This window comes from Lemur catta, chromosome 1 (genome assembly GCF_020740605.2).
Source record: "Lemur catta isolate mLemCat1 chromosome 1, mLemCat1.pri, whole genome shotgun sequence".
Classification (NCBI taxonomy): domain Eukaryota; kingdom Metazoa; phylum Chordata; class Mammalia; order Primates; family Lemuridae; genus Lemur; species Lemur catta.
This window is the reverse complement of record NC_059128.1, coordinates 280868298-280940386: the sequence shown is the minus strand read 5'-3', so window position 1 is coordinate 280940386 and position 72089 is coordinate 280868298. Positions and strand designations below refer to the sequence as shown.

At 44.3% G+C, this 72089-nt stretch overlaps 1 protein-coding gene across 2 annotated transcripts; it reads right to left on the bottom strand.

Annotated features, from left to right (window-relative positions):
* Window positions 1–22645: 22645 nt before the first annotated feature.
* Window positions 22646–65196, bottom strand: IGSF5 (immunoglobulin superfamily member 5). Of its 2 annotated transcripts, XM_045540695.1 has the most exons (9): window positions 64580–65196; window positions 61567–61645; window positions 55713–56030; window positions 50685–50984; window positions 41751–41891; window positions 35209–35233; window positions 32117–32217; window positions 30754–30827; window positions 22646–23555 (listed from the first exon to the last, which is right to left on the bottom strand). In XM_045540695.1, exons 2-9 carry the CDS (start codon window positions 61622–61624, stop codon window positions 23457–23459), a joined length of 1116 nt encoding a protein of 371 aa, XP_045396651.1. In that variant the 5' UTR covers window positions 61625–61645; window positions 64580–65196; the 3' UTR covers window positions 22646–23456. The 2 variants fall into 2 exon arrangements, with proteins under 2 accessions (XP_045396651.1, XP_045396652.1); XM_045540696.1 differs by lacking the exon at window positions 41751–41891 and having other exon boundaries at window positions 22647–23555.
* Window positions 65197–72089: the final 6893 nt, after the last annotated feature.

Here is a 72089-nt window from a genome sequence, read left to right as displayed (position 1 = left end):
CAGTTCTGGAGGCCAGAGATCTGAAATCAAAGTGTCAGCAGGGCCACGCTCTCTCTCAGGGCTCCAAGCGAGGGTCCTTCCTCGTCTCTTCTGGCTGCTGGTGGCTGCAGCACCCCTTGGTGCTCCTTGGTTTGTAGATGCGGCACTGCCTCTCTCTTCACACGGTGCTCTCCCTGCATGTGTGTGTCTGTGTGTGTGTGTGTATGTGTGTGTGTGTCCATATTTCCCCTTTGTAAGGACACTAGTCATGTTGGATTTAGGGCCTAGCCCTAATGACTTCATCCTAACTCGATTACCTCTGCAAAGACCTTATTTCCATATAAGGTCATTTCTACAGGTTCTGAATGCACATGAATTTGGGGGGACACTACTGAACTCAGTAGTACATGCACTGAGGCCCATGATGGTGTTCGAGTGTGCTTATGTATCTACCCTCTTTCCTGGCCCCATCACGGGGCCTCCTGTCTTTTTTCTCCCTGGAAGATTAGGGTACGAGACACCCAAAATGCCACCTAAGTGGCTTCACAGGAGTGTCAATATCCAGTCTCCCTGTTATCATTCCCATGGTCTCTTCCTGCTCAGTCCCAATCTTGTGACACGTTAGTCACCAGTTTTAGATATTTCTCCTTTAACCAATACCCATGGAGATTATTTTAATAGTAATATTTACACTTAAAGGACATCCTTGAGAATAACAATCACCCTGTGATAAATTACTGAGAGTATTTCCTGAGTCATTAAATCAAGAATAAGACGCTAATCACGGAACAAATATGAGTTGGGTTTTTACGCCGATTTTACGTCCCTAGGAAATAAATATTACTTCTCTGGCAGGTTAGTGTTGTAGCCCTGATCTTACCGTCTTTGGATCCTGATCTGATGTCTTATTCTTGGCTATATTGAGCAGTTAATGGATCGATCACTCTGCATTTTGTTTGACATCCAACTGTTCTGTTACTGGCTCTGCTGCTGCTGCCAGCAGTGCTCACAGGCTCATTTCCTCCTTCTGCTCCGTGTCTCCCTCCATCCCTGTACTCTCACACGTGTGGCCCCAGCAAGCCCCGCACCGTTCTGTGTTCTCCCGCTCCTGTGGTGAGTGAGTAAAGACAGATAAAATAGCAGTCAAGACACAGGATGTGGAGTCAGACCACCTGGGCTCAGATCACACATGCGCTGCTTACCAGCGTGGTAGCCTCGTACGAGATACTGGACCTTTGAGCCTCAGTTTCCCCGTCAGGCAAGGAGGCCGTCTCTGAGGAGGTGTTGTAAATGTGAGACCTAAATGATATGAAAGTGTGTGGAGAGAGCGTTCACGGCAGAGGAGCAGCAAATACAAAGACCCTGGGGTGGAAACAAGAACAACCAATGTGGGGCAGGCGAGTGGGCCCGGGAGGCTGCGGCAGGGTCTTCTGCAGGGTGTATGTTGACAGGTGGGGCAGGGCCGGGGAGCAGCAGAAGTCAGAGTGGTGGGGCAGAGCCAGGTTAAGACAGCTTAGAGGGTTTTTTTCCCCTGAGGTATAATGAGAAACTATTGGACAGTTTTAATAAGGGAATGAGTATTATCTGATGTACATGTTTAAAGAGTCTTCCTGCTGCTTAGAGAGTGGCATAGATTTTACGGCCATACCACCCTGAGCATACCCGATCTCGTCTGATCTTGGCAGCTACGCAGGGTCGGGCTGGTTAGTGCGTGAGCGGGAGGATGGCACATACTGGAGCTGGAGTGAAGTGAGGAGACCTCAGAGAGCTGAGCGAGCTGCCTAGGCAGGAGGCAGTGGGGGCTTAGACCAGGCAGGGAGCCATGTGGATGGTCGGGGGAGTGACAAAGGTAGAGATGGGTCTGGATGCAGCAGTAATGGAAAGAGAAGAATCAAAGACGACTCCAGAATTTTCTTCACATTTTCTAGTGGAGGGTCAAAAGTTCTGGTTCAGACTTTTTGATTTGAGCAGCCTAGTAGACATCTAAATAGAGCTGTCCAGGTGGCCGCTGCATCTACAAGGCTAAGACAGACGGGAAGTCATCAGCACACAGACGGGATATAAAGTCGTGGGGCCACGAGAAATCACCTAAGGACAGAGCGCAAGCAGAGAAGGAAAGAAGGCCAAGGACGGGGCTTCCCCAACATGCAATCTTGTAAAACAGGCGGTAAAGAAGGTGGTTTGAAGTAGCAGGAAAATCAAGAGAGTGAGGCCACACAGCAGCCAAACAGAACGCGGTTCAGAAGAAGCAGGAGTTCAACCGGATCAAATGCCACCAGGGAGGGGACCTGTGTGGCTCTCTTGGATCTTGACAAGATGCTGGTCACACTGGCCACCTTGAACTGAGCAAATTCAGTGCCATGAGGGGGACAGAAGCTGGAATGAAGTGGGCAGAAAAAGAGCGGAAGAGGAGGAGTTGTGCCTACGAAGTGCTGTTCTCGCACGGCCCCTGGCACACGGTACGCTCCAATGGGCCTCTGTGCTTGTGGCTAGCGTGCAGTGGCGTCACTGTTGCTCACTGCAGCCTCAATCTCCTGGGCTCAAGCAATCCTCCTGCCTCAGCCTCCCAAGTAGCTGGGACTACAGATACACATCACCACGCCCGGCTAATTTTTCTATTTTTTGTGGAGACAGGGTCTCGCTCTTGCTCAGGCTGATCTTAAACTCCTGAGCTCAAGCAATCCTCCCATTTTGGGTTCCCAGATTACAGGTGTGAGCAACTGCACCCAGCCAAGGCACTTCTTGTATGCAGTTCAACATGGTGGCTGAGTTGTAGATCACTACAGATGGAAACACTAAAGTCAACCATCCTGCACAACATAGCAAGACCCTGTCTTTACAAAAACTAAAAAACAGCCAGGCGTGGTGGCTCACACCTGTTGTCTCAGCTACATGGGAGGCTGAGGCTGAGGCAGGAGCATCACTTGAGCCCAGGAGTTCAAGGCTGCACTAAGCTATGATCACATCACTGCATTCCAGCCTGGGCAACAAAGCAAGATCTTATCTTTAAAAATAAAAAAGAAAGAAAGAAAAGATAAATACTAAAGTCAACATGCACTACAAAATGTACTTCATTCAGGAAAAGGGTACCAACAGAGTTACTTCACCAGAACAAAGTATCTCTTTAAAATTTTTTTAAAAAGAAAAGTAAAGTAGCTTTCTATTCTATAACCATAGGGAAAAAAAATCAAACTTACAAATAAACTCAAGATGTGAACAAAGGAGCAGCTACAGAATTGAGTCCTGCTGTGTGAGTCGGGTCCTGAAGCATGGGTGGGAGAGAGTGGGGGGGGGGGGCGGACAGAAAAGTCCTGCTGGTCACAGAGGCCCAAGGACACACCTCCTGGCCTCTCCTCCCTAAACAAAGGGGGCTGTTCTGTGAATAAGTATTTTTTAACATTATATGCCCTGTCAAGGTGATGTCTCAACACTTTAGTGATGGCGTCAGAAATAAAAGATACTAGATGTGTGACTTAATCAGAAGGTCATGCTCAGTGGCCTCTCCTCCAGGCCATAACAGCATGCAACCACCTCATTTTATGAAAAAGAAGAAGGGAGAACATTCTTCCAGCTGTCATTATGTTCAAGAAGCACATGGGTTCAGCAGAAAACCAGAGGTGCAAACCACCATGAACCCTTCAAGCCTGACCCCAAAGCCCTGAGGCAGCAGCCGACCAGCCCTGCAGGTGCTCCCACTGGACCTGTCCCTTGGACCCTGCTTCTGCCGTACTGGGACACACACAGTGTGCCAGCCCCCCCAGTCCAGCACCACTGCCTTCCACAGCTCTACAGAGACCCCTCGCCTAGTGAACTCGCTGACACAGTGATCAGTCTGATAAATAATTAATCCTTTAGAAGATGGAGAGAATCTCTCTCCATTCCCTCCCCATGCACACGAGGTATGGAAGAGGCGGATTCATTGAATTAAAGACTCAGATGCCCCATGTACACTCTGCCCTTTCCCAATCATTCAACAAATATATACTGAACCCCCCTTATATGCCAGCAGCAGTTCTAGCCAGAAACACATGACACAACAACACACAAGACAAACTTCTGGGAGGCCCTCATGAAGCTAGTTTTCTAGGGGCACAGACAGACAATGAACTAGTAAAGAATGACTTCATAATACTCGTTTCAAATACTAACTGATGCTATCAAAAACAGTGCAGTAGAGGAGGGAATAGTGGTGGCAGGAGTGGGACATGGTACAATTTTACATGTGGAGGACAGAGTTCTACCTGTGCAGAAGCCAGGGACACACAGACCTGGATGAAGTGAGGGAACAACCTCTGAATATCTGGAGAAGCAGTAAGAACTCAAGGAAAAGGGCATGACAAGGATAGAAGCCCTGAGGTAGGGATGAACGTGGTGTATCTGAGAAACCGCAAGGAGACCAGCTGGGTTGGAGTAAACCAGAGAGAAGGAGAATGGAGAAATTCCAGATCATATGACGTTACACAGACATGGTTAATTTAAACGTGTCGACTTGACTGGGCTGCAGGGCACCCAGATATTTTGTCAAACGTGGTTCTGGGTGTCTGTGAGGGTGTGTGTGGATGAGGTTAACACTGGAGCTGGTGGACTGAGCAAGGCAGATCGCCCTCCTGAATGCAGGTGGGCCTCATGCAAACTGTTGAAGGTCTGAACAGGATAAACGCTGGTTAAGGAAGAATTCCTTCTCTCTGCCTGGCTGTCTGCAAGCTGGGACATCAGTCTTCACCTGCCTTCGAACTTGAACTCAGACTAAAGAATATGCCATCAGCCCTCCTGGCTGTCAGGCTCCTGGATTTGGGCTGGAACTCACACCAGCAGCACTCCTGGTTCTCAGGCTTTCCAGCATGGGCAGGAACCATGCCACTGGCTCTGCTGGGCCACCAGCTTGCCAACCATAGACCTTGAACTTCGCCTTCCTGATAGCATGAGCCAATTCCTTATTGTAAATCTCCTGATAGATGATAGATGATAGATGATAGATAGATAGATCTTCTTTTGATTCCATTTCTCTGGAGAACCCAGACTAACATTAATATTAATACATATGGTAGTGTCAGTCACCTCAAAGGACCAGAATTTTTGAGGAAAGGGGGAAGAAAATGGTCAAGAGGCCATGAAAATTGGGAGGAATGCCTACCTCACTCGCAGCTCTGGACTCCGTGGGGAATGGGAGAGGAAACAGCCACCGCTCCAGAGGACTGTAGGAGACAACTGTGTCCTCTGGGGAGAACAGTTCTCAGAGAAAGAAGAGAACTTTCTCCAAAGAGAGTGAAGGTGCAGGAGATTTTGCTGGGGATAGTCTTGATTTCAGAGGACACAGTGGAAGGTTAGCGTGATAAGAAAGTAGTGGAAGTTTGAGTCCTATTAAGGGATGTAAAGAACCTCATAGGGCCACAAGTCAGGTAGAAAAAGGCCGTCTGAAAGGCTTGGCATTCTGGTCGAGGCTGAGATGTATGGAGTGATGGGATTATTCCTAATGGTCTTCCGAGAGGGAGTGGGCGAGTGGCTCTGATTATGTCCTCGGGCAGCTGACAGAGGGAGCGAGGCTGGGGAGAGGGCAGTCTGGCCAGGCTGACGGTGCCGTGTGTGGGAGGGAGGGAGGAGATTTTGTCTCCAATCACCGGGAATGGGAACAGATGACTAAATGCTACAGCCCCCTGTGCTTCAAGTAGACCTTTCTGGGAGGGGTCCCGTCCTCCTCGAAGGAGCCCCAGCTGGCTTGGGCCCTCACTGCCGCCAGCAACCGCTCTCACTGGCTTCATGTATTCTATTGACAACATGCATACCCTCATGTTCACTTTTCTTCCCTGTCTGCCTCACTTTCCCTACTCTCCACCTGCTTCCTGGAATTATCTTCTCTGGCGGGGGAGGAGACTCAGACTAAAACACTCCTCTCCATCAATTTTGCTACCACTGGGGTCACATGTCTGGTCATGAAATTGAATGATGAAATAACTGAATTTATGAGCCAATTTTAATTCCGAGTGACTGCTAAGGTTTGACTATGTCCCCCAAACTTCCTATGTTGGAAATGCAATCCCCCAGGCAGCAGTGGTAAGAGATGAGACCCATAAGAGGTGATGAGGTTATGAGGGCAGAGCCCTTATAAATAGATTAATGACCCTATCACAGGAATGGGTTAGTTAGTGAAGGAGTGGGTTCCTGATAAAAGGCTAAGTTCAACCCTCCTCCCTCTCTCTCTCTGTCTCTCTCTCTGTGTGTGTGTGTGTGTGTCTCTCTCTCTCTCTCTCTCTCGCTCTCTCTGCAGCATGCTCTCTTGCTTGCTGTCTCCCTTTCCTGCTCTTCCACCTTCAACCAGGAGATGATGCAGCAAGGAGTCCCTCACCAGGGCCTAGAACCACACTCTCAGACCTCCCAGCCTCCAGAACCATAAGCCAAATCACTTTCTGTTCATTATAAATTACCCAGTCTTGGGTATTCTATTATAGCAGCACAAAAAGGACTAAGACAGTGACAATTTTGAATTATCATTAAAGTATCATTTTACTATAACTCCAAAAGTCCTTATATGGAGAAATATAAAGTAGAGAAGCAAAGATGTGTCTCTCTTTTGGAAAACATGAGCTCATGAGAACTCAAATGCAAGTCCACAGGGAAAATTGTAATCAACATTCAACCTTAAAACAACACTTTGACAAACCAATAACTTTAAAATTCTATGGGGAGAACATTTTATTCTTTATGCCCTAAGACACTCTGGAAGATCAATAAATATTTATTGCCTGACTTTGAAGCTTCTATCATAGATAACAAAATAAATGTTCTGAAGCAAATTTGAGCCTACATCAATGTGATATTTCTGTGGTCCCAGAAAGACCATATACTTGCGTGAATCAAGGATTTATCTCAGAAGTCAAATCATCCAACCATGGTAAATCTCTCCTTGACCATTCATTTTTTAATTTTCATATAATTTTAACTCACGGTATTTGCTTGCTCACATGACAGAAAAATGTGTTTTTATTGAAGTTTCCCTCTCTATATTTTAAACTAACACAAATCATTTCATAGCAACAAGTATTTAAATAACACTTTTGTATATTAAGATACATATAAATAAACTTTGGAAAATTTCTTTGTTAAAATATTTATAGAAGGTAGGCATGAATGTCTATAACTATAGAGTTTATAGAGTTTTTTTTTTTCTTTTTTTTTTTTTAGTTTGGATGTTTGGGGTTTGTTTGAGTCATTTTTATTATGTGTATGTTTCCTGGTACATAAAAGGGGTGCCCTGAAAAAAGAGCAAGAAAGAAAACGTCAGAACTAGAGAGACTACTTGCTATTCATGGGCTTAAAAACCCCAGATTCACCATTCTGCATTATTGGATATTAGTGCCTCAATATGTCCTATACCTTTGTAAATTATTTAAAGGAGGGGGTGTGCAGCTGAATCTCATAAGTTTACAATGACAGAAAAGTCAATTTAGAAGGGATAGGCACAAAGAAGTTTATATAAACAGCCAGGAAAAAAAGACAGATGGCTTGTAATATAGTCAAAGACAGTCTAATGCATTTATAGAAAAGTAATGCAAGTAAAGCAGGTTATATTAGTCTGCTTGGGCTGCCACACAAAATATTGCAGACTTGGTGGCTTAAACAACAGAAGTTTATTTTCTCACATTTCTGAAGGCTAGAATCTAAATGCCTGCAAATTTGGTTGCTGGTGAGTATCCTCTTCCTGGCTTACAGGCAATCACCTTCTTGCTGGTGTCCTCACATGGCAGGGGGGGAGAGAGAGAGCTTTCTTGTGTCCCGCCCCCTTCTTATGAGGACACCAATTCCATTGGCTTAGGGCCCCACTCTTATGACCTCACTTAACCCCAATTACTTCCCAAAGGCCCCACATTCAAATACCATCACATTGGGAGATAGGGCTCAAACAAAGGAATTTTTCATAGACACAATTCAGCCCATGACAGGGGTCATGCCCTTTGATGCTGCAATTCCTCTTTCTGAACCTATTTTAAGGGAATATTCCAAACTATGGGAAAACAGTGCATCAAGATTTTTCCTTACAGAAAAAAAAAAAAAAAAAAAAAAACTGGGGCTGGGCGTGGTGGCTCACAACTGTAATCCTAGCACTCTGGGAGGCTGAGGCTGGAGGATCACTTGAGGTCATGAGTTTGAGACCAGCCTGAGCAAGAGCAAGACCCTGTCTCTACTAAGAATAGAAAAATTAGCCAGCTGTGGTGGCACGTGCCTGTAGTCCTAGTTACTTGGGAAGCTGAGCCAAGAGGATCGCTTGAGCCCAGCAGTCTGAGGATGCAGTGAGCTACGATGATGCCACTGCACTCTACCCAGGATGACAGAGTGAGACTCAAAAAAACAAAAGAAAAACTAAAATGCAACAATAGGGAAGGGTGTAAGTAAAGAACAATAAATTCACTCAAAGAAATATTATAAAGCCATTAAAAATGGCAGCCACTAAGACTGTGTAGCAATATAGGGAAAATACTCATAATGGTAGGTGATGTTTTTAAGGCAAGCAGCAGAGTTGAATAAATCCAGTTAGGATTGAACTGGAGTTTGTTGTAGTTATGGTTACTGTAATTGACTGAATGTGTCCCCCCCCCACCCCACCCCCAGTAAATTCATATGTTGAAGTCCTAACCCCCTGTGTGACTGTATTTGGAGACAGGGTCTTTAAAAAGGTAATTAAAGTTAAATGAGGTAATAATTAAGGCCAAATCCAATCTGACTGACGTCTTCATAAAAGAGGACAGGGATGCATGTACGCTGCACAAAGGCCATGTGAGGACACAGGGAGAAACAGCTGCCCACAAGCCAAGGAGAGAGGTTTCAGAGGAAACCAACTCTGCCAACACCTTGATCTTAAAACCATCTATATTAAAATACTGTAGAGCCATAAGGTACAAATAGTAATCAAGGTCAGATTTTTATAAAAGTATAGGTATACCCAGAAGTTAACCAGCCATTGTTCCTTAACTTGCTTACTGCTGTAACCGGTTACTGCTTAATGACATTATCCTCCCGGACAAGTGCAAGGTTTGTGACTCCCCCACTACTCTGTAGATAACATTGCCCTTGTCAGGCCCAAGGACTTGTGCTTCTGTGACATTACTAGTATAAAGCCTAAGACAGGTCTTGGCAGCATTTTTCAGCCTCTGCATTCCGAGGGGACTGACTAACACCAACCAGACCCATGGATAGATGTAGGAACAGACCCAATAGCCTTGGGACTTCCCCTACCCAGAAATCTCCCAGGTGAGAGGAAAATCTCTGCTTCCCAACCCTATGAGTCCATCTCTTACCAATCAGCAGACCCAATTCCATAGCCCTTTGCCCACCAACTCTCTTTACAAACCCTTTCTCCCAAATTCTCGGGATTTGAGAAATTCCTCTCATTTCCTTACATGGCACCTGCAATTTGAAACTCTTTCTCTGCTGTAACCCCTGCTGTCTCAGTGTATTGGCTTCCTCTTGAGCAGCGGGCAGTGAACCTGGTTGGGCTGCAACCATCTCAAACTTTCAGCCTCCAGAACTGTCCTGCCACAGAGATGTTTCTTCACGCTCTGTCCTTCCCCATCAGTAGATGCTGCTGTTTGTTACACAGTGTTTGCTATGCTGGGGTACGTTGCCGGGGGATCTGTGTTATCCTAGGCTTGCATCAGTCTTAGATAGTTCTTGTGTGTTTGGGACTTACGAATGTAGTGTAGGGAAGGAAAACTCCTTTTCCTTCTACCCTCCTAGGTTCAATGACTGGGGCCAGAGAACCAAACTGTTAAAAGACAGATTGACAAGAAAAAAACAGTTTTAATTATGAAGGTGTACTGGGGAATTCACAAATAAAAAAAATGTATCTCCAGAAGTCACCAGATGATCTAGGTTTATAAACCATCTTAGTCTAACCCAGGAAAAGGGGTTTGGAGCTTCTGAGGAGGAAGGAGGTGGGAAGTTATGGAATGACAACCAGGAAAAGTATGATTTTAAAAAAAGGTTATTTAGTAATATTTGTTATGTAAATTTAAGTCAATGCTTTCTCCAGTGATGAGTTGTTAAAAGTTCTCCTCTTCCTGGAAAGGAAGAAGAAAACACCGTTATGAATGAAAATTTTCTTTATAAATGTAAATTTCCTTTTAAAAAAGAAAACTTTGCCCTGTGTTTAGAGCTTTTTCTGCATCTGCTGGTTGTCAATGGTGTTAAAAGAAAAACCTTAGAAAAATTAAACTTAACAGTTTAATTGAACAAAGAATGATTCTGGAATTGGGCAGATGCCAGCAAGGGTAGGTTCAGAGAGACTCCCTGCTGCCACGTGATCAGAAAGGATTTATGCACAGAAAAAGAAAAGTGACATACAGAAAAACATAAGTGAGGTACAGAAACAGATGGATTGGTTATGGTTTGACGTTTGCCTTATTTGAACATATTTTAACATATTGCCTTTGATTGGCCGAAACTGGGTGATTGGTATAAGATTAGGTTATAGTCTGTATACATACCCAGTTAGGTTACAGTTCCCTGTATACAAAGAAACTTTTAGACCAAACTTAAAATATGTAAGGAGGCAGATTTAAGCTAAATTTAATTTAATAATTCTTCCCTTTTGGTCAACCTCTTAATTTTGGACACAGCTTTGACAGGTTGACCAAAACTTTAGGCATTGATGTGACTCTTTCACCACCACAAATGTACTTATTTGGTCTTAAATCCCACTGGGAAATAGCAGAATGGTGAGTTTCATAAGGTAGGAACCATAGCCTTTGCAGTAGGATCTGCTATAAATTCTACTATGAGAGATAAATTTTTAATCATTGTTTCATTTACCCCAAACCATGGAAAAAGTGACCTAACAAATGGTGTCATCCCAAAGGGTGAAGGCCTCCTGGCAATGTTCTCTTCAACCTATAATGAAGGCCAAGAGGAACAGTTCTGTTTCTGACTGTGAAGCAACATAGGAGCATTAAAATTTCTCACCCACCTTGGCCCTTTCTTTATCTTCCGTTTATGAGGGTATAAGGTTGTCCATGTATAAGGCTGGCTGTGAAATCTGCATAAATAAAAATATACCCCATGGGTGCACATGAGACTCCCTTCCAGTTCTATTGTTCATAGAGGTATAAGCAAGGAGAAAACTGAATGGTAAGAGTCTCATGATAGCAGAGAAGTCTTGATCTGTGATCTTGAGAAAGGTGTCCACCTCTGGGATGCCAACTTCTGGAGAGAAACTTCTCTGGTTAGCTTTACCTTAAGGTCTCCAATGGGTGTACATTTCCAAGAGTCTGCAGGGGCCCTTCTGAATTGTGAGGTTACAAACCCAAGGTTCAAGGTCCCACAGTTTGCTGCAGTGCGGGTGACAAGGGCAATCTCTCTCTGATGTCATTTCCAGAAGACCCAATCTCCAAGGTCTAGATCATGAAGGATTTGATTGTCCTCAGTCAGTGGACCATGAAAAGCTTTCTTCACCTGGTGGAAACACACCTTGGCATAAACCCTGCAGTATTTAGTCATATTAAAGTTTAGAAGTGGAAGATACCTGAGGTTCATTATTAGGAGCATAGGCCTTCCAGTGGCTATCTCATAAGGGATCAACTTATGTTTTCCACTGAAAGTGGATCTGATTGTCATCAGTCTGTAATACCTCTGACCAAGGCAATCCAGTAGATTCAGTTGTCTACTATTGTATCTGTAATACCCTATTTAACCATATTACAACTTGTCCAGTGAAACAAGTACCTCTATCACTAGAGATTTCTCCAGGAATGTCCCATGACAGAGATACATTTCCTAATAACCTTTTGGCTATTGTTACAGCATTGGCACTTTTGCAAGGGAAAGCTTCTACACAACCAGAAAACATTCATTGAAAATGACAATTGAATGAAATCCCTCTATAAATGTTCCAATGGCCCATTAGGTAGCAGAAATATATCTGAAGTTTTGGTTGTCTTCTCAGGATTATGGGTTTGATGAATCAAACATTGGTCATAAACCATTTTAGCAATTTAGAACACTCACCCCACACACACACAAACACACATGTATTTTAATTTGGATCATCTTATCTCCTCCATGATGAGTCATGGAATGCAGAGCTTTTAATAATGGAAGCGTTAAGGACTCAGGAAGGACCATGTAGCTGTTCAGGTTCTCCATGAGTCCATGGTTAACGTTGGGTTTATATCCTCTTAAATACCAATTTTGTTGCTTTAACTCAGGCATGCAGGGCTGTTTATTATTATAGATGGTTTATCATAGATAATTTGACTTGGATGACAAAGTTCATTCAACTTATATATCTAAACAATTTCGGTACTGGCTGATTTAGCATGAAAATCTTGCAAAGCATTTTCTTGGTATTCAATTAATTCTTGTCCTGTTGGGGTTAGCAGTTTAATAAACCAGTCATTCTCTTCACTGCAGTTCTGGGAATTCTCACCCAGTACAAATGATATGATCCTAAAGTTATCAGAAACTTGTATTCAAAAGTGGTTGTCAGGGTCCCTTTCAAGCTTTCTAGGATCCAGGAACATACAACATTCTAGGCTTTGACTTGCTTGTGAAGAACTTTCAAAAAATGCATCAGAATTAAGCAACTAACTGTGAAAACAACTTAAAATGGTCATAGTTAAGTCACAAGGAAATTTGGTTATTTCTGTGGCCTACAATGATTTAACATAAAAACTATAATTATGACTGATAACATATGCCGAGATATATTTGAATTTTAGGAATCCCACACAATTTTGGAACATATATTAACATATCCATAAAAATATAATTCAAAGAAAGTTAAACATTATTTCTTGACAATGCCTCCCACATAATTTAACATATTGAATAAGCCTGCTTTTATTATCTCTCTTTCAGATGCTGTGGGGGCCCTCTGTTGTAACCCATGGTTAGTATGAGGTCACAAAAAAAAGGGCATAAATTTTGAATTTGAAAATGGCAATGATTTTAGGAAGCCTGTCCAATATGTCAAAGGTTTAAAACACTTGACCAAAATAGGATCACAAGTCACCGTAAAATAATAGTATTCAGTTAGCCAAAGTGATAATTAAAAGGTTTTAGAAAGCAAAAACCCTTATTCTTTGATGGAAGACTCAGTTTTCGAAACAGTAACAGACCTGAGAAAGACAGCATGAGACAGAATCTGCATGTTCTTCTCTCCTGTCTCTTTTTTCTTTTTTCTTTTTTTTTTTTTTGTAGTTTACTCAAAAGGTGAATAAAAATATTTTACCGTCTTTTATTAATACTATGTGAAGCCGGGCGCGGTGGCTCACGCCTGTAATCTTAGCACTCTGGGAGGCCAAGGCAGGTGGATTGCTCGAGGTCAGGAGTTCGAGACCAGCCTCAGCAAGAGCGAGACCCCGTCTCTACTAAAAATAGAAAGAAATTATCTGGCCAACTAAAAAATATATATACAAAAAAAAAAATTAGCCAGGCATGGTGGCACATGCCTGTAGTCCCAGCTACTGGGGAGGCTGAGGCAGTAGGATCGCTTAAGCCCAGGAGTTTGAGGTTGCTGTGAGCTAGGCTGACGCCACGGCACTCACTCTAGCCCGGGCAACACAGCGAGACTCTGTCTCAAAAAAAAGAAAAAGAAAAAAAGTACTATGTGAAATTTTTGTTCCAAAGAAAAAACTAAACTTTAGGCTTGTATTAGTATATTATCAATACTAAAGCTAAATTTTAATAAAACCTTATAAACAAATCCATACAATCTCAATTAGGTTTTGACTACACAAGATTTTTAAAAACCTTTTATAATCTCTTATAAATTTTTTTATTCTTTTCTTCCTGAATTTCTATATTCATTTAGTTTTATCTATATTTTTTATTCTTTCAATTTGAAACAACCTTTAAGTAATTTCTAAATGAGATGAAATTATTTTTTTCTCCACAAACACACATTTCATGCCTTTCCAACTTTCCTCACCAAAAGCATATTTTGCTTTTGTTTACACATTCTTATACCTAGTAGTTTTAATTACATATATTAAATACCGTTTTAATTCTTAGTAACCCTAATTTCTAGTGAAAGCCCTAGGGAGTAATTTTGAACTGTTTTGTATCAGTGTTTATAGATCAATACTATTTTATAATTTTTTAGAAAGATGTTTCCTCAAATTTTTGTATATTAACAGATCTAAATGTATTTAGCTTTTCTATACCATAGAAAATCAAGATGCTAAAGTATGTAAACTTAAACTTACATCTAACAATTAATGTTTCAAACTTCTTTACAAATGACTTAGACATTTTACAATTATCTATTACTTAATTTAATATAATACGACTTTAAGATTTTAAATTTTTTAGAAGAGGTCGGGCATGGTGGTGCACGCCTGTAGTCCCAGCTACTAGGGAGGCTGAAGCAGGAGGATCGCTTGAGCCCGGGAGTTGGAGGTTGCAGTGAGTGAGCTATCATGACGCCACTACACTCTACCTGGGGTGACAGAAGAAAGACTCTATCTCCAAAAAAAAAAAGAATTTTGAAACTACAACATGAGTACCCTCCCTAATGTCCTCCACAGTCTTCCTAGGTGGCAAGTAGCCATGTGACATGGCTCAGACCAGGGCCTGTCTGGGTCCTGAATTTACATACCAGGTGTAATGTTCAGGACAGAAGACAAAGCTGTGAAGACCATGCCGGTGGGACCAACCCCTCCCAGAAGAGCCAGGAGGCACAGCCGGGCCAGGGAGGAAGGGCCATACTGGGCCTGGCTCCACCTTGCAGCTGGTGGTCCAGGCACTGAGAGCCCGTCCCCAGGCCTTGCCACGACCACTTATTTAGACCCCAGAATCCAGAGGCTCAAAACCAGACAAATCAAGCTCACAGACAAATCAAGCAAGTACTAAAAATATTACAAAACAAGCAGTTTTATGACCTTAAAACATGGAGCAGAGATATAGCATAAATCTCTCTACCTGTAGACCCAGGCAAACAACGTTTGAATTATATTTAATTGACAATTCTGAAGCCATTTCTATTTTATTTTACTAACGGTTTTAAAACTCGCTTTATTTACCAAATATGATCACATACACCTAACACATATAGACATAGAGACATACAGACACACAGACAAAGGCAGATCTTACAGTTTTCATAAAGGATTTTCAGTTGCCGGCTTTCTCTGCTGTCCTTCTAATCACACTAGACCTTCGTAAGTTGTTAAAATTTTAGCCGGTTTCTTGGAAACCCTTTTACAGCACAAGAGCCTTCCTCCTGTGTTCTGCTTCAGTGTTTATGTGCTGCATCTTCAGTGGGGAGAGATTTTCCCTCCTTAGATGTCTGGCAACTAACTGGACTGCCCCTGGATCTCAGCTCTCTGGCTCTCCGATGGGTTCAAGAAAAGCCATGATCTGGTAGTAATCTGGCTTTTCTTATTAAAGTCTGAGTGATGTTCTTTCCAGTTTCCTACATCCTAGGCAGAAGTGGAATCCATATCCCATTTTAAATGGCAGAATTTTTGCATTTAAATACTGAATTCAGCACCTGCAAAAATTTATTTTACAAACCAGACAACATCGAACACAGCACCATCATTACCATGGAGCTTTGATATCACTGATACTCCTCCATTATTCTAAAAATTTTCAAGAAATATGTAAATATTCAGTTAAGAAGAACAGATGGAAGAAGAAGAAATCGATACCTGAACATGCTAATTTTAGGTTTTCTCTCTTTTCCCTTTGGCAAGCCTCCCTTAGAAGTCAAATGTGGCATTGCGGAATGGGGAAAAGGCAGCAATGTTTTAAAGCCAAAAAGATCTTCACAATCAGATAGTCTCAAGGCTCCAACCCTTTCAAATGCAGCACCATTTTGAATGCCAATTATTTTGTAAGGCCGATTTTACTATTCTGAAGTTAATTTTTAGATGATGTAACTTACCTATATACCTAAGCTTCAAGACAAAAAAATCCAACGTGATGCATTATATGTGGTACAAAGGAGACATACAATGGAATTGTTTACGATCTAGCAAATGCAGTCCACAGTAGGACTGTACCAGCAGACATATGAAGTCATCAGATCTGTACTTGGAGCCACCAGACATGCAACAGCTATAAATTTGGATGGATCTATCTGTGTCCTATTATCAACTCAAAGACTACAGGTGGCAGTGCCATTGGTGACATAGTTTTCCATAGTTTTCAAACAACTCTTGAGGATGTACCTAACAAAACTAACTTTAATTTCACCTTGATTTTCAAGGTAGTTGCACTCATGGAAAATTTGGAATACTTTACATGTATGACCAATATATTTTATATTTATTAAAATGTTTATAGTGACAAATTGACTCAGATAAACAGACTTATCATTTACAAAAATCTCTTTGGGGACATTTGAAAGTTTTGCAGGCTTTTCCCAAGTATTGTAGGACATCCAGGATTCCTCCCTCCAACTAAAAGTCACTAGCACCTGTCAATCATCAAGAAATTCAACCACCCACAGGTGCCCTGGGAGACAAAGCAGACCTTTCCCCAATAAGCATGTTGCACAGACAAGTCAGGTGACATGTCCAAGGCTACCCAGCAAGTTGGCACCAGGCTCAGTCTCTTCTTTCTGTGCTCTTTCCTCTGCATCCTACTTCTGGGGGACCTCAGACCCCACAAAGGGAATCCAACTGTACAATGACTTCCTGACCACTGAAGTGCCTATGCGACATCGGGCCTGGACAGCCCAGAGATTCTGAAAACAATGTGAATGACTGCCTAAAAGCAAAGCTGAGTTTCACGTCTCCTCTATGCTTTTGGAATAAATCACTCATTCTACAGTATGTGTTGACTACCTGGAATGTTCCTGCCTCATCTAGGTAGCACCGGGGCCACACAGGGGACAAGGCAGACACGGAGCCTGCCCACCCTCACGGAATTTAATGGGAAAATAGGGATTCCATAAATAACTATGCAAACAAACACTATGTCATTAGTGATCATCGCCACGAAGGAGAATTCCAAGGTGACATATTAACAGAGGTGCTAACGCAGTCTGGGGGCTGGTAGGACACAGAGCGGGTGCATCAGTTAGAGCCCCATCGGAGATGCACTATGGATGAGTGACGTGGAATAAGACATCTGCTATAGGAATCACCCGCACACGACCATAGCATGTGCTGGGGAAGGAACAAGCCGCTGCCTCCGCATCTGGGAAGGGAGGGGACAGGCAGGGTGTGGGGCCCTGCGGGGACCAGACTGTGATTTGTGGGAAGGGGGAGGTGTGGCCAGGGGAGGGTTGGGGTGGACGCGGCCAGGCCTCCTAGGCCACAACAGCATTTTAGATTTTGTCAGAAGAGCAATGGGGACCCTGGGGAAGTGTCACCAGCAAGGAGAGCAGACAGAACGCCTGCTTTGGAGTCGGAAAGACTGGGCCAAAATCTATGTGACCGTGGGCTCCTGGCCTTACCTTGTTTGTGGGTACAATGGAGACAAAAGACAAACAGGATTAAGTGAGGATTATAAATCGGTGTTGGGGAGACAGGGCCGGCACGCTTTCTCTGCGAAGGGCCCGACGGTCCATTTTCAGGCTTTCTGGGCCACGTGGTCTCTGTCACAACCACTCAGCTCCGCCCCTGAGGCACGAAGGTGGCCACAGACTGTACGTGATTGAGCACAGGCTGCGTTCCCGTGGAGCTTTACTTGGGGGACCCTGAAATGTGAACCTCGTATAATTTTCACATGTCATGAAATATTACTCTTCCTTTGATTTTTTTCAACTATTTAAAAATATAAAACCCATTGTTAGTTTGCTGACTGTATAAACATAAGCAGCAGGCTGGATTTGACTCAGGGACTGTCGTTTGCTGACCCCTGTGGTAGACACAAAACAAGTGTCTCCCCACTTCCCTTGCCCTTCACATACATGTATGCACACACACGCACATGCACATACATGCACAAACACACAAAGGAACAAACATACACATAAGCACCATATATACACACACATACCATGTGTATACACACATACGCACGTGCACACACACACACACACACACACACACACACACACACACACACACGCCACTCCAGCTGTGAGGAGGAAGAGGTGGGCATATTCTTCCATCACCTGCTGGTGCCATGACAGGACCCTTTGGTCTGGCCACCTTTCACCTCACCAGGCCTACTTGGACTTTCTAAGAAAAAAAAATCTCAATCAACTGCAATTTTTAAAATTAGTTTTTGATTTAGAAAATAATTTGCTGTTATTTGAACTTCCTCGGGCTTTATTATCCATGCAATTGAAGCTTCATTTTACCAGCTGTTCCCAAATTACGTTACCCTGTGAAATATCACACGTTCTTAATGTTTCTGAAGAGAAATTTAGTCAATACATCCTGTGCCACATTTCCCCGTAAAGTTTGCAGGAAACTTATCGATTCTCTGCTGTGTTGACCCGGCGTTGCTACGCGGCAGGGTGTGAACGTCTCCGTCTGATGCCGCAGAGCAGGCAAGAACTCCCACAAATCTGCCCTCCGGTCCCCAGGTTCCAAGTCCCGTTGTGTTTTCAGAAATGACAGGGCTCCCCCAAGGGAAGGGGGAAGACAAGGACAGGGCTGCTTTCAGCTGGGGACCCAGCCGACACCTCACACTGTGGCTTTGTCAAGGTGTGGGCGTGAGGTAGGAGCACCTGCTTCATGGACACTGGAGAGCAAGTCCCCCCACCGAGGTCACTGCCTGTGGCATGACACAGCCTGTGCTAGGTGAGAATTAAATATGTCCCATCTGCAAAAATGCCTGCCCACGCTCGGACGGAACCGCCTCAGTCCTGACTGCTGGGCCATGTCGGTGAGCAGGGTGTGTGTGTGTGTGCGTGTGAAAGTAAGTGCCAGAAGGGACTTCAGGGGTCATCCTCCTACCCGCTGTTGCACCGATGTGGAACTGGGTGTGAGCTACTCGAGTCCAGTGCAGCCGCCTCCTTTCCTCCCCGGCTGCCCTCGGTTAGGGCTCAGGAAACAGCACCCCAGCATGACGGCTTCGGAAGCAAAAGTCTTTCTCTGAACTTCTCCTGCCTTCCTGTCTCTCAGGCCCACTCTCCCTCGAAGCTGGCCACAGAAACTAGACTCCCTCTTCTCCTATACAAGTCCTACAAACCAGAACCCTTATTTTCCAAAGCCAGCCGTAAAACCTAAAGATATACTATGTAAAAACTGGCCATAAAGAAATCGTCTGACCTTAGTGGACTGTAGGTCAGAAACCCCCGACTCCAGAGAGGGCCCTGCCCACGCCCAGAGGAAGGACGCTGCTCAGAGAGGCCGAGAAGAAACCTGACTCTCCCACAGGCCGTGGACCTTGAAGACCTTGGAGTTCTGAGATGAGGGAACCAGGCGAGGGCGGGACGGGAAGCGAGGGCCCAGGGGAAGGCAGAAAGGGATGCGAACCCACACGCTGAGGTCTCCCCATTCAGTCTACCAGCATCAGACCGTCCCCTTTTTGTCTGATCACACCTCTAATAACTGTCTATACCTTGTTAAACCTAAGCATGAAAAATGGAAAATTTCCCCTGAATCCTTGGGTCTTCATTCTGAAGCCTCTTGTGCATATGCATTAAATAAATGTGTGTGCCTTTTATCCCATCAGTCTGCATCTTGTCGCTGATTTTCAGCGAACCTGCAGGGGCCCAAGGCTTGGCCCTGAAACCTCTTTCCATACATGGCCTTGTCCTTAAGGAAAGGAAGTCACAGTGGAGCACCATGAGGCAAAACGTCTTTCCTCCTGACTTCACAAACACATTCCGCATTCGTCAATTTCTCCTTCCTAAATGTTCTCCCTGCCCACATCCACTCTCCACCTTGTCCCTCTGGCTCTGTCCTCCCAGGGGATTGACTCATACTTGCCACATTAAAGGGCTCCCAGGACCTCTGGCCTCTGGTGGGTGTGGTTGAGGGGAGGCAGGAGCGGCGGGTGGCTGGAGTCTTGTCGCTCTGAGCTCCTCCCTCTAGGCTGTCCATGTCTTGGCTGTGTCCCTCCACCCAAGGCCACCGCAGTGGCCTTATGGGTCCATCCTCCATACAGGTCTATCAGCCCCTCCCTGCCCTGCAGATCTGATGGTTGGTAACAGCTCCCTGGGCCTACAGGAACTGCTCCAGCCCTGCAGGACCACCCGTCTACCAAGACCCTCATTCTAGTCTGCCTTCGCCTGGACTCATGCTTCCTGTCCTGCTCTCGCCCATCTCTCTCATCTCTCAACTCTTCCAGGTCCCTTCTGTCCCCCAGGGAGGATTACTCTACATCTTTACGCAGGCTGGAGCGTCCTTCCCCGAAGACATCGTGAGCACTTAAATGGCAGGGTATGGATGCTGGCACAGCATCTCATGTTTGCTCTGTGGCATCTGCTGACCTCTTAGATCATCAGATTCCTAGAAACATGCAATCAGACTTTATAAATGCCCCTGACAATTTTCCAAAGTCAGGATCACACAGAGCAAAGGAAGTGCTTCTATTTGAGCTCAACCTGTTGCCTTCAAGGTGTTGACATTACCACTTGAGTCCTACCCTAAGTAAATGATGGAAGATCTTTGACTTCATGGGGCAGATTTGGCATCTGACAGACCAACCAAGGTCAGTGACCCCAGGAGGGAAGGGCATGTGTGGTTTTCCTGCCTAGGATTTTAGGACATGGAGCTGTGAGGGGTATTGGTTTAAATACATCTGTGGCCTGATCAGCAGAGAGCTGCATCTACCTTTCCGTTGTTTCACAAACAACCTTGACCATGATGTTTTGCTGTGACTGGCTCCTCTCACTCCACCCCTGAGCCTTCCTCAGCTCTCCGCATTGCAGAAGTGAGAGAAGAATTTTCCACATCAGCAAAACACCATTTTCAGTTGAGAGCTGCCTTGGGGGTTGCAGGACTCTTAAATAGAAACTGGCTGAGCGCACAGATAAAATGCTGGAAAAAAACACGGATTGTGTGTTTGTGTAAAACAGCCCATGCTTGACTCATCAAGGTCATTTCCAAGTAGCTGCCTCTAAATCAGCCTTGTAGAAGTCCTAAAGAACTCCTGCAACAATGGAAGCCTGTCATCTGCATTGTCCAATACAGTAGCCACTGGCCACATGTGGCTTCCTGAGCACTTGAAATGTGGCCAGTGCAACTGAGGAAATGAATCCTATATTTTATTTAGTTTAACTAATTTAAATTTAAATAGCCCCATGTGGCTACAGTATAGGATAGTACAGCTCTAGATAGTTCTGTTCAAATAGTATATCTACCTCTTTTGAAATAAAAACTGGCCAGGGGATCACTTTAAGAAACCTTACTCCTGGAGTTAGATACAGTAAGAACTTGTTCTTAAGTGACATCACAAAACTTCCCATAGTCTGATAAATGAAAAAATATTTTGCGTGTGATTCAACTTAGTTGGAGAAACTTCTATGAAAATCATTTACCATTGTTCCCCAGAGTTCAAAACTTAAATTTCAATTATATTTTATGTGCAACCCCTTTAACTCCTAAAATAACCACAAAAATATTATTCTTATAGCAAGATAATAGCAAATGTTCATTCTATTCAATATACTGCCTTTCTCAATATTGACCTGTTTGATGTGAATATTTACTGAACACTTGCACTATAGTCGGTGCAGCGAAGGTTACAAAAGGTATAAATGACAGGACATTTGCCTAGTCTTCCCATCTGGATTCCATGGTGGTTTAAGGAGAATAAACTATTAAGAATGTGGGGTTCATGCATTAGCTCTGCCTAAAGGGACTCACGAAACTTCTTGGGTTTCTCTTCTCCTTGTACCTGTTAAAGGATGGTGGTGGGGAGACAGAACCATATTGGCAGGGAATAAAGAAATTAGTATAATAAGCAAAAGTCTCATTTTTATGCAGTTGAATTGGTAATTTTTTCCATAGAAAGGACTCTTAGGAAAGTGAGATAGCAATATTTATGGCTTTTTGAGTTCTGCATTGCAGTTCTACTCTCAAGAAAATAGGCAGCCAATTCTCTCACATTAGGGACACAGTCCAAGAAGAGTTAACATTTTTTTTCAGATCCTCTAAGCAGTGGTGATATTCAAAATATTTGACAACCAGTAAGGCGTGAACACCACTCGATCGGAATAGATACTGTATGTGCACCAACCAATCAGAATGGATACTATCTGAGCATCAGCCAATCAAAAGAGACGCCCTCCACCGCCCCATGCCGCACCAGAAAACACTCCTTGAGTTAGTTGCTGATTCACAGGAAGAGGTCCTGGGCAGGGGCTGGATGTGATTTAAGATCATAAAAGTACTTTATAAATCATGGTCGCATAGGACTTATTTGCCATTTACTGGATTAGCAAGCAGGAGTGTTGAGTGATGAGAAACATCATCGTGATGACTTTGCAGCTTTTACTCAGCAATTTTAAAGAAGTCACTAAAATCTTGACACATTTTAAAAGTCACACGCTACTTTAGCAATAGCATGGCTGGGCATGAGGGACACAAAGCAGTTGCTAATTACTAGTCGGCAGAGAAATCTGTACCAACCAGTTCGGAGTTCAGTCAAATCATCGTCAGTCCTGCCTCCAGGTTCGATATGAAAGGGTGGGCGGGCAGTGAAATTCACGGAGTTTGTCCACACAAGGAAAGAAAACTATTTGGAAAAGGCAGTAATCGGGGCAAACGCACAGGAGGCAAAGACATACGTGGCGATGGGGGGGGGTGCTTTAGCGAAGTTTCCCATTGTCCTTCTTGGAAAATGCTGGATTCTTTCAACTGTCGCTTGAATAGTAAAGAGTTAAGAAAAGGAATACCCATTTTTTGGTGTTTTCTTTTTTCTTTATTAAAGAACACATTGCCCGTCTCCAGTTTGTTCGTTGTGTTTGTGGTGTGCCAGGTACATCCCCTGCAAAGCATGATCCATATTTCATTCGTTTGAGAAGAGGAGAACAAGTCCGACAAGGAAGCAGATAAAAGCAAACGTCTTCATGTAAACACTCAATCATGAGAAATTTAGGCCCATGTGTGCAACAGTGTTCGAACTGCATCTTACTTTTAACCTGTGGAGCTCTGATTTGCCAGTCAATTTTAGATTTCTGATTGATCCTAAGTTTCCATCCTCTTATTTCCCTGATAATATGCAATAATGCCACTACATGTGAAACATACATAAATATCACCTTAATATGATTTAAGATAACAGAAACATTTAAAAAGTCATGGTAGATCATAGACTTACCAACCATTCACTGGATTAGCAAACGGGAGTGTTGACTGCTGAGAAACACCACCATGATAAATGTGCGGCTTTTACTTAGTGACTTGGTGAACTTCACTAAAACCTGGAAACATTTTAAAAGTCAAATTCCACTTTGAAATCTGGGAAAATCAGTTCCTTCTCTCTATATAAAATATCAGTTCCAATGACCGCGACGTCGCCTCTGCGGGAAACGTTGGCAAAGAGAGTCCAGTGTCAAGATGGGGAGGAATGATGGCATCGTTGTGTTGTAAACCGTCAGCCAAGTGCAAAACGGAGCACAAGGGAAGTCTCTGCTATACCAGAGTCACATTCCTGACCTTCTTGGGGCTGGGAAGATTAATAAAAGAAACCTGTGGACGACTTGCTGGGCTGGACCGATGAGTATCAGGTTCCTGGTAACAAAGGGGAAAAGGTGAATTTAGTTGGTTAAGATCACTGTCAAGTGCACTCTTGAGAAGGAACTTCACTCATGAGTTAAGATAAAATTAACATGAGTTAAGGTAACATTAAGGGGCAGAGAGGAGCAAAAATGTTAAAAAAACATGTCCTTCCTTTATTTCTTTATTTCCAGTAACACACACTCCAGAAGTTTTCCAAGTTCAGTGCCTACAGAGCAATCCAATTCAAAGAATCTCATATTTGTTTTTATGAAGGCAAATTGCTGCAAAGATTCACTGTTTTGTTTTGTTTTTCAATTTTCCTATGGAAGCCCTTGCATTTTAATGGAAATAAATATTTCCAAACTTTTTAAAATAACATACATTCCTTCTAGATGAGGGGGACAAAATTAAAGAATCGACTCCAAATGGATCGCCCATCTGTCTCTTCTGGCAGTGCCTGCTGCTTGCCCCATCAGGAAGGAGCGTAGTCTCTGCACTCTCATTCAGAGAGGTAATCCCAAACAAACCATGTACTCCTCCAGAGCGGCAATGCCTGTCGAATAGTATTGCCCTATTAAAATGTGTGCACCATGTTTTTCCTGCCAGTCCTGAGAATGCCAGCTCAGATTCCAAGGCACAGTAGCTACATTTAGCATCTTAAATAATACAACTGGGCATGATAAATTATTCACATGGCAATGCAATGCTAGTAAGTCTTGAGTATAGAATCGCTCCGGCTCATGGTTTTAATTTATTGACTCCCAAGAATGCAAAGAAAATGGACGGCTGATGGAACTATTTCAGCAACGTGCTGTGCGTTCCGCTGCGAATATGCTTGAGACTGTTACTCTTGTTCACTTTTGTTTTCACTGCTGGGTTGCACAATTGTCCTGCTGTTTTCTAAATTTATCAAGACTGCATTTCTGTTTATCTCAGTGGGGGAGTGATTAATGGGGCAGGCTCGATCCAGGTTTCAGGTGGTTCATATGCTCACCCTCCAAAACTGATAGAGACAGAGGTTCCTAGAACAACCAGAAAAACAGACTGACAGTGAGTTTGGGCAGGGGAAGAGGAGAGGAAAAGGAGGATTATTCGCTTTAAATATTCATCAAGATACAAAACATTCACAAATACCATGGCTTCATATAAAAATTTAAAAAGATTGGCTTTCCTATTAACTGATTATAATTTTTAGTAAGAATTTCTAATTTTATTTATTAGTTTTGTCCTAATGTATTTTAGCTGCCGTCACACCTGAGTTAACTCTATTTTACCAACAGAAACCCTTGTCTAGAAAATAATGTCAGTATTATATATCCTAACTCTAGATTCCATCATAGTGGAAATAATCAGAGAAGAAAAATGTCATATTTTTGTATATGTCAGTTTTGAAAACCCACCTATCTTTTTCCTTCTGATCCTTCCTACTATTTAATGCATAACCTGGGGTCTCTATGGCCTAAAATCCTATTTCTTTCATCTGTATCGAATGTCATGCACTTTAGGACCCATCTAAAATATGGGAGGTTTAAAAAGCGTGCCCCAGTGCAATACCACATGGATGGTGGAGTACGCAGTAGCACCGAGACCTTTCATTTAGCATTGATCACAGCACCATAAGCATTTCAAACTCTTCCCCATGCTTTGCAGCAAGGTCAGTGTGGCAGGGCCATGAGGTACAAGTAATTCCAAATGCACGGTTGTAAGAAAACGTCTAGAAATCAGGGAATACTCTCCTTAGAAACAACGCCATCTATGTCTGTTGTGTTTTCACACTGGGCCACAGAAACAGTTTCCCCAAAGCAGATCACCTGCAGAACGTGGTAAAAATACCAATTCTTTGGCCCTATCTCCCAGAGATTCTGATCCAGATAGTCCGGAAGAGGCCCAAGAGTGTGCGTTTTAACACGTACCCGGTGTGCTTCTGGTGTATGCTATGTTGAGAACACCCACTAAGCTGGCAGGGTCCCAAGGTACAGTATTTATAGGTACTAAGGGCACCTCCATGTTCAGCAAGCATTCCTTGGGAAAACCAGGACCCAGGATTGAGGAAACATCTCCGTCTCTGCCAGGTGGTGGCAGAAAAAAAGGACTGCCCCATTTCTCAAGTAGAAAGTCCCATGTTCAGGGAAGAACCTGGCAAGGGAGGGGGCTTACAGGTGGGGTGACCAGGAGAGGGGGCTCCAGGCCACGCAGGGGCCCAAGTACTAAGGAACTGGTGCCTCTCCCCATTGTCTGCACCCCAGAGTCACCCAGTGGACCTGACCTACGCCAGCCATCATCCACACGGCTCCTGGCCACAGTCACTGACCTTCTGTGGGGCAAAGCTCCAACCCACAGTCTGTCCTGTGACACTGCCCCAAGGCAAGCCCCAGCCTTTTGAAGTTCCCTAAGGACGGCTGGCACAGAAGCATCAGGACACAGCAAAGGGTTTTGCCCCCACACCTCTCCTTGCTTCCTCCATGGCATTCTGGACCTTAACCAATAGGACACGAAGGGGCAAGAGTCAGGGGAGGCTGGTGCAGCAGCAAGTGAAGTTTTCTACCCCTTCCTAAAATATTACAATTCCAGTTTCCAGGCCAGGTACAGTGGCTCATGTCTGTAATCCCAGCTGCACTTTGGGAGGCCGAGACGGGAGGATCAATTGAGGATTCAAGGAGTTCAAGACCAGCCTGGACAACATAGTGAGACCCCATTTCTACAATTTTTTTTTTTTTTTAATTAGCCAGGCATGGTGGTGTGTGGCTGTAGTCCCTGTTACTCCAGCCTGGACAACAGAGTGAAACCCTGTCTCAAAAAAATAAATAAATAAAATTCTAGTTTCCTGTTTTAGTAATGGTTGGATGTAATTAAAATTGTACTGGGTGATTCATGATAAAGATGTGGCATGCGAAGCCTCACAGCAGCCTCGAGATGTAGACAACAGTGTGCAGAATTCAGGGGGAATGGACTGGAGGGTGTGGCTTTGAAGGTGTGGGCACGAGGAATCCAGAAACGCTGCCTGCTCCTCACAATGCCATGCACAGCCTGAGCTGGGTGTCATCGCAGACTCCGGGGCTCAGCGTCTGGACTCCCCTCTGCCTGTAGAAGTCCGCAGGATTCCGGGCAGAGGGGCAAGAGCACAGGCACCATCAGCCCCTGGTAGGGTCCAGCACAAGCCCCTCCAAAGTGCCCTGGGACGCTGAGCAGGTGGGAATCGTTGAGTGCCCATCAGGCAGGGTGAAGTCACAAGGAGGTGAGCTGGTGTCTGGAGACCTGCCACTCTTCCCTTCCCAGAAATCCCCATTCCCATCTTGCTGCAAGGTAACCAGTAACCCTTACACCTGGCTACGTGTCATAGCTGCATCAAGTTGCACTAAAAAGCCGAGAAGCTCAGACGCCTCCCTGGCCCTTGCGAGCCCGATGTCCGAGGGTGAGAACCACAAATCTGTGTTCTCCAAAGGCCTCACTGATGACTCCTGTGGGCAGCCCCTGCCACTTCAGACTTCCCCTGCCTTGGGGCACATTTAAATAGGAGACCCTTAAAGAAAACCAAAGTGCCCCAGACCATGAAGGAGTGAAATGGCAATTTGATATGAAATTATTTAACTTTTTTCACTGACCCAAAACATAATGTTATTTTTAGGTTGTATGTTCCTCTATGGTGGTCTAATAATACCTTTTGTCATAACTGGATTGCGATTGGCAGCAAAGGAACTATGTCTATAAGCACATGCATGATGCTGGGTGTGGAAGATAGTGTCCATTTTAATGAATAACTGTTTGCTGGGTACCTAGGAAGGCTGTGCTAGACTGTGCGTAGTCAAAGCCCATCCGTTAGTTAAGACCTTCTGAAAATGCTGAGAGCAAACAGATCACCAGGTTGAGCAGAGGCGAACACCAGCACACACAGAGAGCAAATGCAGGTGCTCAACAGTCGCTGTACTGTGTGCAGAGCCAAGGCCGCCCTGCCCTGACATACAGAGCAGGAGCCCCAGTCGCTACGATGCGTGCAGCGGCTCCATGGACAGGCCGTTCACCCGGCCAACCAGCTCCACAGCAACCGAGGCAGGCGAGAGCGTTTGCTGTGGGCTGACTCGCGGCTTGAGGTCTTTCCATCTAATCGACAGGCTTTTCTACAAAATAGTGCAATCTGCAGTTGACTACCCTGAACTCTGATGCGCCAGCTTCTCGGGCAGGAGTCCTGCTGGGCACCAGCTCTGGGCCCGAGAAGTGCCTGGGTGTGGGAGCAGCTGGCAGCAGCGTGGGGGTCCCAGTGACACACTGGAGTCACACTGAGGCATGTGGAGAGGATGAAGGGATGGACAAGAAGGAGCTCAGAATAGCTCTCAGCTGCCTCTCCTGCGCCTTTAGGGAGAAAGGCTCCGTGCAGGACGGAGAGAGGTTTTGAGAAGAGAAGGCCCCGACTGCTCTGTCCTTCCACCTTGGACTAAGGGGTCCTGCGGAAGATCCCCCTGCATGGCACGGGAATGGCGACATGGACCAGGTCGCTGACCTGCTTCTAAAGCTTTGGCTTGGTGACTCTGGCAGCTCCCAGGAAGTCAGGGGACCACACAAAGGACTCTGCCCCCTTTGGGCTGCGGACAGGGAAGGGAGCGGCTGGGTTCCTGGGCCCAGGCCTTCCTCCGCGGCCGTCCTGCTCCTTCCTCCTCTAGATGCTTCCCGAGAAGCACAGCCCAGGGCACATCCTGGGTCCAAGTTCCCCAGATGGGCAACCTGGAGACAGAGCCCGGCCCGTGCCGGCAAATGCACCCTTGGGTCATAATCGAAGACCGACTTCCCCAGAATTGCACTTGTGTTAAAGGTCCCCCTCTGTAACTAGAAAGATCCAGCTATTTGATGATCCTCAGCAGTTTCCAGCACAGGCAGAGACAATTCATCCTCCAGGGGTCCTGACTGGCTTCTTAAGAACCGCGATGCTCTCTGCCGACATGCACAGCCACCTGAGAAGACCTACAGCCACCACAGGACACACCAGTGTGTGTTACCAGTCCCCAGCGCTCAGCACCCCCACGGCCACTGCTCTTTTTCCACCACTAGATTATTTAGCTGGTTACATGATTCAGTAGCAGAAACCTCTTAAATTTCTCTCCCTGCGTAGTTTCAAGACAACACTACAAGCTTTAAGAAGCATCCACTCAGAGTTCTGAAACGTCCTTCTCCAGCCCTGTATCTAAAGGCATCTAGAGTTCCCCTGTCCTCATTTACACTCGATGTGTTGCAAAGGGAATTATGTGACATGACCCTATGCTGAATCTCAGCTTACCCCTCTCCCCACCACCCCAGACCTGAGCACGTTGGCTTGTGTAGCGGAAACACATCTGACACAAAAAGGTAACCACAGAAAGGCTACGGAAATAACAGTTGGCTTAAATGTGTTCTTCGGGTGTCCTTGCTTGGAGCTGAGTGGGAGAGAGCCCCTCAGCCAACCATGCCTCTGCACGGGCCTGCAAGCCCCAGCCAGGCTCAGCCATGGGAGACCCCACGTGCATGCGACATCCTTTCCGGCATGACAGTCACTCCCTTTCACCCACCCCCCCTCAGCCAGAGACTGGTCCTTCTAAAGGAAACCTATTGCATTCCTAGAGTCAACCCTCCCAGCTCTAAATTAGATGCATTAAAGACACATGCACCAAAGAGACAGCCGTGATGGAAAGAGACTGACCTCTCCATTTTCCTGACACCCCGCCTGAGGAGGGTAGTTAGAGCTCACACTGGGAACAGCAATTTGTCACTGAGGCCCGCCTTCTATTGTGCCCCAGACCCCTCATATGTCTTTCCGCCTGGCTGCCTGTGTTGCCACTAATAACATCACGTGGGCCCTCCCGATACACGATCGAGCATCAGTCAGCACTCGCCTTCCTCCGGACAGGCCCGAAAGGTGCACGTCCCTGGCAAGATGTATGCATTGAGCCAACTCCTAATGGCAGGGAGGAACATCACAGCCCAGAGCTGCCTGGAACCGCGAGTGAATGTCTATGCCAGGAAAGAATGGTCAGGGGCTGCACAGGCGCGTGCCGGGCACTGTCCCCCCGGGTAGAGCAACTCCCAGCAGAGCAAACCCAAGACCGTCTGGTCCAGCTCGCTCTCAGAAATCCAGTGTGCGAGTTGAGCATTTCCAAAAGTGAAAAAGGGAGAACATCCACACTTATTGAAGACACCACCACAGAACGACATGGAAATACTTCTTGCTTGAGGTTGCATTTGTACGGGTCAGAAAAGGGTGCTGGTTATATATATTTTACAAAATATAATTTTGGATATTAAAAAAATCTCATTTTCTGCATACAAGCTCTAATGCATGCATGCATGATAACCAGTGCTGACTCTGTATCAGAAAATTCGCATACTGTGTCCTCAGGGGCTCCCAGCTGACTGTCATCTAAGTTAACTGGCCTGCAAAAGGACAGCAGCCGTGAAAACATTGCATAGCAACCAAGAGTATCTGCAGCTCAGGCCTCCCGCTGGAACTCCAGACGTGTGCATCCAACTGCACACTCCACGTCTCCTTGTAAACGTCTGATACACACTGCAAAATCTACAAGCTCCAAGTTAAATGTCTGATCTTTCCCCCAAAACTTACACTTCCCACGACATTCCCCATCTCAGTTACTGACAACTCCAGCCTCCTGGTGGTTCCGGCCACATTCCTTAACCATCAGGGACCCCTCCTTCCTCCCCTAAAATTCTAACCCCGGCAGGATTTTTCCAGCTCTGGAGCTCACTGGCACAGATCCCACACGGAGAGCAAACCACGTTTCTCTGTCCTGGTCCTCAAACCCAGGACCCAGCGTCCTTCCAACTATAGAAGTGCATCGTGTGGGTGCTGGGTCACTAGGAGGGCAGAGTTGACCAGAGTCCTGGGAGAACTTGGCTCGAAGGGAGCAAATGGGATATTATACGTGGTGATCACTCTTAGGCTGATCCAGATGGAATATGTCCCGAATCAAGCACATCCTCCCAAAACATGCACACAGAGCTTTACACGGCACCAGCCTTGGTCTAGGAGCCACTGCCACAGTGGGCAAGAGATTCTCCGCATCTCAGACCCACCCCTCCAGGCCCACCAGTTGACACGGAGGTGACGAAAGGCAACATTCTTCCATCATGACTGTACAACGTGCACCATTTTATAATCAGCTACCACAAGGTAAAGATTTGTAAATGGCCAAAAAAAATTCCAAAAAGCAGGGGAAATGATCTAGCTCACCTGATAAGGATGCCTACTGCTACTTCGTTCCAGAATACTGACTTCACGGGCCTTGGGACGAGGAGAAGCAATCTCTGCAACAGAAGAATGATTTTAGAGTCATAGGTGACCAAAATCAAGCTACACAGCCTAACACTCCTGATTTATAAAGAAATATGTTTGTTTCTGTGTAGCACCCCTGGCATAAAATAATCCTTAGCCATAAACAGACCTTTTGAAAAATTCCCTTGAGATTACATACTTTTAAAACTTCATATTTTTAGCTAAATGAAAATATGGAAAACTAACTCAAAATCAATTCCTTTCTCGACGTATTAGTCTTCTTCAGAGAAGAGATGAGTCCACAGCTTCAATAGGCAACCAAGAAAAATAAACACTGGACAAGTGGGGTCGGGGGGAAGGCAGAGAGGTTTGACTTGGGTCATGATTTTTCAGTCAAGATACTTGATTAATTGTTCAAAATGCTAATGAATAAATATTCACTCACAGGAAACTTTGCAAGAAGCTGTGGTCAGATTATCAACGGAAACAGCTCATGCTTTGTGGAATGTGGAAAAATCTGAAGCACATGATTTGGCATAACGTGGAAAGCAGCCCTGGTGTAACCCAGGAAATGGGGCTGCCGAGAACAGACTCCCAGGATTAGTGAAAAAAGACGTTTTCAAGCCCCTCGGCAACAGTTGATTGGCTGCAAATCTTTCCATGGAATTTTTTTTGCCAGGAGGCTTGTTAGGGCCAGGCCTTCCTTTCAAAGGAGGAGTGATGTGTCCAGCCTTCCTCCCTCATCAGCCTTTGCAATCCGAAGGCTGCTGCTGCCTTGTGACAGAGACTTTGCCATCAGAGACGCCCCCACCCCACTGTGACTATATCAGCTCAAGGCAGGAAAATGAGATTCCACAGCAAGACTCCTCAGAAATGGGTCTAGACTTCCAACATCCTCCAATACCCTGTTAAGTTGAAGAGGAATAGATTTCTTGCTGGGTTTCTGTTTAACTTGAATCTAGTTAAAGTTTGGAGGAAATGACCCCCAATGTATTAAAATGCCTCCCCACACATTTTAAGGTGGAAGCCTTTAAAGAAAGAGAAAGCATGGGGGTGGGGGAAGCCAGAAAATTATGTTTTAAAACTTTCAGGTTTCCACCTGACTCTATTTTAAGCTTTAGACAAAAAGGGGGATTTTTACTGTTAACGTACTCCTAGAATATTCCTAGTTCTGGAATTTCTTCTTCTTCTAAAAAGTATCTGAAAAATAATCACCACCAATGGCTAAGCTATCCTCCTTGTGCAGCTGGTGTCTGGGAAGCCAGCCCTTCTGCCAACACTCTCATTTCCAGATCTTTCTACCACCCCACTTTCTACTCACGTGTGGTCTTTGGTTCATCTGAACTGTAGCCATAGTTTTCGTTTCCACTTTTTAACTTTGTCTCAAAAGTTCCTTTGTTTGTCTTTGCACTTGCAGATTTCCTAGAATTAGACCATTTTAAAAAGTCACGTGTTAGTCGGCAATGCATACCTGGTCCACGTGGTTACACTCAGAGCATCCTTACTCACCGACCTTGCTACAGGAGGTCTACAGCTCCGCGCTGGCTTCAGTGCAGCAGGTATAAACAGCCTACCTGCTCACACATTCCCATGATGGGGAGATATAGAACTTTCTCATGATAGGTACATGGACTCCACTGTCCAGTGGGTACTTAATGCTCAGAAACCATTAATTAAATAAAGAGGGGGGAGGAAATTATGACCCAGAGGCCAAATCCAGCTCACTACCAGTTTTCATAAATAAAGTTTTATCAGAACACAGTCATGCCTCCCTGCTTGTATATTGTCAGTGGCTGTTACAACTGCAAAGTTGAGTAGTTGTGAGTGACAGAGACCCTACCGCTGGCAAAATTAAAAATATTTATTGTGTTGCCCGCTATAGAAAAAGTGTGTCCACTCCTGAAATAAAGCAAAAATTGGTGCAGCTTCCTAGGGGGAGGATGTTTGGCAATGGATAACCAAAGAATTAAAAATATTCATACTTGACCTCTAAGAATTTATTCTAGGGAAATAATCAAGGATAGGTACAAAGGTTTCCTTGAAAGAATGTTAATTCAGGAGCTATTTATAAAAGCAAAAACTGCAGACAACCCAGGTGCCCAACAATAGCAGATTAGTAAAATAAATGGTGATGCATCTCTAAAATGGAATTCCACGCCACCTGTAAAAATGATCGCAGATGAGAGCTCTCAAGCACTGCTGGAGGAAGTGCAAACTGGTACATCTACTTTGGAAAACTGTGGCAGCATCCTCTAGAGCTGGGCATATGCCTACCCTCTGGCCCAGTTTCCAGTCTCCCTTGTGTTCGTGGGGGGTTGGTTCCAAAGCCCCCATGGATGCCAAAGTCTGCAGATGTTCAAGTCCCTGATGTAAAATGGCACACACTATGATCCTACTTATGTAAAGTTTATATGAATCTAATCTCTGGGCATGTGGGAAAAGGTGTCAGAGGAACATCGCCTTTGGGGCGGAGGGGCAGGCAGCAATTGGACGGGGGTCTGGGGAGCTCCTGGCACACTGAGGATGTTCTGTCAAGGTCAGACTTGTGTGTTTTGTGAACACTAATCGAGCTACACACCCATGATTTGTGCACTTTTCTGTACTTAAGTTACATTTCAATTACAAAACTTCATCAAACAAATAAAACAAAGTTGTGTGGGAAAGTATTTAACAGAAATAATCTTCAGAAGGTGCCAAGTGAAAAGAGCAAGCTATAAAATGATGTTTATTATGATGCGAATTTCACAAAAGGCAGATGTGCACATCTGTGGGTAAACATGTGCATGTACATGCTTACATTCTTAGGTAATGATAACTACTTCTGCACAAGAGAACTGTGGGGGATTTTAAAACTATTTCTTAAACCTGTCTTTGCATTTAGTATTTTTCTACAATAAACATGCATTGATTCTATAAGAAGAGATGTGTATGTTATTTTAATGCAAAAGAAGTCTTCAAGCAGCTAGAGTTAGCACCGTGGACGCATGGGAAGGGAAAAGCAGCGGGGACACGACCAGCCAGTAGGCCGCCCCGTCTTCCCAAGGGGGAGGGCTGCACAGAGATGAAAGGCTAGGCCCCGACACAGGGCTCCAGTCACACTCCGACCTGCCCACTGTCTGGGCAGGAGACACAGGGAATATTACTTAACCTCTCTGTATCTCAGAGTCCTCATCTACAAAATGGAAACATAGCCTCCTAAAATCCCAGTGAGAATTAAGTAGGATAAAAACCTCTAGAGAGCTTAGAGCGATACCTAGCATGTGCGTTAGGTACCATTATGCTATTAGCTATCTATTAGGTGCTAATAGCCATGCTAGCTATCATCACTACCACTGTCATACTGTTTTTGGTTCTGTTGTTTTTCTGTAATCATTATCCTGAAGAGCTGCTGATTGCTGTACTGTGTTTTGAAATCACCTAAGACCCCAGGAAACAGAAATGAAAGATGTTGATGCAGTCCATAATGGTGAACCAAAGAATGCAGGCTTTGATCCCGCTGGTAGCAGCAATCAGAAAAGCCAGAATAATCATCAGGGTCAGTTTTCCCTCCTCCTCCCCTGCCCTGAGTCAGGCCTCACGGGAGGTCTGTTTTCAAATTGCTGCTTTGTGGTGTCCTCAATCAAAGCTTCATTATTACCAGGGGTCAGAGGGGAATGGATAGTATCTGTTACACGGTGGCTATACACATTCATTCACAGTCTGCAGCCAGAAGGCATTGTAAAATCTCAGCACTTAAAAAAATCTAAATTATCTAATAAAATACTGAAAACAAGATGTGGTTGTTATAACACCCACACCAAACCACTCCCCTTGGTGCATTTATGACTTTGTAAACAGTACAGACGTTTAAAGTGGTTATTGTATATAGTTGCAAGTCCTTGACATAGTTACCTTAAAAGTGCTTGCAGCCACTTCTGGGCAGCCTGGGAATGAGAGGAATTTTTCACTCCTGCCCTCCTGGCGTGTTTGAACAAACTGCCTAATTTGTCTGCCTGGACAGTTCCATGGGCCTGGCAGGCATCCGGCTGGGCTCCCTGTTCTTTGCTGCCCCAGAAATCCCGACGGGGCCTCTGTGGGTAGACCTAGCCTCGACTCAGCTCAGGAAGGATGACAGGCATGGTGCACAGTGTCCTCTTGTGGAAAGACTTGCAAATGCCAAACACTAAGAAAATCCTTTCCCTAAGTGAGCCAGAGCAAGTCAAAGGTAGGCAAGAGCAACCCATCTACCTCACCCCACAAGTAACCTTGCCCTCTGAGTTTGTGATGGACATACGTGTTTTTCAGAGTTGTCTATTTTCAGTACTTAATTTTGAGTAAATAAATCCTAAAGTCCCACAGTTGTGTGCATTGTGTGTTGTTGTTGTTTGGTTGTTTGGTTCTGTTTTCAGAAAATAGATACGATTTCAAACTTACCTTATTTCACTTTGATAACTAGATTCTGCAAAAAAGAACAAAATCACATTAGAAAAATCAGGATACTTATTCTAAAAAATAAAATGTATAAAAATCTCGTTGATTTTTATAGACTCCCTGATTTTAATAGACCCCACATTTGTGAGCCAATAGGTAATATTAAGTTTCCCCACACCAAATTATCAAGTGGCTTCCAAGCATAAAGAAAGTAAAATTCACTATTAACTATCAGAAAAATAAATAATCCCTAGGTACCTGAAATACAGTAGGTACTACTTAGTGAATATTGAATTTGATTTGATTAGCAAGATTTTAAAGACCCTATTTGCCGAGAGGGTCGCTATTGGCTACCATCACCACTGCTATTCATTCAGCACCTACTGTGAGCCAGTGCCAAGCTGGCTGTGTGCAAAGTACTATCTCATTTAATTGTTACAACAACATAAGAGTAGGCATTACTGTCATCACATTTTTAACAGGCTAGGCACTATTATATTAGTATTACCATATTTCTTTAACTCTAAGTTATATTTTCAATAAGTAGGAACCAATGGTATCAATTTATACAATTATATCCTCCCCCAAAAAAGCTGTCATTAAATTGCTAATGTTTTTAATCAATGGAATGATGGAGAGGGAATCTGGAATTTGAAGACAGGACCAAGTCTCCACCCGTCCGTCTCTAAAGCCCGTGTTCATTACAGCTCTCCTTTCCCATCCAGGGTTCCATATATCAAGCTTGACTGAGATCTAAAAAAATATCCAACTTCCTTATTTTTTAGATAATGTTATCACTTATTTTCAGTTCTAATAATATCTACTGATTCACACTCCAAATCGAACCTTGGAAAGATTTTTGTTTGAATTACAAGAGAGAGACTGTCAGGTAATAGTGGAATACCCCCAGTGATAGAGGAATGCGTCCAATGTTCCCACAACAGGGAGGAGAGGAGCCTCTGGTCCCTCCCTCTGGAATGCTGCCATCCCAAGACCTCAGCTCTTCTCAGTTGGCCCTCAATAAACCAGTCAGCACACTGAGAATTCTCTGGGTACCAGCAGAGCACCAGAAAATAATTTCTGGAAAAATTTGATGTTTAATATATTTTAAGCATTGAAATAATCCTCATGGGAAAATCCTGACCTTTATGGATCTTCACATTTATGTTAAGGTATAGTATGTTTTTCATTGTGATTCACACCTGGTGGGGCAGGTGGGCGCTGTAAGTAGGTCATGGCAGGCCCTGTCTGTAGCCCTTACCTGGACTTGTTATGAAGGGGTAGGGTGGGACAGCTCACTCTTACATGGGATTTTCATCTCAAAGATAAATAAAGGATAAAATCTAAGATGGATCACAGAAACTTTCAATATAGCAATTAATTGAATTCTTATAATCAATCTATACAAGAGTACTTATTCCAATTTTATAAATGAGGAAACTAAACTCCCACTGCACATCATGTGGAAGCCAACGACTGTCAATTAACCTTTTTACAAAGCTAGTACAGAACAGACAACAGCCTAAGGGAGGCAGAACGTTCAAATGACCAGAATTTCTCCAACTATTCCACAATGGCTAAGGTTGAAAATAATAATCTGAAGGCACTGAACATTTCACAGTCACGTCTCAATTAAAATTTAAGTTATTCAATAGTTTTCATGTAAAATCCAATGTATTTCATTTGACTGACCCATCTGTGGCATATTGGATAATTTCCAGGTGAAAACCAATTCCCATCTAATCTAGATCAATAGGAGTTTTCACCTTTCAATTTCTGCTTCCCAGGGCATAAAGTTATATCAGAGATGAAACAGACTAGAGAACCCAGGAATAAATCTACATATTCACAGACAACTGATTTTTTAAAAAAGTGCCAAGACATTGGGGAAAAGACAGTCTCTTCAATACATGGTGCCAGAAAACTGGAAATCCATATGCAAAATAATAAAACTAGACCCCTATCTCTCACCATATACAGAAATCAACTCAAAATGAATTAAAGACTTTTAAACATAAAACCCAAAGCTATAAAGCTACTAGAAGAAAACAGGGGAAATACTTCAGGACATTGATCTAAGCAAAGATTTAATGGCTCAGAGCTCAAAAGTCCAGGGAACAACAACAAAAAAATAGATAAATGGGACTATACTAAACTAAAATGCTTCTGCACAGGAAAAGAAACAATCAGGAAAGTGAGGAGGCAACCTGTTGAATGGATGAAAATATTCACATATTCATTCAACAAGGAACTAATACCCAGAATATACAAGGAACTCAAACAATGCAACAGCAAAAAACAAATAATTTCATTCCAAATTGGGAAAAGAACTTGAAAAGACATTTCTCAAGAGAAAACATACAAGTGGCAAACAGGTACATGAAAAAATGTTCCACATCACTAACCATCAGGGAAATGCAAATCAAAGCCACAATGAGGTATCATCTTACCCCAGTTAGAATGGCTATTATCTAAAAGACAAAAAAAGGATACTCAGAAAGGGAAGTCTTATACACTGTTGGTGGGAATGTAAATTGGAATAGCCACTGTGGAAAACAATATGGAGATTTCTCAAAAAACTAAAATTAGAACTACCAGATGATCCAGCAATCCTACTACTCGGTGTTTATCCAAAGGAAAAGAAATCAGCATATCAAAGAGATATCAGCACCCCCATGTTTATTTCAGCTCTATTCACAAGAGCAAAGATACAGAATCAAACTCAGTGTCCATCAGCATATGAATTGATAAAGAAAATATGGTATATATACACAATGAAAAACTAAGAAGCCATAAAAACAGAATAAAATCCTGTCATTTACAGCAACATGGATGGAACTGGAGGTCATTGTGTTAAGTAAAATAATCCAGGCACAGAAAGACAAAATCACATGTTCTTACTCATATGTGCATGCTAAAAGAATTGATCTCATGGAGGTAGAGAATAGAATGACAGTTATCAGAGGCTGAAAAGGGTGTGGGATGGAAGGATGAAGAGAGGTTGGTTAATGGACACGAACATACAGTTAGAGAGAAGGAATAAGTTTTCTAATGTTTAATAGTAGAGGAGGGTGACTATATTTAACAACAAGGTGTTTTAAATTTCAAAATAGCTAGAAGAGAGGACTTGAAATGTTCCCCGCACATAGAATTGATAAATAAATAAACAAGGTGATGGATACTCTAAACGTCCTGACTTGATCATTACACAACCTATGCATATAACAAAATACATACAAATAGTATGTATCAATGAAAAAATTTTCTTAAAGAATAGCCAGGAAAACACTAAAAGGAAAAAGCTGCAACAGGGACTCACCCTAGGAGACATTAAAACTGCTATAAAACCTCCGTAACTAAAACAGTAGTACATGAATAGACAGGTGAATGGAATAGAAGAGAGGCCGAAAGGAGACCCAAGTGCATGTGGAAATTAATGTGTGATAAAGGTGCCATCTCAAATCGCTGGGCCAAATGTGGACATTTTAATAAATGCTGCTGAGACAACTGGTTAGTCATTTGGGAAAAAACAAAATTAGATCCGTACCACACATCATACATAAGAATGAATCAAGAATATAAAGGCAAATAAATGAAACCAAAGGAAAAAAAAAAGCCTCGATTTAAGGAAAGACTTTCCATGACTTAAAATCCAAATGCAATAGAAGAAAATATCAATAAAATTGTCTACATAATTTTCTTATATTGCAACATCACCATAAACAAAGCCAAAATACAACTGACAGACCAGGAGATATGTACGATATATTTAGTATATCCCAGATAAAGAGCCATTATCACGAATATATAAAGAGCTCTTAAAATTAGAGGGAATAAAAAGCCCAAAAATCTGAGAGAGAAAAAAATGGGGAAAAGACATAAATAAGCAAGTCACAAAAAGATATAAAAGCTGTCCTTAACCATATGAAAAGATGGAAAAGATATTCATTCAACTTCATTTATAATAAGATAGAATTAAAACTACACTGAGATACCATTTCTTATTTACTTACCTTCCAGACTGGCAAAAAATGAAACAGTATTATAACACACCTTTGGCAAGGCTGTGGGGAAACAGGCACTCTCATATTGCCTGCATGCAAAATGGTACAATCCAATGATAGGCATGCAAAATGGTACAATCCTTCTAGAGGGAGACTAGGCAATATCTGACAAAGCTACATACAGACTTATCTTTTTACCTAGCAATCCACTTCTAACAATTTACCCAAAAGCTACGCCTCCATCAATGTGACCATACAAACACAAGATTATTCATTGCAAAAGTGTTTGTAATTGCAAAATACTGGAAATATCCAAAATGCCCATATATTGGAAAATGGTTGAATAAACCGTGGTACATCCACACAATGGATTATTATGCAAATGAAAATAGAATGAAGGAAATTTCAATGAACTGATATGGATTGATTTCAAGGATATATTGTCAATGAAAAAAACAAAGTGCAAAAGAGTATCTAGAGTGTGCTAGCCTTCATGTAAGAAAGGCATATAAGAAAATATACATGTCTGCAATTTTTTAAAAAGTTGTATCACAAAATTAATCTCCCAATCACAAACCAAATCCATGGAGGAGCTAAGGCTAGACCACTTGCCTAGTTAAGGCTAACCCATGTGTTTTCATGAAAATTCTATATAAAAGAGTGAGTTAGCCCAGTGCCTGCACACACACAAAGAGTATTCATCAAATGGCAGTTAGTGTTAATAACATTAAAAATGCAAGTCAACTGACATGTAGCATAACATCAAAACTCTGATCTTAAGAAAAATAATTTAACTATAGGAAATGTTCAGATAGGAGTAGGTTAAGTTTTTATGAAACAAGGAAAGATAAGGACAGACAGAGGCTCAGCACATGGAAAGTCCTGGGCCGTCCACATGACAAAGCATCTTTTGGCTTCTGAAGTCACAAACTGAACTTCTGAAGTCACAAAATTCCACAACAAGCACACCACACTGTTGATGGGCCCAGCTCACCCTTGAGCCCAACCTCCAATCAAGGCCACTGCTTTCATGTAACTTGGAGTATCTCAGAGAACCTCATTCAAAGGAAATATGTAATTAATTTTGTTAATTTTATTTTGTACTATTTTTTATTAACAGAAGATCTTATTTTCCGTTCTACCACACATCCATCAACACTCACCTACAACAGGAGAGTTAAAATTCTACAAAATAGGAAACAGCCTTTTAAAGTGCTCAGATACATAGGGACCATTTTAGAAAAGCCATAGCATCTAAGCGACAGATTACAATAGCTGTGTATCCTTGCAAATAAGAACAAAAATCCACCAATCAGTGTCTTTGGAGAGAAAGACATCACTTCATCACCTTCTCAAAAGTGGGCAGGTCTTGGTCTTCCAGAGGGGCTGCCTCAGGCCACAGAGGAACGGCTTCCCTTCTTAAGAAAGTCCTTTCCTTCCCTATGAACTTCCCGTAGTTCCTATCAAGGACTCCGAAAGCCAATGTATCTTTCGTGCTTTTGTTTTTGTTTTGTCGTTGCTGTTTTCCGACCTTTACTAAGATATAACTGATAAAAATTGCATACACTTATGATGTACAATGTGCTATTTTGATGTATGCATATACTGTAAAACGATTACATCAAGCTAATTAACATATCCATCGTTTCACAGGCTTATCATTTTTTTGTGGTGAGAAAGAACATTTAAGATCTATCCTCTTTGCAATTTTCCAGTATATAATGCACCATTATTAACTATAGCTACTATGCTGCACAGCAGAGCTCCAGAAACTATTCCTCCTGTCTACCTGAAACTTTCTACTCTCACTGACGTCTCCCCAGCTGCCCCTGACTCCCATCCCCCGGTAACCACAATTCCATTATCTGTTTCTATGAGTTTGACTTTTTTATATTCCACATATAAGTGAGATCATTCCATATTTGTCTCTCTGTGTCTGGCTTATTTCACTTAGCATGATGGCTTCCAGGTTCCTCCATGTTGTCACAAATGACAGGAATTTCTTTGGTTTTTGTTTTTGTTTTTGTTTTTTTAATTTTTTCCTCATGCTACCTAAGAAGGATTTTGTTCTTTTTTAAGGCTGAATAGTATTCCATTGTGTACATGTATCACACTTTCTTTATTTTTTTTGCTGATGGACACATAGGCCGATTCCTTACCTTGGCTATTGTAAATAATGCTGCAATGAAGAGAGAACACTTGGACACAACTGATTTCATTTCCTTTGGATGTGGACCCAGCAATGGGATTGCTGGATCATGTGGCAGTTCTATTGTTAATTTTGGGGGGAAGCTCATACTGGTTTCCATGATGGCTGTACCAATTTACACACCCACCAACAGTGTGCGAGGGCCCCCTTTCCTGCACATCCTCGCCAGTACTGGTCTTTAATCCTTTTCGTAATAATCATTCTAACAGGTGGGAGGTGAGACCTCATGGTGGTTAATGCATTTTTGGAAAGAGCTGACAAGCTCATTAACTTCAACTGCTCATAGCAAAAGTTCAAACACACAAACAAATCTATATGAACAAAAAAATTACCTTTTTCCTCTCTCCCGGAGACACAACAGCAGCAGAATATTATAATCAAAACAATTATCAGGATCAAAAGCAATGAAAACGATACTGCAAGTAGAACTATGGCCCAGGTAGGCAATGATGTATCTGGATTATCAATACTACCTATAAGGTCAAAAGGAGGAAAAAAATACTTCAGTGATGCTTGCACTGTCTAGAATCACAGATTCTGCCACACTATAAATTATCATTTTCTAATAATATGACAACAATTACAATTCCACCTGCTACAGCTTAGTGTCACCAGCTAACTTCCCTTTAGTGTGTTTAATTACTCAAAACTCTACAGTATCTTCCATCATAATATTTACTCCTGCCAGTAAATAACTGCTTAGTCACCTGGTGCAGGTGTTAGCTGGTTAACACCTCTAGCATTCCTGAGAGATAGGTGAGGCTGGGCCAGCTGACAACTCCCATGGTGGCAGGAGTGACCGTCACACTCAGAATTCTCTATTCAAGAAATATTTATTGGGCAGCTACTGCTGGACTAGACTGGAAGAGTAACATTCGGTTCCTGCTTCCATGTCCCCACCCAATGAGAGTCCAAAGCCCAAAGGAAATCAGGACAAACTAAGGGAGGGTCACCTCAAAAGGAACTTAGGTGCGTGGCTTTTACCGCAGCCCCACCCAAACCCCACGGCTAAATTCATTCCTCACACGGCAATTGCACTTTTCCACAGATCCTCAGGAGCCACCTTGCCTAGCATCTGCTTTGCCCTCTTATTTCATCCAGTAGCCATGCAGTTGGGAGAGAAAAAGCGTAAGGTAAGGCAGAGCGAGCAGGAAATAAAAGAGAGGTGGGGAGAGAAGGAGAGAGAGAAGAAAAAGCCATTTTGATTTTTTGCTATCAAGTCTTAGCCAGAGCTATCCAGTACAGCCTTCATGTGGTTATGTAAACTCAAATTTAAATTAATTAAAATTATGTGTGATTAAATATCAGTGCCTCGGTTGCAGTAGACAAAGTTCAAATGCTCAATCGCTGCAGATGTAGAATATTTCCATCGTCACAGAAAGTCCTGTTGGAGAGGGCCGCCTGGTTGTTGACTTGTGGACTACAGATGTTCCCAAGTCCTTATCCGACACTTTGCTCCTCCCTACTGAACCACGCTGAAGTCACACTACAAACATTTAAGTTGACCTGTTTAACTGTGAGTTGCTAGTCAACAAAAGTCTGTCACTCAACCCTGAGTGCTTGGGTGGTATCTCAATGTAAATACATACTATTTTATTAGATGCTAGTTATTAGAAAATATTAAAATAATGTACTTCCTATGAAGGAACAGCGGATTTGCTTTGAAATCAACAGCCATCGGCCACTTTGGAACCAGAGGCTAGAGTTGAAAAACAGCTCTTGGATGTTCTTCCTTAGAATTGAAAATTGACTGGGCAAGTGTAGCTTGCTATTCCTGGGTCAGAGTTACATGCTCAGAAATAAGTTATAGGAATGATTGGAGATGACCATTCATGCCCTGGTGTCTACACTCCTCAACCAACTGTATGCTGACTCACAGGCAAGGAACTAACTAACTGCTGAATAATCCACAGACTTGTCCAAAAACAAGTGCTAAAAGTCAGGGAACTCCATGTTTTGAAGAAGTATATAATATAAATTTGTCTTTTGCCCTTTGTGCAAAGCTTCTCTACATTATCTGAGATGATTTTCAAGGTTTTCTCTTAAGGCATTAAGAAATGCTAAATAATTTTAATAGTTTCCTTTTTTTAATATCTCACATTCGTTGCCATCTCAAATGTCTATGAAATCAACTCTTGTTGCTTTCATTTCTTCTTATATCTAAACTGGACTTAGTCCCCTCAAGATCACAGGCTATGTCTTACTCTTCTTATATCCCAAGCACCTGGAACATATTAGGAAGAATGGATGGATGGATGGATGGATGGATGGATGAATAGATGGATGGATGGATGAACAGATGGATGGATGGATGGATGGATGGATGGATGGATGGATGGATGAGTGGATGGACGGACGGACTGATAGATGAATGGATGAATAGATGAATAGATGGGTGGATGGATGGATGAATAGATGAATGGATAGATGGGTGGAAGGATTGATGGATGGATGAATAGATGGATGGATGGATGGATGGATGCATGGATGGATGGATTGATAGATGAATGGGTGAATAGATGAATGGATGGATGGATGGATGAATAGATGAATGGATGGATGGATGGAGGGTGGGAGGGATGGAGGGAGGGATGGATGAATGAATGGATGGAGATACAGATTAAGAGGCTGAGTTCCCTTCCAATTCTTCATGGAGAAGTCTATGACCGGGCAGCCAATTGCAGCTGCACCAGACCTACCTAGGGCTCACCTTTCTCCCCATACTGAGATGCCCAGAGCAGAACTGTAGGATTGTAGGAAATCTAAACTCCTTTCCACTTCACCCACCATCTTTCTGATATGAGCTGGAATATATAGAGAGACAGGAAAAGAGCTCCCCCCAAAAAGGTGAAGGGTGGAGGGAATAGGATTGTATATATATGCTTCCCACGCCACACCTCCCCAGACCCAGAATTAGAGCCCTACCACAAGCCAGTCCCTTCACAAACAGAGAGCAAGTGAATCCCCTTTCTCCACAAAGGGCAGACTCCCAAGCATCAGCTGGAGTCCTCATTGCACATGCAGATTCAACTCCCACCTCCAGTGATGCAGAGTCAGAGGATCTGGAATGGCCCCTCCGGTGATTCCGATGTGAGTTTGTGACCCACACTTTGGCAATCCCCGGAGTGCAGCCAAAATGCAACACTGCCCAAGCAACCACCCACATTGTCCCAGTATGCCCCCTCCCACAGGTGTGGTAATAAAATGATGAAGCCCAGACCTACACATAATTATATCATGAATATACGATAGAATGATGTTTACAATCTGGAGTTGAAATCAGAACACTGTGTGGAAGCTTCATGACTGGACAAGAGCTTTGGGCTTCCTGTCAGTGGAGCCCATCAAATCGCATGGCTGCTGTTCACGTTCCCTGTTACGCTGGCGTCTGGCTTGTTTACCAGAAACAGCTCTTACCCCACCGGGCTGTTCAGGGGTGTGTGTGAAAGTTCTGAGAATGCTGTAAGGCTACGGTCCCCAACCCGCAGGCCATGGATCAGTCCATGGCCTGTCAGGAACCGGGCCACACAGCAGGAGGTGAGCAGTGGGCAAGCCAGTGAAGCTTCCTCTGTCTTTACAGCCACTCCCCATCACTCACATCACCACCCCTAGCTCCGCCTCCTGTCAGATAAGCGGTAGCATTAGATTCTCATTGGAGTGTGAACCCTACCCCAAACTGCACATGCCAGGGATCTAGGTTATGTAATGCCCGATGATCTGAGGTGGAGCTGAGGAGGTGATGTTAGCACTGGGGAACGGCTGCAAATATAGATTATCATTAGCAGAGAGGTTTGACTGCACAATAAATGTAATGTACTTGAATCATCCCAAATTATCCCACACCCTGGGTCCACAGAAAAAGGAAAAATTGTCTTCCATGAAACCTATCCCTTGTGCCAAAAAGTTGGGTACTGCTGCTTTGCGGTACACTGCATGAGTTCAAGATTGCCGGGGTCATCCTACATCCAGTTTCATGGACTCTTTTGCAAACTGAAGTTTGAAAATACCACAAGCTTTCACAATAAGGGAGCAGGCTGGGGTTAAAGACTAAGGTCTAGATCAAGATTTAAGAGATTGGCTTGAAATTCTCACTGGCATAAGACAACATGCTTGTTGACTTACTCAAACATTCCCTAGCAGGGGCCTTTTCTTCTCTACTGGAGAGAAATATTAGCATATTAGCATGCCAAACTCGTGTCAACTTCTTGGGTCTGGACATAACAACCTTTCCTCAAATCTAGCACTGCTTTATCCTCAGGGAGTGCCTGTTTAAAGGAAGGGGAGGGCCCCCTCACTACGGGTGGTGACTAAGTCAAGAGAGAGTTCATGACATTGTGGCTTTACACACTCTCTTGTCCTCCGATTTAACCACAAAGTTTAGCAAAGTGATGCCTACACTGTTACAAGCCCTGAACTCTGACCCAAATGGCAGCTGGTACCAGGAACCACATCGCTCATTCTTTTACTTCCTACTTGCTGTGACCACACTCCATTGGAAGGCAAATCTCCCAGGGAGTTTTACACACAGGTGAGATCTAAGTTTAAATCTCCCGCTAATCCAGTGGAGCCCAAAGTGTAGTGTATGAGCCAGGAAGAGGAATGACTTCGTGCTGGAGCTACACAGGTGAACCTTTCTTATTTTGATAATCATTTTAATTTATCATGTATTACATATGTATACATACATTCTCTCTCTCTCTCTCTCTCTCTCTCTATATATATATATATATATATATACACATAGATATGTGTGTGTGTATATATATATCATGGATATTTTTCTTTAGTATGAGGCTGATTTTTTAAATTAGTACATTTACAGTAGATTGCAAAAATAAATAATAGCCATATATTGATAGGTCAGAGATCATGACAGTGGACAGAGAAAACAGACTCTTGGAATGATCTCATCCACAATCCAACCTCTTCATCATGCAGCTAAGACACCAGGACAAAGAGACTACGTTAAGGGCACCAGGGTGCTCAGAACAGGAGACCACAGGTCCTCTGACGCATGCCTTTCCCTTCTGCCACATTTCATCTCCAATGTGGAATAATCCTTCTGGGGAAAATATGGCCCAGGTATGAAATAAATATATTTTCAGAAAGTCTACAGGTACCTGGTGGAAGCTGTGAGTGTGCGTGACTCCAAGTGAATGGCAGGTGTGTGGGAGAGGCTGTGTATACTATACCTGAGTTACCCACAAATAGTGACTAGGGAGGATTATCTCCACGTTCAACACCACTTCCCTTCCTCCCTATGTTCCTTCACACCTCTGTGTGTTGTTAGGGCCGCATTAATGACTGTACCGTGTGCTTTAATCTCAGCTTCGAGATTGTCCTTTTCCCATCTGTGAAGAAAAGGAAAATAGTATTTCCCAGATGCTCTCAAAGGAATGCACAGAGTTAAGGGTGCATAAAATTTCCTAAACCCAAGTGTATTAACACAGAATGTCACCAGCAGCACATGCAAAGCACATATTAATACAAAATGTCACCACCAACATGTGCAAAGCATGTTCCTGTCCCATTGGAGGGGACACAGGAGATCTCTGAATCAATAAAATAAATGATAATGAATCGCTCACTCTCCTGTCCTATGTGCTCTGGGGCAGGGACAGTTCTAAGTGCTTTAGGCATTTTAACCCACTTAATTCTCACACCAACAACACCCCTATAAGGTAGGCATTATTATTATCTCAGTTTTACAGATGAGAAAACTGAGGCTCAGAGAGGGTAAGTAACTTGCCCAAAGTCACACAGCTAATGAGTGGGTGAGTTAGGATCAGAACCCAGGCTGTCTCGTCTCCAAGTCTGTGTGGGCAGGAGCCCCTGATGAGGCTGGATGGAAAGGCAGGGTCTTAGAGGGTTTTCAGGCCAGTAGCCCCCAGTCTTGGCTGCCCATTGCAGTAACTTGGGAACTTTTTTTTAAATCACAATTCCCAGGCTCCATGAAGACCAACAAAACCAGAACCTCTGGGGAGCGGCCTGAGCATCTGCACATGTGTTAAGGCTCCTCCAGCGACTCTGACACACACCCAGGACAGGGAACTTCTATTCTCCTCCTGCCCATTTTACAGGAGAGAAAACTGAGCCTGAAGGTCAGTGACTTGCCCAAAGTTGCACCATCGGTGCCAGAGCAAAGATGCAGAACTGTCCTTCTACCACCCTTCCCTGCCTTCCAAATTGTCTTCTCAAAAAAATGAGATTATAACCAGAAATCACTACATCCTACACGGTGCTGGGGAGTCCTAGAAATACCGCTTCACTTAATCATTCTGCAACCTAGACACAAATAAGTGCACAAAGAGGACATCCCAGAGGGGTGCAGATGGCACCGACAGGGGCGGGAGGGGCCCTCCCTCTCCAGGTTTAGGTGTGCCTGCAATGAGCAAGGCTCATATTACTTCTGTAACAAAAAATACTCATACCCCCACCCCCACTGAAATTAAAAAATAATAAATTTTTAAAAAGACAATTGCTTTTTAGAAAAACAGATCTGAAGATAAATGTTAACCCCTTCAATGTGCTTTTCTTTAAAGAAGCCTTTTGAACTATGAACCAGCAAGGACTTCATACAAACTTTTGGCTTGACCTGGTCAGGCTTCCTAATCTGCTACTGTCATTCTTCTTTAAACGGCATTCAGGCTTCATTCTGGAAATGAAAACAAATTCCTGGCACTTCTAGGAAATGGGTGGAAAAATCAATGTTTATCCCATTCCTGAGAAGCCTGAACGGGCCCAGCCTCACTGACTCTCTGTGAGCCTGGCCGTGCTCCTTAAAGCTCCCTCTGGTCACCAGCTCCGCGAGCCAAGGCTGCAGCGAGGTCTTCAGCTAATAAAGCTTCCATAAAACCCACAACACGCAGCCAGCACTAGCTGCTCCGGACCTTGATGAATAATTTAGAAACAAATTACCCTTTTCCAAATGAATCCAATAAAGCCAAACTCACTGCAGGGCACCCACTGACCTTACCTCCCCGGCCGTCACGCCTCCAGCTACCGTAATTAAGGCGCCAGCCCTAGTCCAAGAAGAATTCAGCTGAATTAAACCTGATTAAGGGAAATTAAGTGTCCCTTCCTTTTCCCTTCCTCTACAAAAGAAAAAAGGTGCGGGCAACCTAATCTCTAAAATCCATTTCCATGGGCTACCACCAATCAGGCCGGAGCTCTGGCCCCATCGTTACCTTGTTAAGATGTGCGCTTTAAAGTTGTATCCCATTGGGTGTCAACGGAAATTTTTAAGTCTTCCCTTTCAAAGCCTGGACCATAATTTATCATATTTAGATAGCTTAAAATATGATATTTAAGGTTGGCTCCTCGGAGAAATGGCTGATGCCAGGCTGAGACAGAGGAGTACAAAGTTGAGTCTGGGACATCTTGTTGGGCCAAGTGCTCAAAAATTAAGAGGGACATGCCAGAAGGACACAGAGCCAACCTGAAGGGATTCCCACGGAAGTCTCTTCTCGATGGAAGAAGGCCAACTACTAAACAAGGCAAGAGTGATGGAAGCAGGAAATCACTCTCACAACCACCATAGAAATAGTTAATTCAGGCAATGACGTAATGAATGCAAGTTATTAGTTGAAAGACTGTGGGCAAACAGGATACTCCCACAGTATCTGCAGATTACATATTAATTATAAAGGCCAAAAGGTACCTTTACAATGAAGAAATCTGGGAGATGCCACCTTAACCGAACCATAAACTTACTACCAACGAGAGAGAAAACTGTCACCCTGTGCCCACATGGCATTGCCTATATCTTGCCAAGAGTGTTTAGCCTAAATCAAAGTATGTGGGAAAAATTCAGGCAGAGTGAAATTAAGAGACATCTTGCAGAAATAGCCTGGACCCTTCAGAAATGTTTGTGTCAGGAAAGACAAAAGACAGGAGAATGCCATGTGATGGTGAAGGCAGAGGCCAGGGTGATGCTCCTGCATCCCAAGCCATGTCAAAGGTCGCCAGCAAAGCTCCAGAAGGAAGCGAGAGGCACAGAACGGGTTCTCCCTCACAGCCTCAGAGGAACCAACCCTGCTGACATCTCAGGCTTCCAGCCTCCACAACTACGAGACAATAAATTCCTGTTGTTTAAGCCACTCAGTCTGTGGCACTTTGTTACGGCAGCCACAGTACACCCATATGCCCCCAAGTGGCTGCTCACATGGTGTACAGAGTTGACAGGTGAGCAGATCCTAGAGAAAGACTGTCCCTGCCATTTACTCACTCTACAGACGTGAGCAACATCTAAACAACGCTGTCCCTGTCACCATCTTGACGATACGAATAAGAGCAGCACTCACTCACAGGGCTGTCAGGCAAGTTAACTTGGTAAATATTTGAGAAGGGCTTAGAATAGTGCCCGATACTCGGTAAGTGCTATATAGTGCTGTTTATTACTGTTACTGCTGTTATTTTGCTTTGGTTGTAGCTTTGTTCTGCACTTTGAAAGACCTCAAGTATAGGTGTTTTCAGAACAGGAAAAGTTTAGACCAAAAGAAAAGCTCTTCTTAGCTTCTAGGCCCAGCTCTGCCCCATCAGCTATGTGACCTGGATAGAACCATGGCATTTCTCTAGGTCTCCCTTCCTCTTTTGGAAAATAAAGAAATTAAAGTAAAACCCCAGCGCCCCCACCCAACCCTGTCCAGGCCGACTCGGAGCTCACAGGCTCTATGCAACCTTTCAGGAAACGTGGTTACAGTTTCTGGTATGCCAAGAACCCTACAGGAGATTCTTTGGGGGGATCTGAACGTTCAAGTTATGTGACTTAGTCAAGTTAAACAAAATATAGAGACTCGATACTTTGAAATGCATTGCGAATTTGCTGGGTAAAAAATGAAGCATCATAATTGCACGGAGTTGGAAGAAATCCAACAGGACCTGAACACAAATATTAGGACTTGCTTCATATTGTCTCAGAGGGTGGGGTTAAACTGGAGCAGCCGTGGGTAAGAGCTAGAGGAAAATGTTTAATTCAACTATTAGTCTCTGAATCTGACTCTCTTTCATGATAAATAATCAGCAAGATTCTAAATGGTTTTCAAATGCAATTAGAAAAGAGAAAACCGTTAAGATGGAATTTAATAAGCAGATGAGTTGACGGGGTCATTAAACTAACAGCAGATGAGATTTGCCTTCATTAGCACCCCTACCTGAAAATTAAGGTCTCCATATGATTTTCCTAGGCACTGTTAATGAAGGAGAATGACATAATATATAAGCACGAAATAACAATGTATCTGATACAAAGCAGAGTCTCCACTTACCCAGGGAAGGCTGAACCACAGTAAGGTTTACACTTGCAGACTTGTAGGCCTGCAGGGTCCTCAGAGTGGCCACGCAAGTCAGAGTCCCATTGCCCTGTGGCGTGAGAGCCAGGATGCTCAGTGCACTGTGAAGGTCTCCGGGATCCAGCACAGAGTAATTGCTTGCCTGGCTGACGGGGACGCCGACCTCCCAGGAAAACTCCGGGAGTGGGGTCCAGCCCAGCGCTTGGCAAGTAACATTACAAGGTTTATCCTCAGTGACCACAAGACTACCACTGGGAATAAGCAACGCTCCCATAACTAAAGGAAAAAGAGAGAAACATTCTGAAGAAATGACAGTGCCTCCCAGGTTTTCTATTTCTTTTTTTTTTTAATTTTTGCTTCAAATCACATTTCATGAGACCTATTTTCCCAAGCCCAAAAGGCTGTGTCTATACCAGGAAACCTTAACTCGGATTTTATCTGTGTCTTTTTTTTATACCTGCTGTGTTCTCAAAGAAGGGGAAGTTGCTCCCAAGAAAACATAAAATTACATGGAAAATGAACAAATGAAAATCAGGAACCGGAGGAAAATAATTATATGGGAAAGAGAAAGCAGATGTCCGTGCCATAGGAGGCTACACAATCACTGAAGTGGAGCTACAAAATTGTCTTGGGCTGTCCCGGCAGCAAAGGCAAAAAGGGAAACAATCTCCACCTTCTTTTAAACATAAGGAGGACACGTACCAGAGCGGGAGGCAAGTCTGTCCTGGAGTTTTGGTCAGTCAGATTCATTTTATTTATGTTGGAGGTCACATATTTTTTGAACATAACTTCCTATGATATTGTCTTAAAATATTTCTTGTTACAAATTAAATCAACATCTAATCTAATTACAGAAATAACTAACCCAGATCACATATCAGAATAACTTAGGTGAATTATTTTTAAATTTTTGTTAAGAACCCACTTGCAGAGGCCAGTGTTGACACTGTATATAACTCATATGAAAATAGCGCTTGTTTTTGCAAGTATTACTGAAATAACCTAAGGATTGGTCCCAGGAAAGACACAGCCTCAGTGAAATGTCCCAATTAAAACACGCTAAAACTGCTGGCTGCACAGTATAGTGGAAAGAACACCAGACTAGGAATCAGAAGATCTATTCTCAATCATGGCTCTGCCACAAAACTGCCGTCACCTTGGGCAAGTCATGGAAATTGTGGGGTTCTCTGTTCCTTGCCTATCGGGTGAGATAATTTGCCCAGATCAGCAGTTCTCAAACATTTTGGTTTCAGTACTGTTTACAGTTTTCAAAGTCATCGATCGAGGACTCCAAAGACCTTTCATTTCTGTGGGCTGTAGCTATCAATATTTATCACATTCAAAATTAAAATTAAATTATTATTTTAAAATATTTATCCAAACATAAAAATAATAAGGCATTACATGTTAATTTAGACTAACATACTTTTATGAAAAAGGATTATATTTTTAAACAAAAAAAATTAATAAAAAGAGTGACACTGCTTTACACCTATGCAAATCTCTACTGTCTGCTGGATTCTCATATCTGTTTCTTTATTCAATCTGTTGCCATATACTGCTTTCTTTGAAAGATGTAAAGACAATCTAAACTCACATGGATACATAGTTGAAACAGTGAGGAGGGTTTAATAGCTTTCTCAGGTAATTGTGTATATTCTTAGATACTCAACAAGTAATGGTTTCTTAAAGGTTGGTTGCACTGTGGAGTCTGGAACTTTCATTCTCTGTTGCATTAAAATCCATTGCACTATCTGGCATTCTGGGATCTTTTACCCTTGCGTGATTTTATATCATTATACTTCAGTCATCTGGAAAATGCTGGTCCACTAAGTTACCCGGACCTTTCCAATGTGCAGTGGAAAGCTCCCATGCACACTTGTGAGGATGAGAGTAAGAAAGGAAGCTCCTGTCTCAGTATTATTATGAAAACAGTCGTGACCCTGCAGACCACCCCAAAAGGGTCTAAGGGTGTGCCCAGGAGTCCTGAGACTACTCAGAGCTCGATCAGCTCCGAAAGATCTTTTCACTCTGAAATGTTAGATTTCCAATTTTTCCTTTCCTGAAATACTCTCTTAAAATAGGTAAGGCACTCTGGCTAAGTCAAGGGCCACTATAAATGAAAATAAGTAGAAAAAGGATTTGTTCCTTAAATCTAAAAGGTTTTGTGATTGTTCTTTTGTTTGTTTATTGTTTTGTTTTGTTTAGTGGAGAGGTGGTTTAGGATGACAGGAACTGGGAGGAATGGCATTGCCTCAGTTAGTAACAGAGAATCTTGAACTTAGTCAAGTCCTTGTGGCCCGCAAACCATAAGAGGTCTAGAGTTTGGTGTGCAATCAGTTGGTGGACTGGGCTGTAAATAGACCAAAGCAGCAATCTGAGACTTTTTTTTTTCTGTATACAATCAGGATTCAACTTTTCCCCACTGGCTTTCACAAAGGTTATCCAGTGGTGTGACAAACGCGTCACACAAAAGTGCTTACTGGAGTATTCATATGGATCTTAGATGACGCAGTCTGGAGTTATGTCAGCTCTCTTTGTTTTTCTTGTTGACACATAAGGAGGAGGGAAAAACAACCATTGGATAATTCACAGACGTTTCCTCTTTTTTCAAGATTCTCTCTCCCTTGAGGGAGACCCTGCTGCTCAGAGAACACTTGCTCCTCTGGGAACTAAGTGCCACTCAGACCAATGACACCAGGGTAAAATGACAAGTTCTGTCCCGGCCCTCTGGGTTCCCTCCACATGACCTTGGAGGAGTCTTTAACTTCCCTAGACGCCTGTTCTTCCATCTGTATTAAAACCAAAAACTACAGTAATTACCAATATATCAAAATGCACGTTAGGGGTATTTAGACAAATTGGTAGATTTATGGCTCTGGGAAAAGATGCTACAAAACCACTTGGATTTATGAATTTGATATGTCATAATTGTAGCAATCATAAGCAATGCCTTTGATCCTGTGTTTCCCCGACCGAGGGGTGCCCTCCTGCTCCCTCGCATCCTCGTTTTGCCAACCACCTACAGACCTCCACGGCACATCTCAAATGGCACCTTCTCCGTGGAATCACCCACGAAGGCTTTGCTGACTGTCATCTCCTGTCCACTGCACTTGCCAGCACCTGTGTGGCACCCTGAATATTTGTGTGACCTGCATTATCCACTCTTCTTGTGAGGTCCTTGAGAACAGGAACTGTGTCTTATTCTATTCATTTCTTTGAGTGACCCCTAAATGCCTGACACAATGGCATCCTTTCATTGGGAATGTAATCGATAACAGCACGTGGCCACATGGTGATTGCTGTACGCTCGCTGCTGTGAAGGCTTTACACACACCTACACTCTTGACGACACAACGGCCCTGTGATGAGGAAACTGGAACACAAGGTCATCAAGTAACGTGCCCAGGGTCACGCAGACTGCGATAAAGAGGGAACGTGCACCCAGGCAGCTGGCCCCCCGAGTGTGCGCTACTAACCGCTAGAGCGCTCTGGCTCCCAATTTAATGTGCAGAATTAAGGAAACTTTGGAGTCTTCAAACCATCCTCAGTCAATTTTTCACCTGATCCTCACAGCAAACCGGTGAGGTGGGCAGGAAGCCTTATCTCAATTTTAAAGATGAAGAAATTGGGCCGTCCCAAGAGTCTCTCTGGGAGATAACTGGTGAAGTCAAAACCAGAATCTATAACTTTGATTCCTTTTCCTGCGTTCTTTCCCTTATACTACAAATTATTGTAACAAAAATCTGGCCATGCAAACTAGGCCAATAGTCCTAGGTAGCCTTATAAGATCATTTATTTAGAAAATATCATTGTGCCCCAACTAAACCACACAAAATTAAAGACACACAAAAGTAAAGGTACATGAATTCAGTTAAATTTCTAAAGTAAAAAAGAATTTTGAAGATAGAAATAGGTAGAAATGTCTCCACCAAATGTTATCAAATCGGATTTGATAGCAACATGAATATGGACAGAATCTTTGGGAATTTTTTCTAGACAAGTAGATAAATTGATACAAGAAATTATTTCAAAGGCATAATATAGTCTCTTGTCAGAAACACTGCCATAGAAATTACGAATTCTACTAGTTCCAATGCATCTATATTAGAGTATAAATATACTTTACAAAAATGCAAAGTGATTCAATTTTGGTGAGACTATTCCAAATCCTTGGAAAGCACTCCTTTACTTTTTTTTATTATGCAACATGATCTTCAGCACCTCAAAATTACCTTTAAAAATGAAAAGTAAGTTATCCCTTATTGTAAGTTTTGTATATTCTTGTCTTTTCTCTCAACAACTTGGTATATTTGGTGAACACACACCTTCGGCTATAATAACCACTGTAGCTGGGGACAGGGAAGAGAAATAGATTGGGAAATTCCGCTGGGAAGAGGAAAATTTCAAGCATGCTCCAAAGCTGAAAAATGAGTAAGCAGAAATGCAGCCAAGTATAGGAAAAACTAGAGAAAGGGCAGTGACTGTCAACTATCTATCTCTAAGTCAAAGAAAAGTGACTGCAACTGGCCCCAGAAGAATTCCAGGATATATTTCCAGAAAGGCTATTAGATACTGAGATGGATTAGATGGAGAAATGATAAAATTCGTCTCTAACAGTGTTAATAAGGAAAAGAGGAAAGGAAAGAAGGAAATAGAGAGGGAACCGAGCCGGGAAAAGGGAAGGAAGAAAGGCAGTGAGGAAGAAAGGAGAGAAATCAACAAATTAATAAACATTAGTCTGTTCAGAATAATCCTAAGCCTATTGCCAGCTGAAGGCTGACCACACGTGAAAAAAAGGAAGGAAGAGAGAGGGGAAAGAGGTGACATATAAACAAACCACAAAACACTCTCCAGCTCAGCATAATTGTAAGTGTCACACCAACCGGAGGTGGACCGTGTGTCATCCCATACGGCATGGCCTTCAGAAGGTCCCTGCCGGCCCTCTGACATCTAACCCGATGGACTCCAGATGCTCCGAGTTGGAGCCACCTGCACACACACCTTGGACCGAAAGGAAAGCAGATCCATCCCGGTTACTGTTCTGGAGGCTGCATCTGACCTGCCCCGAATCGTTGAACTGCACGTCGTGGATCACCATCTCAGAGATGAAGGTGTCGCCCAGGTCGTAGCTCTTGGAGGTGAAGCGCTCGTTGGTGATGATGGGCTCCGTGGGCGTCACGCTCAGCACCACGGTGCCCTCCAGAGCCCACATGATGAGCTTCCAACCCTGGGAGACGGTGCAGTTGAAGTGAGCCTCGGAGCCCTCCAGGACTGTCACATTCTTGGGACCTTCTATGATTGCATAACTGGATCCAGAAGCTGGAAGACAACCAAGTTTTCCAGTTGGTAAATGCATTAATCTACGTAAATCAACTGTACGGTCTCACCCTTCTGTATTCATAGTTGTAGCACCCGGGGTGTCCAATCCAATGGCTCAGACTCCGCGTGTCCTACTGGCCCTAACACAAGGCATCCCCCCTTCCAGCAGACACAAGCCACTGCCGTCCCCACCTTTCCACTCCACTCCCCCCAGTCCATGGTTGTGCTGGGTTGAGCAGTGTTCCCCACAAGTTCACGTCCACTGATCCTCAGAGTGTGACCTTTGAAAATATGGTCTTCGCAGATGAAATTAGTTAAGGATCTTAAGATGAAATCTTAAGATTTAGGATGGACCCTACATCCAATCACAGGTGTCCCTACAAGAGAAAGGCAGAGGGAGATTTGGGCACAGAAGCACAGATAAGAACACATGGGAAGATGGAAGTAGAGATTGGAGTGATACATCCGCAAGCTATGCAAGGCCAGTGATTGCCGGCAACAGACCCTCCCTCTGAACCTCTGTAAGGAAACAACTCTGTCGCCTAGCACTATGGCAGGACTTGAAGTCACAGCAGTGGAACTTGGACCCAATCAGACCTTTCCACTCCGAATTTCATGCTCTTTCCCCTCTGATGTCACTCAGACCACACACCTTGCTTTCTTCTCAGCCCTGCATCGGTAAGACTGCAACATATTCCTCTTAGTTTCTGGCACTGCGTGATCCAGGGTGCCGGCCAGGTAGCCTGCCATATGCCTTGGTAGAGTGTCCGCAAATAACTGCAGTGCCCCCTTGCCTTCCGACCTTGCAAGGCCCAGTGATAAGGCTGGTTCTAAAACAGTCTCATCACAGCCCTCGGGGTTTCTGGGGAGGAGCCATGCTGGCAGACACACAGTAACTCACTGACACTTCCCCTGAGTGCCGGGAGCACACTGCGGACGGACCTGCCTCCCTCGGGGGGACTCGCTGGTGGGACAGAGAGAGCTGCAGGACCCACTGCAGCAGGACCAGCATGGTGGCCAGGGTCAAGGAGGGGGCATGGTGGCCAGGGTCAAGGAGGGGCCCTGGCTCGGCAGAGGCAGAACTTAGGAAGGCGGAATTCACTAAGCCAACCCCGTGTCCAGGTAAACATGACCCCTACTCTGTGTTGTCCCTGGGCAAGACAGGAGAAGAGAGGAGTGACTCTAAAACACAACTCAGATCAGGTCTTCTGCCCGACCCCTGGGGCAGGTCTCTCTGCTCCAAGATCCCTTTGATCTTTGATGTAAAAAAAAAAAAAAAAAATCTGAGGAAGGAATGTCAGAACCAATTCCCTAGGGAAGCCACAGCCACTGGGGTAACAAGGCCCTTTCAGTGAACCCCAAAGTGCATGTTAAGAAGAAGGAGGCTGCGCACGGTGGCTCACGCTTGTAGTCCCAGCACTTGGGAGGCCAAGGTGGGAGCATCGCTTGAGGTCAGGAGTTTCAGACCAGCCTGAGCCAAGAGTGAGACCCCATCTCTTCTAAAGATAGAAAAATTAGCCGGATGTGGTGGTGCACACCTGTAGTCCCAGCTACTCAGGAGGCTGAGACAGGAGGATCACTTGAGTCCAGGAGTTTGAGGTTGTAGTGAGTTATAATGACTCCACTGCACTTCAGCCTGGGTGACAGAGCAAGACCCTGTCAAGAAAGAAAGAAAGAAAGAAAAAGAAAGAAAAGAAAAGAAAGAAAGAAAGAAAGAAAGAAAGAAAGAAAGAAAGAAAGAAAGAAAGAAAGAAAGAAAGAAAGAAAGAAAGAAAGAAAGAAAGAAAGAAAGAAAACAGAAAAAAGATGAAAAAGGAGAAGGAGAAGAAAGAGGAGGAAGGGAAAGAGGGGTAAAAAAATATCCAAATCTACACCCCAAGGAAAGAAGGACAAGCCACTTCTCATCCTTTGCTGTAATGACCCAGCTCCTCCTCCACCCCTGCCTCGGGTCATGGTGGTCACATGGTCAGAGCCCCACAGTACGAGGGGCCCCAGGCTGGCCCTCCGAGGACCTCCGCTCAGACAACTCCAGCAGAATAAGCAAACCCTCTGAAACTGTAGTTCCTTCCACTGCGTTGTGTGAGATGGTGAGATTATTTCAGTCCCAAGCCAGTCCTTACCTACCCTACAGACTGCATGTGTGACCAAGGAATCATCAGATATTAATACATGGAGCCTCCGTACCCTACGCTGCAGCTGGGGAGGTGGAAGAAAGGGAGGAAGGAAGGAAAGTCCTTGAGTTGGATTTGACCTTTCAATTAAACAGGCGGTACCAAATCCTAAACACCGAGCTGCCCTTGACATAGGTAAACCACCCTCCAGCTATGCCTGGAGACTCCGAGGCTGTATTTCTGGTAATTCGAGGTGCTGAACCTCATTCCTTTCTCCTCTGTGTCTTATCAGTGGTGGGGTGTGTAACCCTGCCCTACACAGAGCAAATACACGAAAACAGCAAATAAGACCTTTATCAGTCGCCTACCTCACCTCAAAACCTCCCTTTAGCCTTTGCTCCCCCTTCTCCTCTGTAGAGCAAATAGGCAGACGGGGCAGGGCAGTGAGACAGCTCCCACCCAGGACCCTCCCTGTGGCCACCAGCGACACTGTCACCCAATACCAGGTCCCAGCCTCTGCTGTCCCTGTGATTCCCTTGTAGGAGGTTATCCACTTGGAAGCTTCCGGCTCATGCCAACTCTCCCCAGCTCACAAATCCACGTCTGTGGCCCTGGCCTCCCGCTTTCTCTCCTGCCCTACCTGGCACCTTGGTGAACGACTGGCTGCCCACCAGGACTGCAAAGATTCCCTTTCTTCCACTCACTCCACCCTAACATTTGCAAAGCTTAAATGGCCCACATGGTGGCACGCTTGCCAACCTCCGTAGCTCCTGCCTTTCCTCCTTAAGTTGATGCTAAATACAAGTGTCATTCTTCTGCCACGCCTGCTCTTAGCTCCTGGTCCGGGGACATAAGGGTCTACACCCACCCACCTCTTTCTCCACTATCTTCTTGTTGGGCCTCCCTAGCTGCTCCTGAGGACCCATCACCTCTCATCTCGTCCTGGAGTTTGTAATGAGTGGGAATGCCGGGCAGAGAGGCAGGTGGAGAGTCAGAAAGGAGGAAGGGAAATGAAATGGGGGCAGAAGAGGAGAACGGCTTTGGTGATGCAGCTTCAAAGGAAACAATGGGAGTCAGGATGCGTCAGACGTGGGGACCCACAGAAGGAAACCAAGAAGCCAGGGAGGGTCCTGGGATGGCCTGAGACCCCCAGGTCTCACTGATGGCGGCAGGAGGAGCCAGTGTCCCACTGAGCCACCCCCAGCACCCTAACCTTGGCAGCCAGAGGGGGCTTCTCAAAACACGAATCTGAGCTGGGACCCCTCTCCCACCTCCACCTCCACACTTTGAAAGATCAACATCATTTAGGATAAAAAACAGATAATACTTAACATTATCACATTTTAATACCCAACTTAGCCCCACATCAGCTTTCTCCCTAGCTTCGATTTGGACCAAACTCCACCCTCCAGTCACTGAACCTTTTTTAATTTATCAAACTCACCAACTCTTTCTGGCCTCAGGACATTTGCACATGCAGTGACCAGCCTGGAGTGGCAGCCTCGCTTGCTCCTCAGCTACTGGCCCCATCATCTCCTCCCCAGGGAAGCCTTCCCAGACCACCCTATCTAGCCTACTATTCTAGAACAGGGTCTCAAAGCAGCAAAGGAATTGTGACAGCGAGGTTTTATATTTATTTTTGCTCACAATTTCATGCTTGTTTTCCTGACCAGGCTCTAAGCTCTGTGTTTACAAGGACTATGCCTGGTTCTACTCGTCCAAGGGCCTACAACTAAGCGGCGTATAACAAGGGCCCAGTGAATATTCACTGAGTGAACAGTAAGGTGGTTGAGTCCTGTATAGCCCATCGTACGGTAGGCAGCGTGGAGAGGGGTGGGCTGGGAAACGCCACGTGGGTGCACACGGAGGCTGCTGTTGGCTATTCAGAGCCAAGTCTACAAATGAAGACGACTCTGCCCACGGGACTTCCCAAGATGAATCATCGGAGGGCTTCAGTGCTCACTACAAATTTGGGGATGACCCCATCTCCCTGGGGGCTCTCATGTCCAGGCCTCAAGCCAGAGCCTCTCTGCCCTCAGAACAGTACTTAAGGCTCAGCTTCCCTCAGGGAAACGAAACACCAGATCCAGAGTCCATCAGTCGCCCACCAAACCTTTGGGAGAGATTTTTGTCACCGTGGCCGAAATAGGCCCCTATGGTACCTTGTGCCCAAGATGTATATTGAGGGTGGTTTGCTGGCCCCACCCTCAGCCCCTAAGCTCTACAGAAGCAGGGGGACTTTGTTTTCCCCTCCACTCTGCGAACAGTTGTTTAACAAGCACCCCCGAGCGCCTTGCACTGCTTACCGTAACGACTTCCAGACATCTTTGCCCCCAAACGCAGCTCGACACCACAGCCTGGCGCTCGTAGACTAATGTATAAATGCATCCAAACCAAGATTTCACAGAACAGTTCTGCATGCAACACACTCTGATATTTCCTGTTCTATTTTATTCCACTTTATTTTTTTTCAAATGCTGTCAGGACCAGAGTTTTAAAGCACACTGTGTGGCCATCCAAAATAGAGAACACACATAAAGTACAGAACAAGCGAAACTCGTCCGTGCAGTGAGAAGTCAGAGCAATGGTCCCTCTGGGGAGGGGCGGGAAGACACCAGAAGGAGCTGTTCGTGGAATGTTTCTGTCTCAACATCAGTCACACGAATGTGCCCAGTTTGTGAAAACTCATGGAGCTAAACCTTTAGGACATGTGCCCTTTCTGTATGTATTTAATATATTATTCCTCAACACATGCCTTCAAATCACTGCAGTAAAGAACGCAAGAGGGGTTTATAATCTCGCCCAGAAAGACTCACACCCCTGCAGCAATGGAACCGAGACAAGAGCTACTTAAAGCTAAACCTGGCTGTACAAACTCCAGCCCTGCCAAGGAGCCTCCAGCCTGCACGCTGTGTCTTTTGCAAAGCAGAGTCTGGGCAGGAGACCCAGGCCTTGCACACACTCAAGTCCATTCCGACTGACACCCGGGCTGGAGAGGGAGGGGAGGCATCGCAGGCAACAGGCCCCTCACCCCGTCAGTAAACGGGAACTGGGATTCTCAGCCTGAGAACTACAGGGTCTGGCGGGCTTCAGGAAGGAGGTGATGCCTGAGGCAGGTCTTCCTTGGAGGCCAGAAAGAGACTGAAGAGGTGAAAACCCAGGTGGGGGAGGGGACATCTCGACAGGTGCAAGAACTGGTGGGAAGGAACCTGAGGCAGGCTCCCAGGACTGTGATGACGGTGAGGGTTCCAGAGCACCTGGAGTCTGGACGCTGCAGGAGGAAACAGACCCCCCTGAAGAGGGGGCCAAGGGAAAGGGATGCAGTGAGAAATGCCTAAGGAAGACCCTCTGGCAGCTGTGTGCCCTGGTGGCCCCTCTGGGCACGGTCCCACTGGGTGCCCACAGACAGTCCAGGTGACGCCTACCTGCCAGCCCGGCCAGGACGCCCAGCACGGTCAGGAAGCCTTCCCAGCTGCCCTGCATCTCCGCATGGTCTTCCTCGCCCTGGGAACATAAAGCAAGCAGGTAAAAGCCCACACTGACGAGTGTCCGCCCTGCAGAGGTCTTCTGTGCCCTGCCAGCTCACATGTGCCCATGGACAGGGTGCATCCGCACGTCTCAGGGTGGTCGGCAGCAGCCTCCCCGGGAACACGTCAGAAAAGCGTGTTCTTGGTCCCACCTCGGACCACCACCTCTGGGGGGTGCACCCAGCAATCCGTATTTAAACAAGCCTCCTGGGAGACTCTGGTGCTCGCCAAGTCTGAGAATCACTGAGTTAATGACCTCACTCCCCGGTGAGCCCGCATATACATGGGGCTGCGGATGGAGCAGCCTTAGCTCTGAGCTGCTGACCCAACTGCGGGGCCTGGGCTCGCTGCTACTCATTTCAGTCCCTCGTCACTGAGAAAACCACCCTGCCACGTTTGAGCTCACATTCTCCAAAGGGAAGACAAGCAGCACAATGAACGAATAGATTACACAGCCTATTAGAAGGTGGCAGGAGGTGTGGAGAAAGTAGAGAGACGTGGTGTGCGTGGGGCGGGTTGGCTATCACTTCCGCAGGGTGGTTGGAGACAGGCTCCCGAGAAGCTGCGCTAGGGACAGTGATGAGGTGGGGCCATGGCCACCTCCTCCAACATCTATGGGAAGAGTTTTCCCTGCAGAGGAAGCCACAGGTGCAAATGTCCTGGGGTGGGACCATATCTAGCACATCTGAGGAAGTGCAGAGAGGGCTCATGGCAGAGTAGGGGGGTTAGGGGGTAAGGTCAGAGTTAGGGAAGTCAAGGTGGACTGAGTAAGGCCTGGCTGGCTGCCTGCCCTTTGAGGATTCTGCCGTGTACACCTCTTGGTCCTTCCTTCCAACCCTCCCTGTTCTTTGATGACCCTCCTGCTCACCCTGCAGCCCTGCATTTTTTCTCTTTGCCTTTCCCTTCTCCCCTGGGACTGGCCTATTCAAGGCACTCGCCACTACTGCTTGGTCCCACTGGAACATTTAGGGCTAAATCACCTCTGTGCTGGCACACCAGGGCCTGTCTGCAAAAACAATGCTCCTCAGCCTCAGGAAAGGGTCTCCTCATCTCAAACAGTCCTCCACCCCCTCGATGCATGGAGCTCAGTGACCTGAGTGGTTCTCACATTGGCTGTCACATCCACACAGATGTCACAGCCCTGCTAGGGGAATCCACCTGTCCCTCTGAAATAGGAGGTGCCAGGTCCCATCAGAGACCCCAAAATGAGATTTTATAATGTGTTGACACACACCCAGGGCTCCCATCTTTCTTCTCGGGCAGGCCCTGGAAGGCAGACCCCACAGCCAACCCAGAAGCAGAAATACAAGAACTGAAATCAGGATGGGAAACAACTGCCACACATCAGCCCGAGCATATCTCACCGAGTTGCTGAATAAAACAGAGTGAGGGTGAGAAGGGTCGCAAAGATGCTGGGCCCACACCCCATGCCGGACATGCAGGCACGTTGCTGGGCATTCACTGCTCTCGAGGAGGAGGGTGGAGTTTCCACCCCTCATTTCTATGATGTCTTTGGAAAGCAAAAATGAGTAGGTGCACTAAACTATATGCATGCCATAATATAAAGTTTGAAATAACTGTGCCGCAGTACCATTCACACTGTGGAACCCAGCCCCTTGTAACAGTCTGAAATAGACTCAGAAAACCCCTAAAAATAGTTCTCAATAGCAAGTTATGCAGCAGCTGCACACAACCAAAATGAAACCGCAGCCTTCCGAGACTGACCCAAGATCCAGGATCATTAAGTGCCAAATAAATCATTTACTAATTTTCAAGCTTCAATTAACACAACTCCACAAGCAAACTGCTCTACCGGTCACCTGGAACTCCAGGCTCTGGCAGAGAAAGGAGGAAAAAGGAAGACGTCTCATTACGAAAGTTTACACATTTTACCGAAAGCAATCATACCAAGTGTGGACCCTGCGTTGTTGAAACTGCAGCAGTAGATTAAGGTCCATCGGGAAATACTTCTCGTCACTGATAAGCAAGTAGAGGCAGACACAGACAGAAAACAGATTACTTAACTCATTAAACGCTCATTCTGCTTAACTCATTAAATGCTCATTCTGCCAACATCCTCACACGTCATTTAATCTCTGCAAGAGAGAAGAGTCCGGCAGAACCCACAGGGCAGGCGGTGTGGGGACACGCTGACAGCCCCGGGAACTGAGCCACAAGGTTACTACCACATGGATTTATGAGGGGATGGCATTTGAAGGGTGTGTGCAGTTGGGACATTGTCACAAAGCTGACTTCAAGTTTAACTGAAACCAGATAAATTGCTTTGATTAAATGAGAACATACACCAGGTATTGCTCATTAATATCTCTGTGGGGTAGTATGAGCGGGACCCAAGATTTAACTTCTCGTTCATTTCATTATGGAAGACTTGAAGTACCTACTGTGAGTTGAAAAACTCAAAGTCTTCTTAAAGTCCTCAGTCTTATCAAATTGTATGAAATATGCAGGATTTAACCCCCACCCCAATTCCCAAAGACTCCAGCTCTGTGTGCCCCTCCATTCAGGGCCTGCCTTCTCAGAACTTCCAGAAACTTCAGAAGGATTCTGCATTCCATGAGCCCTTCCCTTTGGAGGGGAACGAGTCTGTCCGGGGCACAGCATGGGTCCTGCGTCACAGTGATTTTTGACTCCTGACTCCCCAAATTCCAGCTGAGTCTCAGCTTTCGGCCCATCCCCAGGTGACACGCACTGACGAGAAATCGTCTCACGTTTCTGAGCTCTCAGAGAAGCCCACTCCTTTAATTTTTAACTCTGCGGAAGCTGCAAAACAAAGATCACGTGTGTGATCTCCCAGCACTTTCCCCGGAGCCCAGCCGCCTTCCGGGGCCTGTGGAGAAGCCCGGGAGGCAAAGGCCCGGCCCGGGAGGGCCGCAGACCCGACTTGTCTTACCTCAGACAGGTAATGTCCTCCTCGGGGCTCGGCGAAGGGGCTCCGCTTCCTAGAGGCCTCTTGGCTGCTGTCCGCTCTCCATACAAAGGTGGAAACAGATTCTGTCCGGCCACTAGAGATCCTGACCCCTCCTCACCTGGGGACGGGAAGTTCCTCACGCAGTGGCTCTGTCAGGCACACAGAGGGGCCCCCCCACGGGCCCCACAGGCCAGGCAGGTGTGAGCGCTTGAGAGGGCAGCTTTCCTCGTTAATCATCAGCCAGCCCCACAGGCCGCAGACACAGGAAGTGCAGGCCCAGGCTGGGCACGCAAGGGCCTCAGGCCGGGGTCCTCCCGGCTGGGCTTCAGCGGCCTCTTCCTCCTCTTCCTCCTGGCAAGCTTTCTCCAGTCCTCCAGAGCCCAGACCCCGCTCAGTCCCACCCTGGCCCCATTGTTTGCTCCCACCAGCAGGGCAGAGGCTGCCCAGCCGGCCTGCAAAGGCCCAGGGGCTGGAGAAACCGGTTCCTTCTCCCAGCCAGCCACCTGGATATCCACAGGAACAAGTCCTTTTAAGAAAGAAATAATGTCCTGAGGGTGAAGTCCTCTGGAACCTGACAGCCTTGGGACTGAAGCACAGTGTGCTGTCGTTCGCCTGAGAACTGCTGGGGAGGGCAGGCTCCCAGCGCCTTGGCTCTGCAGAGCCCGTGACTGTTTCTGGAAAAGCCTGTCTCCCCAAACCCTGGGAGTGAGCACTGTGTTCAACTGTCTGCTTTTTATCAGTTCTTTGTGAATACCTGGCTTGTCACTCCCATTCCATTTTAATCTTGTCAGGGGACTCAGAGTCAAGGACATCTGCACATAATAGGCACCACATAAGTTGTAGCTCACATAAATAAAGTGAGATGCATTTGCATGCATTGCAATGCAGGGTAAAAATAAATTTAAAAAATTGAAAATAAAAATAAAATAAGACACAAAAGCGAATAAATGGGGGCAGAGGAGAAGAATCCTGTTCCTTCCATTGAAGGGGATCAGAATACACCACCCAAAATATGCCACTTTGGCACAGGGATTATTTTAAGTCGGAAACAATTGAGATTCAAGAGATGAAAAAAAAAAAAAGCCTTCTCAGAACTTCCCTTATGTGACTAAAAGCAGAAACTTCTGGGAAATAAAGCTGCCATAAATTCCTCTTCAGGGTGGCTCTACTCCCAGAAAAGAGAATGAGAATAAAACCTGCCCTAAACCCTTTCTTCAGGGGAGCATCATGACCTTGAAGAAGACAGAAAAAACAATTTGCAAACCTTATCGCCAACATTTTTTATGTCCCACCCGTTCTGCTAAAAACCTGTTTGTCTTTCCTAAAGAAACCCATTTGTTCTTCCCATAAGAAGCCTTTCTGCCCCTTCCCCGTCTCCTGCCAACTTAGATATGTTAATACAAGCCTTTGACTCTAATCACTGAATGAGACACTGGCTTTCCCTGTTGGTTCCCACATGCCTTTGACATAAACCTTTTTCTCCTGTTAATCTGTCTTTCAAATATCAGTTTAGTTCACAGGCCCCAGGCACTGAACCTAGGAGGACAGGGGAAAATTATTTCTTTCTCCTGCTGCACAGTAACTGGCCATTTTGGTCTCATTTGTATCCTTTTTAGGCATCCCAAGTAACTTTATCAGCCATACTTCACGTCTGGTGAACCCTGAAAGTTACCTCCCCTAACCTCACTGGCTGTGTGGAACCTCAGTAGACCACAACCACGCCGTTAAAAACAAAGTCATATCGAAACATCTTCCCTTTTACAACTAAGACATTATTTGTCTTTGGGGCATTTGAGAGGTAATTCGGTCATGAGGGTGGAGCCCCCATTGTCACTGGCTCCATGAACAAATTTCAATGACCTTTATGTGTTTTTTATAATCCTTTCCTTTAACTAATTATGCATACTTGACCTCTTGGGTTGTTTCCCAGAAACGATGGACTCAAACTCCTGGCCTCAAGTGATCCTCCCACCTCGGCCTCCCAAAGTGCTTGTGAGCCACCCTTGCCTGAAATGATGGGTTTCCTGCAAGGCAGAGGAGTTGATGATGCCACCCCCTCAGCCTGCCCCAAAGCACATGGCCGCTCCTCAAAAAGCCCACGATCTCCACGAGTCAGAGAGACGGATTTGAGGCAGTTTCTCCCATTCTCCCAGCAAGACATCTGCCGTATTAAAAAATTCCTTTCTTCCTTGGCAATCCTCATTGTCTCAATAACTGGGTCTTTGTGTGACAATCCAGTGGACCTAGACAGAAACCCCCTTGCAGTTTCAACTGCATCATGATGGGATTAGTGCCCTTGTAAGAACAGGAAGAGACAGAGAGAGAGAGAGATCGATCTAGCTCTCCCCCTCGCCCACAGGCACCGAGGAAAGGCCGAAAGGAGACCACCTACAAGGCCGGAAGGAAGTCCGCACCAGACATGAGTCTACTGGACCTACGGTGAGAAAAGAGATAAATCTCTGCTGTTTAACCCATCCTCTTTGTGGTGTTTGGTTGTGGCAGCCCAAGCTAAGATACTAGCTCTTCTTGCTCCACAGAAAATGACCAAATCTGAAAATCTCTATTTTGAGAGGTATAATCACCAATACTAAATTATAAATATTTTATCCTTCAGAGCTTTAGTATTAAAATAAAAGCCACTTATAATAGGAATAACTTTTTTGCCTGAGTTTTTTATCCACGCTCTGTGTTTCTCTGCCTACTCCTTACCAAAACCATTTGCATTCCTGAATTCCATTGTCCTTGGATATTAGCAATGAGCTAAAAATATCACACATTCAGGAGTTGTCACTCTAGGTCAATCTAATCAGGGAAAGAAAGCAATAGGAAGTCCACTTGAAAAATGAACTGAAAGCACAAGTTATGTTAATGGCCTGGACTTTCCTTTCTATTCCTATCAATTTAAAATCATACAACCATCCATTTGGTTTGCTCAAAGAACTCTAGAATTTTAGGTTAACAGTTCTGGTCTTTTGTCTGGTTCTGTGGGTTTGTTTATGCACATAATGAGTTTCCATAACCCTTATTAACTTTCATCACTCTTAAGTAATTAATTCGGTAATCAGTTCGGCCAAGTCAGTGCTGGCAGAGGGCATCCCCTTCGCAGTTACACAGTCAAGTCCACTTCTAAGTTCCTAACACCCCTAGGCTGGGTTAGTCGTAATGCCCACTAATTTCATGCCGTGAATATTTCGATGGTGTTTAATATTTCCAGACAGTCTCCCAGGCATGTAACTGAGCCAAGTGCCAGTCCTCGCAGCGCCTGCACTCTGGTGGAGAGAAAGACACAGTCCCCTTCACTGAGGGTGTGCTAGGAGCTTCCCAGAAATGCTCTTGCCAGGCAAGGCCTGATGAATATGTTACTCGTTTGAAGGGTGGATAGGGGTGTATTAGAAATCATAATAATAAGCAATAATAATAATGATAGTTAATAATAATAATGATAACAAAAACAACAGCAAACATTTTTGGAGCATGTACAATATGCTGGGTCATGACTCTGAAAGCTTTACCTTATTAGCCTTAGAGAAGCCTTTCAAAGTCCCATGAGCTCATCAGCTGCATTTTATCAACAAGTAAATTGAGGCAAGAGCATGGTGAGAGACAACCCCCTTTAGAAGATCCCTCTGAGTTAACAAATTATTTAGTTTTTAGTAATACTTATGGGTCATTTATTGATTTAAAAAAATTTGAACCTCTAGGCTAATTGGGATGAGAATATGCCTTGGTATCTGGGCAGCAGGGTGGGTGGAAGGAGGCCGGGGACCCCTGAGGAAGTCCTAGAGGTGGGTGGATCCTAAGCAAGAAGAAAGCAAGGGGTGGCTTCAGATGAGACCCCCTAGAAGCCAGACCAGAGGGCACACTCAAGAGCTTGGTTTTTGTCTTTAGTTATAAAAAGGCATCTCAGGAAAAGCTATGGAAAAGAAATTGAAATGGACAAAGAAGATTGTGGGGCTGACTTAATAGGGCCTGAGCTGTCCTTAAGCGATTTACAACTCTGAGCTGTGAGACACGGAGAGCAATGCAAACAATTCTTACACACAGAGATGCAAGCGAACTTTGGTGGAGACGCAGTTGATTCTTGCCCTGCAGATATTCTCCTGTTTTGCTTCTATTTGTAAATTTTCAGCATTCATGATGGCATATATATGTGTATTCTTCGAGTTCTCCATTGAATCTGTTATAATATCTTGCTCATTCCTTCATTAATTGATGAGTTAAATAAAATCTCTGAAACAAGTTCATTGTAGATTTGTATGACAGCCATGATGTTATATTTATCCCATAAAAATCTTTCAACAGGAGCCTTTTGAGGAATTCAGGCATATGAGGAATTTAGGCACACAATCTCTGTGGAATATTTAGAAAATATTAAGTAATAAGTTAAATTAACTTAAAAGGCCAATATTTAACCTTTTTCACCTACAGAAAAAGCAATTTCTTATTAGGCTCAACTTAATATAAAGAAGAAAACAAAGACCATTTGTAATCTCAATATCACCCACAGATAAGCATTATGAATTTTTAATGAATATCCTCTATGATTTGCCTTGTTACAAAAGTGATACATAGTCACAGAGAAAAAATTAGGCCATGCAGGGAAGCAAAAAAGAGGAAAATTTTTAAACAGATTGCTCTTAAGACCACCCTGAAGAGACAAGCACTTTTAACGGCACGGCATGTACCTGTTTTAAAACGTTCATATTGTACCCACTGTTTAGTTTTTTACTTAACATATTTTATTTACTTAACGTATTACAAACATTCACCTTAAACCCCCATCAATAAATACTCATGTTACTTTTAGTGACTAAGTTTAGTCCCATCCACTGGAGGCGACGGCACTTGTCTGAGTAGCTTCCCACAGAGGAGCTTCGGGCAGTTTGCGGTGCAGGTTTTTCCACTGCGCGTGGCAAACACCGTCACAGCTGAATCAAACAGGACACACGTAACGCTTTCTTAGGATCCAGTCTGAAAAATGCAACTGCCACTGTGCAGTCGGTAAAAAGATCGGTGGTTACCAGAGTCAGAGAGGGAGAGGGATGAACAGGCGGGGCTCAAAGGACTTTTAGGGCAGTGACACTGCTCTGTATGACACTGCAGTGGTGACACATGTCCTTAAGCACTTGTCCAGACCCACAGAGTGCGCGCCTACAGTGAACCTGAGTGGACTGTGACTCTGGGTGACACAGTGTGTCAGTGCAGGTTCCTCCGTGGGACAAATGCGCTGCTCTGGGGGGGTGTGGATGGGGGAGGCCGTGCGTGTGTGGGGACAGGGGGTACGTGGGCACTCTGTACTTTCTGCTCAGTTTTGCTGTGAACCTAAAACCGCTCTAAAAAAAAACAAAACTCTTTTTTTAAAAAACAATGAAATCACTGGGTCATAAGACATGCACATTTTGAGAAGTCTGAAATATTTAATATTAGACAAGACTCACCCAAGACGGTTATAGTCCCCCTAGCAAGTCATGTCCAGTGTGCTAAACACCAGCAGTTATTTTCATTTTTGACAAGTTGAATGGCAAAAAATTAAAAAATTCATGTTATTTTAATTACAAAAGGAGTATGTTTTCAATGTAGAAAATGTATAAAATTCAAAAAAAAAATACACAGAGGTCATGAAGCAGAACCCACAACCTTGACACTCAGAAAAACCCTCAATGAAGGGTTTCTGACAAAGCCTTCCACTCCATGTGTGTGTCTGTGTGTGTGTACATCTACGCATCTGAGTGTGTTGTGTGTAATTTTTAACTTTTTACTGTAATTTTGTATTGAAAAATCTCATTTTTCACTTCATCTACTGGGTTGAAAAGTCTCCACCCAAAATTCTTGTCCACCCAGAACGTCAGAATGTGACCTTATTTGGAAATAGGGTCACCGCAGATATAATTAGTTAAATTAAGGTGAGGTCATACCAGGGTGTGGTAGGCCCTAGTTCACTACGACTGGGGTCCTTATACAAAGAGGGAAATTTGCTCACAGAGACACACGGAGAAAAGGCCACATGAAGACGAAGCTGAGATGAGAATGATGCAGCTTTGAGCCAGGGATGCCAGCAATGACCAAAAAACTAGGAGGACACAAGGAAGAATTCCTCCCTCGGGCCTTCAAAGGGGTTCTGGCCCTGCCAAAATTCTGATTTCAGACTTGAAGCCTCCAGAAATGTGGCAGAATAAATTTCTGCTGTTTTAAGTCATCTAATTTGTGGCGCTTTGTAACAGCATCCCTGGGAAACTATTAATAATACACCCACTTAACCAAATGGCCTCAATGTTTTTCCATAAATTTCTGTGTTCTTACGAAATAATTTTAAGTGACTAAACAATATCATGTTTTATGGATGTACCATTAGTTATTTAAAGGATTGTTTATTATTAAACATTAAATTACACCTATCTTTTAGCTGTTAGAAATATTTCACTTGGGTAATCATATATTTTCATGTATTATATAGTGGAATACAATGTTATATATAAAATTTTATATCCTTTTTAATTTAACACTACATTATAAACATTTTTCCATATCACTGAAAGTCATTCATGAACACTGTTTTAATGGCTTCATAATAATATGCTACATTATGATATGTAACATAAACATTATAAATGCAGCATAATCACTGTAAGAATATCCATGTGATTAAGCATTATGTTTGCTGTTTCCCATTTTTCAATATTGCAAATAATACTGAGATTAACTGATTTATGCATAGAGGATTGTTGGGGTTTTTTTCTTCTATTTTGCCTTTGGTACTATATCTTATATTAGTCTCTTTTAATTAGAATTATATATCAAAACATTGGTCACTTTAAAATGATTGATAGCATTAAGTTATTTTCCAGATCCATGCTGATTTGCAATCCCACCTGCAGTGTCGAAGATGGCTTAGTTCACCACACTCTCAACAGCACTGCATATTGTCATTTTTGTCAGGGTGGTATATTTGAGTATGCAGTTGATAAATCCCCCTATAGCTAAGAATTTGCAAAATGTTCTCTGCTCATTGCACTCTCCTTGATTCACAAAACCCCATGAGGAAAGTGGGCCAAAACAGTGTGCCGTTAAAGTTGTGAGGGCCATTTTCCCCTTGGAATGGGGGGTAGGCATGTCACAGGAATGCCTTTAATGGTTTTATTTAAGTTATCTTATCACCAGAGACATAATTAGCAACTGTGGTATGAGGGCAAGCAGCAGAAAGTTCACTCTCTGTTTAGACCACCCCAAAACTTAGTGGCTTAAAGGAGGGAGAATCATTTATTTTGCAATCTGGGCAGGGCTCCGTGGAGATGGCCTGCCCTGCTTCACAGTGTCAGCTGTCTGGCCTTCACCCCCATCACCTGGGGCTAGAGGACCTGCTTCCAAGGTGGCTCATCCACCGCGCTGGGAAGCTGGTCCTGCAGTGACTAGGGGCTTTGTCGTGGCTGGGCTGAGGATCTGGACTCTTCTCCCCCCGAGCCCCCTGTGGGGCTGCTTGAGCTTCCTCGCAGCA

Excerpts from the sequence above, each read along its gene's own strand:
- IGSF5 (XM_045540695.1), bottom strand. The coding sequence starts at position 61,624 with ATGCAGGGCAGCTGGGAAGGCTTCCTGACCGTGCTGGGCGTCCTGGCC. Across the intron at positions 32,218-35,208 it reads AGTTATCAAAGTGAAATAAG|GAAATCTGCAAGTGCAAAGA; the intron begins GTAAGTTTGAAA and ends GTCTAATTCTAG. Across the intron at positions 23,556-30,753 it reads GCAGTAGGCATCCTTATCAG|GAACCTGATACTCATCGGTC; the intron begins GTGAGCTAGATC and ends CTTTGTTACCAG.